Source organism: Saimiri boliviensis, chromosome 2, assembly GCF_048565385.1.
Source record: "Saimiri boliviensis isolate mSaiBol1 chromosome 2, mSaiBol1.pri, whole genome shotgun sequence".
In the NCBI taxonomy this organism is placed as follows: domain Eukaryota; kingdom Metazoa; phylum Chordata; class Mammalia; order Primates; family Cebidae; genus Saimiri; species Saimiri boliviensis.
Genome location: NC_133450.1, coordinates 222,490,404 through 222,560,123, shown reverse-complemented (window position 1 = coordinate 222,560,123; position 69,720 = coordinate 222,490,404). Strand labels below are relative to the sequence as shown.

Below are 69,720 nucleotides of genomic sequence, written 5' to 3'. Positions count from 1 at the left end.
AGAAATTTACAAGTGTACATGTAAAGAATAGAGACCACCCAGAATCCCACCTCCCCGAGAAAATCGCTGGTCACATTACACTTTACGACTTTCCAGATTTTTTTACTATTCTTGTTAAATATATATAATGTAATATGGATATATGTGGATATATATGTGTCCAAAAGAGAGAGTGAGCCTGGGAGGTAGGCAGCGTTTCTGCGCCTCTAAGCCCTTTTTAATGATTTTGTGACGGTCCCTGGAGATGTGGCTTCGAGGCATCTACGTGATGGTCGCTGCTCCCTCAGTATCGATGCCAGCCAAGAAGGCTTTGAGTAGCTTCACTTTTAGAAGTTTGAATTATAAAAATAGGGCTTTTCCCCTCCATTTTCTAAATATAAAATTATAACACGGAGTAATAGATTTTTTTTTTTTTAATATTTGCTGACCAGAATTGAACTTGTTTTTTTTTTTAAAAAAAGTGGGCTTTGCAGACGCTGACGCCGCCTGGAACCTTCTAGTATCAGCCATGGTCACCCCACCGTGTTCTTCGACATTGCCGTCGACGGCGAGCCCTTGGGCCGCGTCTCTTTTGAGCTGTTTGCAGACAAGGTTCCAAAGACAGCAGAAAACTTTCGTGCTCTGAGCACTGGAGAGAAAGGATTTGGTTATAAGGGTTCCTGCTTTCACAGAATTATTCCAGGGTTTATGTGTCAGGGTGGTGACTTCACACGCCATAATGGCACTGGTGGCAAGTCCATCTATGGGGAGAAACTTGATGATGAAAACTTCATCCTAAAGCATACAGGTCCCGGCATCTTGTCCACGGCAAATGCTGGACCCAACACAAACGGTTCCCAGTTTTTCATCTGCACTATCAAGACTGAGTGGTTGGATGACAAGCACGTGGTCTTTGGCAAGGTGAAAGAAGGCATGAATATTGTGGAGGCCATGGAGCGCTTTGGGTCCAGGAATGGCAAGACCAGCAAGAAGATCACCATTGCCGACTGCGGACAACTTTAATAAGTTTGACTTGTGTTTTATCTTAACCACCAGACCATTCCTTCTGTAGCTCAGGAGAGCTCCCCTCCACCCCATTTGCTCGCAGTATCCTAAAATCTGTGCTCTCGCTGCGGTTCCCTTTGGGTTCCATGTTTTCCTTGTTCCCTTCCATGCCTAGCTGGATTGCAGAGTTAAGTTTATGATTATGAAATAAAGACTAAATAACAATTGTCAAAAAAAAAAAAAAGTGACACTGGGCCAGGCGTGGTGCCTCATGCCTGTAATCCCAGCAGTTTGGGAGGCTGAGGTGGTCAGATCATGAGGTCAAGAGATTGAGACCATCCTGGCCAACATGGGGAAACCCCACCTCTACTAAAAAATACAAAAATTAGGTGGGAGTGGTGGCGCGGACCTGTAGTCCCGGCTACTCAGGAGGCTGAGGCAGGAGAATTGCTTGAACCCAGGAGGCGGAGGTTGCAGTGAGCCGAGACCGCGCCACTGCACTCTGGCTTGGCGTCTGGAGACAGAGCAAGATTCTATCTCAAAAAAAAAAAAAAAAAAAGGTGACATTGGCCAGGCACAGTGGCTCACGCCTGTAATCCCAGCACTTTGGGAGGCCGAGGTGGGTGGATCACTTAAGCCTAGAGTTCAAAACCAGACTGAGCAACATGGTGAAAACCTGTCTCAAAAAAACAAAACAAAACAAAACAAAAATTACCTGGGTGTGGTGGCACATGCCTGTTGTCCCAGGTACTTGGGAGGCTGAGGTAGGAGGATCGCCTGAACCCAGGAGGCGGAGGTTGCAGTGAACCCAGATCACGCCACTGCACTCCAGCCTGGGTGACAGAGTGAGGCCATGCCTGTAATCTCAGCACTGTGGGAGGCCAAGGCAGGTGGATCACAAGGTCAGGAGTTTGACACCAGCCTGACCAACACAGTGAAACCCCCTCTCCACTAAAAATACAAAATTTGCCGGGTATGGTGGCACATGCCTGTAATCCCAGCTACTCGGGTGCCTGAGGCAGGAGAATTGCTTGAACCCAGGAGGTGGAGGTTTCGGTGAGCCGAGATTGTGTCGTTGCACTCAAGCCTGCTGACCGAGCGACCACCTCTCAATAATAATAATAATAATTAAATAAATTGAAAAGGTGACACTATGGTGTAAACTAACTGGAGTGGGTTTTTTCCGCAGAGGGTCTGGGGGAGGAGGGACATAGTGGAAAGAGGGGCCTGAATGGTTAGGATTGTCTGAAGAATCTGGCCAGGCACCGTGGCTCACACCTATAATCCCAGCACTTTGGGAAGCCGAGGCAGGTGGATCACTTGGGGTCAGGAGTTCGAGACCATCCTGACCAACATGGAGAAATCCCATCTCTACTAAAAACACAAAATTAACTGGGCGTGGTGGTGCAGGCCTGTAATCCCAGCGACTCAGGAGGCTGAGGCAGGAGAGTCACTTGAACCCGGGAGGTGGACGTTGCAGTGAGCCGAGATTGTGCCATTGCACTCCAGCCTGGGAACAAGAGCCAAACTCTGTCTCAAAAAAAAAAAAAAAAAAAAAAAAAAAAAAAAAAAAAAAAAAAAAATTGCAGGGCTGAAGCAAACAAAGGAAAAAGATTAAAGAAGAATCTGTAGTAGGGGCGAGGCAGGGTTAAGGCTGGATAACCGCACTGCAGACAGCTGGCCTGGGTGATTGCTCTTTGCTGCGAGGGCCCTGGGGAGCCAAGGGAGGCTTGAGGCAGGGAAGAGATGTGATCAAGGCTGTGTGTTAGACAATGAGCCTGTTGACTGTGCACAATGGCCAGGAAGGAGATAAGTAAGACAAGCAGCCGCTGCTGTGACCCGGCAAGGGGCTCTACGGCAGCTCTGGGGGTTCCTGGGGTGTCCCGAGGGTCAAGGGAGGCCAAGCTCAAGGTGAACTTTCGAGCTTCATTCCTACCTGTGTTAGTTTTCTGTTGCTGTGTAACAAGTTGCCAGTTTGAAACTACACACATTCATGGGCCAGACGTGCTGGCTCACACCTACAATCCCAGCACTTTGGGAGGCCACCGCACTCCAGGCCTTGGCAGGCGGATCACAAGGTCAGGAGATTGAGACCATCCTGGCCAACATAGTGAAACCCCATCTCTACTCAAAATACAATAAATTAGCCAGACGTGGTGGCACATGCCTGTAGTCCCAGCTACTTGGGAGGCTGAGGCAGGAGAAATGCTTGAACCCAGGAGGTGGGGGTTGCAGTGAGCCGAGAACGCGTCACTGCACTCCTGCCTGGGCAACAGAACGAGACTCTATCTCAAAAACAAAAAAACAAAACAAAACAAAAAGCTTTACCTGTTTATGATCATACCGTTTCTGTAGGTCAGGAGTCCGGGGAGGGCCCAGCTGGGTGCTCTGCTCAGGGTCTCCCTGAGCTGCAGTCAAGGTGTTATCCAGACTGCGTCTCACCTGGAGCACACTATCTCCTTCCAAGCTCATGTGAATTGTCGGCAGAATTTGGCTCCTTGTGGTTCTGAAATGGGGGCCCTCAGCTCCTGGTGGCCTCCCCATCCAAAGGCAGTTCTCAACACAGCTCAGCGGGAAGGTGGCTCTCTGCTTAAATCTCTTCTTTCAGGGACGACCGGACCTTTCAAAGGGCTCACCTGATGAAGCCCACCGAGGAGAATCTTCCTTTAGCTTAGATCAGTGTCAGCTGATTGGAGACCTTAATGACATCTGAAAAATCCTTTCACCTTTGCTGACGCTCTGTTAGTCAGAAACAAGCCACAGGTTTCACTCACACTCAAGTAGAAGGGATTACGCAAAGGTGGGGCTACCTGGGGTGGAATCACTGTACCTTTTTTTTTTGAGATGGAGTCTTGCTCTGCCACCCAGGCTGGAGTGCGATGGCACACTCTTGGCTCACCACAACCTCCACCTACTGGGTTCAAGCGATTCTCCTGCCTCAGCCTCCTGAGTAGCTGAGATTACAGGCATTCGCCACCACACTCAGCTAACTTTTTGTATTTTTAGTAGCGACGGAATTTCGTCATGTTGTCAGGCTGGTCTCAAACTCCTGACCTCAGGTGATCCGCCTGCCTCGGCCTCCCAAAGTGCTGGGATTACAGGGGTGAGCCACCACACCCAGCTGGCAGGGCCATCTTAGAATCAGGTCTACCACACCGTCTCTCTTTTGAGTCCCCCTTCTGATTTCAAGGTGCCCATTTCTGGCTGCCTTACATCCCAAGCTCAATCCATTCCTACTTTTTCTAAGGTGAGAACTAAGAATTAAGAAATTCTCGGAGAGCTACTACGCAGTGGCTCACACCTGTAATCTCAGCAGTTTGAGAGGCCAGAGCGGGAGAATCACTTGAGCCAAGAGTTTGAGGTTATAGTGAGCAAGGATCTCACCACTGCACTCCAGCCTGGGAGACGGATGTTCTCAAACACACATTCCAGTACCTCCACTGACCGACAAGCGTCCAGGGAACACATCCAGCTCTGCGTGAGGCACCGGGGGACACAAAACACACAGAAGAAAGCACATATTTTAGGCCGGCCGCGGTGGCTCAAGCCTGTAATCCCAGCACTTTGGGAGGCCAAGGCGGGTGGATCACGAGGTCAAGAGATCGAGACCATCCTGGTCAACATGGTGAAACCCCGTCTCTACTAAAAATACAAAAAATTATCTGGGCATGGTGGCGTGTGCCTGTAATCCCAGCTACTCAGGAGGCTGAGGCAGGAGAATTGCCTGAACCCAGGAGGTGGAGGTTGCGGTGAGCCGAGATTGTGCCATTGCACTCCAGCCTGGGTAACAAGAGCGAAACTCCATCTCAAAAAAAAAAAAAAAAAAAAAAAAAAAGAAAGCACATATTTTAACCTTTGAAGAGCTTCAAATTCCATACTTGAGGCTGTTACATGGCCTGCTTGCTTTTTTTTTTTTTTTTTTTTTTTTAAAGGCAGGGTTTCACCATGTTGGCCAGGATGGTCTTGATCTCCTGACCTCATGATCCACCCGCCTGCCTAGGCCTCCCAAAGTGCTGGTATTACAGGCATGAGCCACCATGCCCGGCCTCTTTCTTTTTTCTTTTTTTCTTAAGAGAGGCATCTTGCTATGTTGCCCAGGCTGGGGTGCAGTATCTATTCACAGGCACAATCCCCACTACTGACCAGCACGGGAGTTTTGACCTGCTCTGTTTCCGACCTGGGCCGATTCACCCCTTGTTAGGCAACCTGGTGGTCCCCCACTCCCGGGAGGTCACCATATTGATGCTGAACTTAATGAGGACACATGACTGGCATAGCACACTATAGCCCAGAACTCCTGGACTCAAGCGATCCTCCAGCCTCAGCCTCCCAAGTAGCTGGGGCTACAGGCACACGCCACCGTGCCCAGCCCTGCTTCCTTTTTAAAGATTGCTTTGTTTTTCCATAAAGTTGTTTTAAAAATATGGAGACTTGGGGATTGTGAGTCACCGTAAAATTTAAGCTATCCAGCTGGGTGCGGTAGTTCATGCTTGTAATCCCAGCATTTTGGGAGGCCAAGGCGGGTGAATTGCCTGAGGTCAGGAGTTCGAAACCAGCCTGGCCAACATGGTCTGGCTTTTTTGTATTTTTAATCTCTACTAAAAATACAAAAAATTAGCCGGGCATCATGGCTCACCTCTGTAGTCCTAGCTACTCGGGAGCCTGTGGCAGGAGAACCGACTGAACCCAGGAGGCAGAGGCTGCAGTCAGCAGAGATTGTGCCACACACCAGCCTGAGCGACTGGGTGACAGAGTGAGACTCGGTCTCAAAAACAAAAAAACAAAAAACAAGCTATTCACATTTTGGCTTGTGTCTTCCCAGATTTTTTACACTGCACGTATAAAATATGTGATAGACATTGCTATGCACGTTGCTTCCCCGCCCCCACTCCCCCCGGTTTTCATTATTTTTCAAAGTAGAGCTTAGAGATGGGTTTGCTGGGTGAAAGCATGCCAGAGTCTTCATGGCTGTTGGCTCCAGTTCCCGAACACTTAAGCAGAGCTTACGCTGTGACCCCTGCTGGTCATTTGGATTTGCTTGTTTCTTTGTCTTTCCCGAGGAGGCTGGGTCAGGAGCCCGTGGCCAGCCCTGGAGATCTTCCCGGATGGCAGGGGATGGGGTGTGTTCTGCCACGTCCGCGGGAACCCAGCGCAGAGCCCTGCGGCGGCCCCGCGGCGCCCTCCAGGGGCGGGAAGCGGAGGTGTAGGAGCCGGAGGTACCATGTTGGTTTTGGTCCCCAACTGGGGCTCCTAAGGCAGGTGGGCATCCGAGGAAAGAGGGGGGAAGAGCTGGACCGGGTGTGCCGCTTCTCTGGACAGAGAAAGCGCCATTTCACCCCAGGACAGGGAGTACGTATCTTTCTTTTCTCAAACTCCATCCCTCACTCTGTGCTCCTGCACCATGAACACTGAAGTGCTCATTCATGGACAGGACTTACTACTATTTTTTGAGACGGAGTCTCGCTCTGTCACCAGCCTGGAGTGCAGTGGCATGATCTCGGCTCACTGCAACCTCCGACTCCCTGGTTCAAGCAATTCTCTTGCCTCAGCCTCCCCAGTAGCTGGGATTACAAAAGGTGCCCACCACCACACCTGGCTAATTTTTGTATTTTTAGTAGATACTGGGTTTTACCATGTTGACCACTATGGTCTCAAACTCCTGACCTCGTGATCTGCCCGCCTCGGTCTCCCAAACGGCTGGGATTACAGGCATGAGCCACCGAGCCTGGCCTCTGGATGGGAACGACCCTGTTCCATGGGTTCTGTAATTACTCCCATTTTACAGAGGAGGAAACCAAGTCCCAGAGAAGTGCCATGTCCAAGGTCACAGGACCAGATACTCTAGTCTTTATTTCTCTGGTTTGGGTTTTCGCAAGAACTGACTGTCTTTCCTTCAATCTCTCTCTCCCTCCCACTCCCTTTCTCTCTCAAGTTCTTGTATTTCATTAAAAGAAAAAAAAAAAAGCAGACACCACAATGCCCTCTCCCAAGCTCAAGCTCGCTTGGCCAAATGGGCAAAGGCAGCAAGTTCTCCAGTCTGGGGCAAGTCCTTGGGTACCTCATCCTCGTGCAAAAACGATATCCTGGGATGGGTGCCCAGTAATTTGCCCACACAGCCCTGCAGTTAGGGCTACAATAGCGACAGCAGTGTTTGAATGTTTCCTCTTTTACAGGGCGGGCCACCTTGACCCCTCCCTCAGCTTCTCAGAGCAGCATGTGTGAACGATTAAGACAGTTGTTTTCTCTAGAGCGCAGGGAGGAAGTGTCATTGACATCCTCGTGGCCCAACGGCACGGCCGGCACCTCCGTGGGAAGGGCCCCCGCTTTTTCTGAAGCCAGCCTTCCTGGGACCGACTTCCCAGGCCTCCACCTGGTGTGACCCCATCACTGCACAGGCAGCTTTAGCCCAGCCAATCCTCAGGGTGCCCTCCCTTTGGGTTGAAAAGTAGAAAGGTGTGGCCGGGCGCGGTGGCTCACATCTGTAATCCCAGCACTTTGGGAGGCCAAGGCGGGCAGATCGCCTGAGGTCAGGAGTTCGAGACCAGCCTGCCCAACACAGTGAAACCTGGTCTCTACTAACAATGCAAAAATTAACTGGGCGTGGTGGCAGCCTCCTGTAATCTCAGCTACTCGGGAGGCTAGGTAGGCGAATCGCTTGAACATGGGAGGTGGAGGTTGCAGTGAACCAAGATTGCGCCACTGTACTCCAGCCTGGGTGACAGAGTGAGACTCCGTCTCAAAAAAAAAAAAAAAAAAAAAAAAAAAAGTAGAAGGGCGTGAGATGCCGGCAGCAGGCTTGGAGCACCGGCCCGGGCCTAGGGTTGGGGGCTGCCCACTCTCGTCCTCTCAGGTTAGTGCCTGTTGGGGGAAAAAGGCTGCTCTTCCTGGCTGCCCACGAGTGCTCTGCTCTGGCCCCCATGCTCTGGGCCAATTGCAAGTACAGATCCCCCAGATGGGGAAAGGGGGCCGGCTCTGTGCCTGGGAGGACACTCAAGCCAGGATGGACCCCAGCTCTTGTCTGGGTGGGAGGACGGGCCTATGTCTTCCAGAGGCTTCCACCAGGCAGGCCCCATGGCCAGGGTGTCTTCTTCCTGGGCAGTTCTGTGTGTCTAAGCCCAAACCGATTTTTTTTTTAACTTTTTTTTTTTTTTTTTTGAGACAGAGTCTCACTCTGTCGCCAGGCACCAGGCTGGAGTGCAGTGGCACAATCTCGGCTCACTGCAACCTCCGCCTCCTGGGTTCAAGCAATTCTTCCCACCTCAGCCTCCCAAGTAGCTGGGATTACAGGCACACGCCACCATGCCCAGCTAATTTTTGTATTCTTTTTAGTAGAGATGGGGTTTCACCATGTTGGCCAGGATGGTCTCGATCTCTTGACCATGATCCGCCCGCCTCGGCCTCCCAAAGTGCTGGGATTACAGGCTTGAGCCACCACACCCGGCCTTTTTTTTTGAGACAGAGTCTCACTGTCTATCAGGCTGGAGTGCAATGGCCTAATGGTGGCTCACTGCAACCTCCGCCTCCCGGGTTCAGGCGATTTTCCTGCCTCAGCCTCTCAAGTAGCTGGGATTACAGGCATGTCCCACCATGCCTGGCTAATATTGGTATTTTTAGTAGAGACGGGGTTTCACCATGTTGGCCAAGTGGATCTCGAACTCCTGATCTCAGGTGATCCGCCTGCCTTGGCCGCCCAAAGTGCTGGGATTACAGGTATGAGCCACTGCGCCGAGTCTCCAAACTGGCTTTGAAGGCTCCCAGTCTCCCAGCCCATCACCAAGTCACAATTCCTGTTTTTGTGGTTTTTGTTTTTCTTTTTTGCTGCATTGGAAACATCTCCCAGGTCCACCAAGTCTGTCCCCATCTGGCCCAGGCCACAGCCCCTCCCAGCTGGACACCCATCCTGGCCTCTGCAAGGAGCTCTCTCCTTCACTCTTAGCCCACAGTCCCTCCTCCACATGGAGGCTCAGGACACGTCCTTCCACCAAGCAAATCCCCTCCGTGGCTCCCCACAGACAGGGTGACATCCGAACTTCTAGTCCCGGCCACACAAACCTCATTAGAGCCAGCTCCTGTTTCTCTCCACCTCCATCCGGCACCAGGAGGTCCAGCCGGGTAACAGCTCCCACTGCCCCAAAGAGACAATTTCTAGCCTGCCCAGCGCTGCACACACACACGGTTCCCTCAGCCAGAAACACTGTTGCCTCTCCCCTCTTCATCTAGTGTACACTTCTTCCTCCCAGGCATACCTCCTCCAGGAAGCCTGCCAGGATGCCTTAATGAGGTTTGAGGCCCCCCTCTGTGTGCCCTGGGCCCCTGCAGCACCCGCTCATAGCCTCAGTGCTGCTGTGATTATTCCTTTAGCTTTGCTTCCTCGTAGCATGGTGCAGCCTCTATGGCCAGGGACTTTGTGTTTCATATTTTTTTGGTGCAAGAATGGCAAATGGGGCCGGGCGAGGTGGCTCATGCCTGTAATCCCAGCACTTTGAGAGGCCGAGGTGGGCGGATCATGAGGTCAAGAGTTCAAAACCAGCCTGGTCAACATGGTGAAACCCCATCTCTACTAAAAAAATAAGAATAAAAATAAATTAGCTGGGCATGGTGGCGCATGGCTGTAATTCCAGCTTCTCGGGAGACTGAGGCAGGAGAATCGCTTGAACCAGAACCTGAGAGGTGGAGGTTGCAGTGAGCCAAGATCATGCCACTGCATTCCAGCCTGGGCCACAGAGCTAGACTCCGTATCAAGAAAAAAAAAAAAAAAAAAAAGAATGGCAAATGGAAGCCCAGAAAGCACTTACCTGAGGCAGAGGCCAAACTGAGCCAGAAAACACAAATCTGCCTGCAGGCCTGGCCCCCACAGTGCGGTGGGCCTGAGCAGCTGGGGACCTCAGTAGAATCCCCTCCCCCGCAGCCCCTACTGGTGCCCCAGGCTCTTCTGCTGGTCAGAGTCCCTGCTGCGGCCAGGGAGGAAGCTGTCCAGCCACCGAAGGAAGAAGTCACATGGCGACTGGGCCGTCACTCTTCCCCAGCTCTGTTTGCACATCTGAAAGGGCCAGTGCTCCACCCACAAGAACGAGGTCCTGTGGTGGAAATCCGGATGGAGGATGGAGAGGAGTATTCAGGGGGTACCAGGGGCAGGTGGGAGACGGTCCTCAGTTCACTCACAAGTGTAGCTGCTGTACCTTCTAACTAAAGTAGGGGCCAGGCACAGTGGCTCATGCCTGTAATCCCAGCACTTTGGGAGGCCGAGGCAGGAGAATCATCTGAGGTCAGAAGTTGAAGACCAGCCCGGCCGACATGGCAAAACCCAGTCTCTACTAAAAATACAAAAAAATTAGCTGGGTGTGGTGGTGTGCGCCTGTAATCCCAGCTACTCAGGAGACTGAGGCAGGAGAATCGCTTGAACCCGGGAGGCGGAGGTTGCAGTGACCTGAGATTGCACTGCTGCACCCTAGTCTGGGTGACAGAGCAAGACTCCCTCTTAAAAAATTAACTAACTAAATAAAATGGGTCGTCCCCGTGCAAGGCAATTGATGTGTGGAGCCCCATGGCTGGCGCTTTGGGGGCACAGCGATGGATGGTCGGGGCGGGACGAGGGAGAATCAGCCCAGGTCATTGACTCTGGGATTCCTTGCTGTGCCACCTGCCACCCACCACCCCAAGGGCCAGGGTTGCCCCACTGCTGCCCGGGCTGACGTCTTTGTACCCCCTGGAGTGGGGCAGTGTCGTCCTGCCTCCTGGGCGCCGGTCTGGGGCTACTTTGAGCAGAAAGGTACTCCTGGCTTCCCGCGTGAGCATGCCCATCAGAAGGGTGGGCGTGGGGACAGGTAGAGGGGCTGGTCTCAGGCCATCCCTCACCCTGTTTTCTGCAGACCCCTCATAAGTGACGTCCTTGGCTGGTGGCAGCCCCAATTCCTGGCCGCAAATGGGTGGGGTGAGGGACTTGGGAAAGGGTCTTCTGCTGGCCTCAGCTGTCACGGAGCACACCACTGTCCTGGGGGCCTGGCCGGGACCTCCAGTCTGCACCCCAGTTTTCTGGGCCATTTTCCCAGCCCCTCCATGGTCAAATGTCCAGAGAGATCCCACGCTTCCTGTGTGCCCAGAAGCAAGGGGCTGATTGTCCTCACATCCATCCACACACCCTCTGGCCAGCCTAGGAATCCGTGTTCACCCATCCTGCCCCCGGAGAGGATGCGGAGATGCTCCCCGCCCAGGGTCACCCAGCAAGCCTCTGCCCAAACACCTGGGTGTCCCCTTGGGGCTCAAGGTGGGAGATGGGGTCCAGGGAAGGTTTCTGTCCTCATCCACTCCCCCCCCACCCCTGGGGGCCCCAGCGGGTGACCGAGGACTTCACTCCCAGGAACAGCACACACAGGAGGCCAGTGGGCCTACCCTGGCTGCTGGGCGGAGCCAGGCCCGGGGCAGTCTCGTGCCTGCTGCAGGCCAGAAACGGGTCCGGGGAGGCCGTCCAGCCCGTGGGGGCCCCGCTCTTGCCTCAGCAGCCAGCCTTGTTTGCAGTCCTTACCAATCTTCCTGCAACCTTTTGGGGCTTAAAAAAAAATGGTTTTATTTCTTAAAGACAAAAGCTTTTTGGTTTTAATACACAAACTAAATGAGGTCCCTGGCAGGCTCTTCCTCCCCCTTCCGGCCCAACCCCTCCGAGGGTTGTGGGGTGCAGTCTCTGGCGGCCGAGGACAGAGGGGCTGGGCCCGGCTGCCGGGACCTTGACAGCCTCGCAGCCTCAGGAGTCCAGGCTGGAGAGACGGGCCGGGAGAGCCCATCCAGGAGAAGGTCACTTCCTGGGCATCTGCCCTCTTTTCTGTCGCCGTCCACCCAGGGAGGCGGCCGGGCCCTGGTGGGACCGGACGTCAGTTCACCGTGGGCACCTGGCTGTGGTGCAGGCTGAACTCCTTGGCCTTCAGACGGAGGCTGGCGATGCTGTTGGCCATGCTGACCCCCGGGGTGGCGGGGCCTGAGCTCCCCGGGCTGTAGGGTGGCACTGTGCTGGGGACAACAGGAGACACAAGGACACGTGGGTGCTCCTGGCTGCCAGTCCTCCGCCCCAGCCTCGGGTTCTGCCAGTCTCCCACCCCGCCTTAGCTTGCTCTCCTGGGAAATCTTCACCCAGGATTGGAGGTGGTTTGAAGTAGGGTTTGGGGAGGAGTCGGAAGGTCCCCAGCTTGGTGCTGGGACACAGGAGCCCCCCTGTGGACCATGAGCTTCCTGAGAGCGGGGCCTCGGGCCTGTTGGCACCCCGTGCCTGCTCTGGGTTTGGCTCACAGCAGGATGGAGACAGAATGAACAGGCACCTGGATTTCAGGACACCCCCCGGGGCTGAGCATAGTGGCTTATGCCTGTAATCCCAGCACTTTGGAGGCTGAGGCGGACGGATCACCTGAGATCAGCCTGACTAACATGGTGAAACCCTGTCTCTACTAAAAATACAAGCAAGTAGCCAGGCGTTGTGGTGGGTGCCTGTAGTCCCAGGGATTTGGGAGGCTGAAGCAGGAGAATTGCTTGAGCCTGGGAGGCGGAGGTTGCAGTGAGCTGAGATTGCACCACTGCACTCCAGCCTGGGTGACAGTGCTAGACTCCGTCTCAAAAAAAAAAAAAAAAATTAAGGTTGCCCCTTGGTTTTGCTGCCTCAGGTAAGGATAGACAGGGAGGGAGGTCAGGAGGGTGGTGAGCGCTAAGAGTCTTTCCAGCTTCTATCCAGACAAAACCGCCCCAGAACTGGGCTCTGGGCCCCAGCCATGCCTACAGGCCAGGGAGACCATTTCTTGAGCCTCCCAGCCTCAGCTTCTCACCTGGAGGGTGGACACAGGGCACTGGGGCCCCAGTACCAGCCTAGGAACCTTCCTGCAGTTTCTCTTCTCGCTCAGGGCAATGCCTGTACTTGGCTCCCCTCCAGAGGGGCCTGCTTTCTCCTCGAATGCACTCATGCACACACTCAAACCCCCACAGACACACAGGCTTTCACACTCCTTTGCACACACAGGCATGTGCATGCACACACACAGGCATGTGTGGACACATGTGCACTGACACACACGCATGCAAACTCCTACAACATGCGCATAAGGGTGCTCGTGAACACCCACTCATGGGCACACTCGCCACACAGCACCTGGGGTACCCCAGATCCCGGGGGCGCGTGGATATCATTCAAACTCTCTCCAGACCCTCAGAGGAGTCTGGGCAGGAAAATCCTCTCTGGGATTTCCCCAGCTCCCCGCTCCCGACCTAAAGGTGTTCCCGCTCTCACCTGTAGGGAGACGAGGCTGTCCAGGAGAGATAATCTGGACTCAGGGCGGTGGGCCGGGGAGCCACGGGCTGCTCGATGGCAGCCTCCTGGCTGTAGGACTTGAGAAGTGAGGCAGAGCGGCTGGCCAGCATGGCCCTTTCATTCCGGCGGAACTTGGCACGGCGGTTCTGAAACCAGACCTGTGGGTGGGAGGGTGAGCAGGGTGCAGCATGGGCTGGCAGCATTACCTCTCTGAACCTGTTTTTTCAGTAAAATGGGGATGACACTACAACCTCTGGCTCCCGGGTTCAAGCAACTCTCCTGCCTCAGCCTCCCGAATAGCTGGAATTACAGGCACACGCCACCACATCCAGCTAATTTTCCTATTTTTAGTAGAGACAGAGTTTCACCATGTTGGCCAGTCTGGTCTTGAACTCCTGACCCCAAGTGATCCACCCGCCTTGGCCTCCCAAAGTGTTGGGATTACAGGCGTGAGCCACTGTGCCTGGCCGCTTTATGAAAACTTTAAATTCTCAAAGGATTCCTACAACAAAGACCTACGTGATACTCATTTTCCAGGGAGGCAGGTGCCAGCAGCACAGACAGCTTAAGTGACTTGCTCAAGGTCACACGGTCTGTAAGTGGCAGGACTGGGATTTGAACCCCAGTCCTCCTGACCTCAGATGCTCCGGCTCTGCTCTTAAACACCCCTCCTGGGCAATTGTGTGATCCCGGGTGAACGGAGGCGCGCTCACAGGTGCAGGCTCCCATGGGCAGCTCGGGACGGAGCGCTCACCTGGACGCGCGCCTCGCTGAGGTTGACGCGCCGGGCGAGCTCCTCGCGCACGAAGGCGTCAGGATAGTGCGTGCGCTCGAACACGCGCTCTAGCGCCTGTAGTTGGCCGCTGTTGAACGTGGTGCGGTTCCGCCGCTGCTTCTTCTTCCGCTTGGCGGCGCTACCGCGCCCCGGGCTGGGACACTCACCTGCGGAGGGGCCGGAGGGTCAGCAGCGCGGCCAGTGGCCACCGTCGCGGTTCAGCCCCCAGCTCCTCAATTTGCTCTGAGCGCTTTAGCGCTCTGGATGGCCCAGCCCCGCCAGCAGGAATGCGTCCCTTAAATTCACTTCCTCATTCCTTCCTTGGGGCATCCACCTATCCATTCATTCTTCAACACATATTTACTGACCACCTACTATGTGGCAGGCCCGGCGCTAGACTCAGGGGAGAGGTGGTGAATACAAGTAGCCACGTCCCCTGCCTTGTGGAAACCCCAGCCTGAGCCAACTGAGATGAGACCACGACAAGAGCCCTGGGGACGGGTGTCCCCTCCACCAGGGACATGTGAGCTGCTCAAGGAGGGGCCAGGAGACACCTGAGTGACCCCAGCACCTGGCTCAGGCTGTGTGGCATGGTGCATTCTGCATGGCACCTGTGCCGACATGTACTACTACTACTAATTAGTATGTCATAAAGAGCAGTGGGAGTCAAGGCTCACTAACCACAGATTCCAGGAAGCTCCCAGGAGCCCTAAATACAGATGTCACGATCCTCATCGCTCCAAGGGAGGAGGAGTCAGAGAGGCTGCGGTTTCGGGCCCAAGTTCAAGGGCTCAGTGAAGTCATTGGTGGGGGAGGGATCTGAACCCACCCGTCTGACACCACAGTCCGCACCCTCTCCTATTTAGCCAATCCGGCAGCTGCTGGGCATGGCCTTCCTTTCCAGAGGATCTACTGAGCCAGAGGCTGTGCTAGGGGCTGGGAGAGACAGATTCATCAGCAGGGGAGGCAGGCCCGGAATAAGATGGGGGACCGTGGGGTGGCTCAGGGCCAGGTGCGGGCCAGGGCATGGGGGATGCTCAGCGCTGGTGGGAATGAGGAGCTGGTCGGGGAGGTCGATCAGGAGAGGTGGAACTTGCAAGGGGTTTGCAGGATGCACAGGAGTTCAATCAGCCAGAGGGAGTGGCGGCGGCGGGGTGGGGGGTGCCCAGCCAAGGCCCAGCAGCAATGGTGGAGGATCTCAGCAGGGACCCTGACCAGGGGTCAGTGCTGGCCTTTCGTACAGAACTGGCAGCTCTGGTAAGGAGGGCCCAGCAGAAAGAACCCTGGAGAGACCATGGGGCAGCAACCTCTGGGCCCAGCCTGTCCCTTGGAGGATGGGGTGGGGGACGTCCAGCTACTATTTCATTTAAATTTTATCCAGGGACAAAACCTCTGGCCCTTCATCCTCTAGGATGCCCACTCCTCCAGGGGGCCCTCCCTGATTGCCTGGGTCCATATGGAACCCCTTTCTCTCCAGCACTTAGAATCAACCAGCGCCCTCCCTGTGTATCTGATTTTCTCATTAAAAATGTGTATTTTAATAACCAAGTAATCACACTGCTTGTGATTCAAACAACACAGATGGGTATAAAGTAAAAATACTCTCCTCTCCCCTATCCCACTCCCCACATTTTCACTTTTTTTTTTTTTTTTTTTTTTTTTTTTTGAGGCTGAGTCTTGTTCTGTTCCCAAGGCTGGAGTACCGTGGCACGATCTTGGCTCACTGCAACCTCTGCCTCCTGGGTTCAAGTGATTGTCATGCCTCAGCCTCTCAAGTAACTGGGATTACAGGTGCCCACCACCAGGCCTGGCTAATTTTGTATTCTTTAATTTAAAAAAATTTATTATTATTATTATTATTTTAAGAGACGGGGTTTCACCATGTTGGTCAGGCTGGTCTCGAACTCCTGACCTCAAGTGATCTGCCCACCTCTGCCTCTCAAAGTGCTGGGATTACAGGTGTGAGCCACCACGCCTGGCCACACCACTCCCCGTATTTTCTAAGATTACAAATACAAGTTTAAAAAACGGCCCAGCATGGTGGCCCACACTTGTAATCCCATCACTTTGAGACGCCAAGGCAGGTGGATCACTTGAGGCCAGGATTTCGAGACCAGCCTGACCAACGTGGTGAAACCCCATCTCTACTACAGAGAGAGAGAGAGAGAGACAGACAGACAGACAGACAGAAAGAAAGAAATTAGCCAGGCATGGTCACAAGCATCTGAAATCCCAGCTACTCTGGAGGCTGAAGCACAAAAATCGCTTAAACCTGGAAGGCGGAGGTTGCGGTGAGCTGAAATCATGCCACTGCACTCCAGCCTGGGTGACAGAGCAAGACTCTATCTCAAAAAATAATAATAAATAAACTTTAAAAATAAAATAAAAAAATTTGACAAGCACACACTGGGGCTTCAACTTGCCTCTTTTTATTTAATAATATTCTGGCTACCTTTCCATCTCAGTGAAACAGACCTAACCATCTTTATTGCGATTGTTTTTCCAAAATGTATTTTCCCTCTCTTTCTCTCTCCCTCACCTTCAGGAACCATTTTAAAAGTTAGCTTTTGCTTTATCCCTCTAGCATTGTCTTTTGCAAATATAACAAAATATGTGTAAAATTTTCCCCCTTTCGTCTATCAAAAGAAAGCATAGTGGCTGGGTGTGGTGGCTCACGCTTGTAATCCCAGCATTTTCAGAGTCCGAGGCAGGTGGATCATCTGAGGTCAGAAGTTCGAGACCAGCCTGAGCAACATGGCCAAACCCCACCTCTACTAAAAATACAAAAATTAGCCAGGCATGATGGCAGGCACCTGCAATCCCAGCTACTCTGGAGGCTGAGGTCAGGAGTTCTAGACTAGCCTGGCCAATATGGTGAAACCCTGTCTCTACTAAAAATACAAAAAATTAGCTGGGTGGTGGGGGGTGCCTGTAGTTCCAGCTACTCTGGAGGTGGAGGCAGGAGAATCACTTGAACCTGGGGGTGGAGGTTTCTGTGAGCTGATATTGTACCACTACACTCCAGCCCGGGCAACAGAGCGAAACTCTGTCTCAAAAGGAAAGAAGAAAAAGAAAAGCACAGCATGTACTGTTCACTTTTTTTTCCCCACCTAATGATTTTTTTTTTTTTTTGAGATGGAGTCTTGCTCTGTTGTCCAGGCTGGAGTGCAATGGCATGATCTCCACTCACCACAACCTCCGCCTCCCAGGTTCAAGCACTCAGCCTCCAGAGGAACTGGGATTATAGGCGCATGCCACCACGCCCAGGTAACTTTCATATTTTTAGTAGAGACGGGGTTTCATCATATTGGCCAGGCTGGTCTTGAACTCCTGACCTTGTGATCTGCCCGTCTGTCCGACTCCCACAGTGCTGGGACTACAGGTGTGAGCCACCATGCCTGGCTGCCCCATCTGATGATATTTCCCAGGTATTCCCCTATCCAGCACACCACAGCCCTTCATGTCCTTTTCACAGCTGCATAGCAGTCAGCTGCGCAACTCTGCTGTGTTTATTCAACCAGAGCCCTATTGATGGGCGTTTGGAGTATTTCCAATCTCTTGAAACTAGAAGAATGCCACAATGCGTGACCTCATGCAAATATGATTTTCTATTTCTGCTGGTGCATATTTAGGACAGATTCCTAGAAGTGGAATTTCTTGGCCAATGAGTGAATGCTAGATGTGGCCAAATTCCCCCACAGGACTGCTCTGATTTTGCGTTCCACTGGCTGGGTTTGGGGCGACGTGTTTTGCCTAGAGTTCAGCCAACAGAAAAGCTTTGGGTTTCAGTCCATACCTTTGTATTTTTGTCTCCCCAGTTACGTGTCCCCATTTTACACCTGATGTTCCTTCCACAGACCGGGGCATTTGTTCAGTTAACTGTTATGAAGCTTCTAGAACGTGCCAGGTCCAGGGATGGGCTCTGCTCAGTATCTGCTTTTCTTTCTTTCTTTCTTTCTTTTTTTTTTAAAGACGGGGTTTCACCATGTTGGTCAGGCTGGTCTTGAACTCCCGACCTCAGGTGATCCGCCCACCTTGGCCTCCAAAGTGCTTGGATTACAGGTGTGAGCCACCATGCCTGGCCTCAGTATCTGCTTTTAATCAGCTCCCAGTTTAGGAGGGTTTACTGACTCTTGAGCAACCAACTGATTTGATGTAAGGTTAAATTGTTCCATGAGACTGTAAATGAGTGTTCGTGTGTGTGTGTGTGTGTGTGTGTGTGTGTGTGTGTGTAGGATTATCAGGCAGGAATCAGGCAGGCGTCCGGGAAAAAGATGACCCTTGGAGCTGGGTTTGAACCACTGCTTCTCAACCCAGGGCAATTTTGACCCATGAGACATTTTTGATCATTGGGGCTAGGGAAGGGGTCTAACTAGGATGTAATGGCAGAGGCCAGGAATGCTGCTAAATATCTCTTATTTTTAAATTTATTTTATTTATTTTTTTGAGACAGAGTCACTCTCTGTTGCCATGCTGGAGTGCAGTGGCGCGACCTCAGCTCACTGCAACCTCTGACTCCCAGGCTCAAGCCATTCTCCTGCCTCAGCCTTCTGAGTAGCTGGGACTACAGGCACCCGCCACCACACCCTGCATTTTTTTGTATTTTAGTGGAGATGGGGTTTCACCATGTTGCCAGGATGATCGCCATCTCCTGACCTCGTGATCCGCCTGCCTTGGCCTCCCAAAGTGCTAGGATTACAGGTGTGAGCCACTGTTCCTGGCAATATCTTTTATTTTTTGAGACAGGGTCTCACTCTGTCTCCCAAGCTGGAATACAGTGGCACAATCGTAACACCCTGCAGCCTTGACCTCCTGGGCTCAAGCAATTCCCCCACCTCAGCCTCCCAAGTAGCTGAAACTACAGGTGCCTGCCACCATGCCCAGCTAATTGTGTGTGTGTGTGTGTGTGTGTGTGTGTGTGTGTCTCTGTGTGTGTGTGTGTCTGTGTGTGTCTGTCTGTGTGTGTGTAGAAATGAGGTCTTAACTATGTTGCCGTGACTGAACTTAAACTCCTGACCTCAAACAATCCTCCTGCCTCAGCCTCCCAAAGTACTGGGATTACAGGCGTGAACCACCATGCTTGGCATTGCTAAATATCTTTCAATACAGAGGACAGGACCCCACGTCAACGAATTATCTTGTCCAAAATGTCAATAGCACTGAGGTTGAGAAACCCTGGTTTAGAGGATGACTAGGAGGTTATGTTCAGAAATTTCCCCATTTGGGAAATAACTTGCAAACACAGGGGACCAGGTGGGGGCTGGGGGGGGGGCAGTGGGGAGGGAGCCCTCAGTGGCCTGGTTTGAGCCGGGACCATTTCACTCTTCACTCCTCAAGCCAAGGTGAAGATGGATGAGAGCCGCTGGTGCCTGTGAAGGTCTCTCCAACCCCACCCCCTCGATGAAGAAGAAACCTTAAACCGAAACAAGAGCCCGTGTGCTGAAAACCGGGTGGTGAGCAATAAATAGCCTGAGAGCAGGGATGGAAGCTTCTGGAAAGCCAGTTATTGCAGGGGTGATTTCCACCTCCCCATGCGCAGTTCCTCTTGGGCACACACCCCAATGAAGGAGGCATTTCAGCCAAAAAAGGCGACATTTTCGGGAAGTTTCTGAGCAATTCAAACCTGGGGGTGTTTAAATGAAAACCATTTTGCAGACTTTGCCTCACAGAGCGGGCGTCCAAAGAAACAACCCCACTCTCGTGCCAGTGAAGCTGTGTGGTGACATGGAGCCAAAGCCCTCACGCAGAGGCATTTACCCCCACCCCGGCCAGCCCAGACCGCCCCCAGCACTGGCTGGAGTCCCCACTGCTTCCCACGTCAGTTCTGCCCAGGGCCGTGGCAAGGCAGCTGTGATGTGACGTGTTCCGCCAGAGCCTGCTGGGCCAGGAGTGGTGCCAGGCGCTCCACGTGTGGCTCCCCGCCGTCCCCTGCATACATACTAGGATGCACTGCCCCATTTTATTTTATTATTTTTTTGAGACAGAGTCTCACTCTGGCCCCCAGGCTGGAGTGCAGTGGCACAATCTTGGCTCACTGCAACCTCTGCCTCCCGGGTTCAAGCAATTCTCCTACCTCAGCCTCCCAAGCAACTGGGATTACAGGCGTACACCACCATGCCTGGCTAATTTTTTTTTTGTATTTTTAGTACAGATGGGGTTTCACCATGTTGGCCAGGCTGGTCTCGAACTCCGCTTTGGCCTTCCAAAGTGCTGGGATTACAGGTGTGAGCCACCTATTGCACCATATTACACACAGGGAAGCTGAAGCTGTGAGAGTGTCTTGCCCAAGGTCGTACAGCTGGGATAGAAATGGATGTCTGTTGGCCGGGCGTGGTAGCTCATGCCTGTAATCCCAGCACTTTGGGAGGTCGAGGCGGGTGAATCGCCTGAGGTCAGGAGTTTGAGACCAGCCTGGTCAACATGGTAAAACCCCATCTCTACTAAAAACACACAAAAATTTAGCTGGGCGTGGTGGCGTGTGCCTGTAGTCTCAGCCACTCAGGGGGCCAAGGCAAGAGAATCACTTGAACCCGGGAGGCAGAGGTTGCAGTGAGCTGAGATTGTGCCGTTGCACTCCAGCCTAGGTGACAAAACTGTCTGCTGGGAGGCTTGGCCAGCGAAGGCTAGGAGTTCCTCTTCATGGGGTCTCCTCCCTCTTCTACCTCATTGCAACCTCTGCTCCCAGGCTCAGTGGGTGGGGGGGTCCATCACACACCCAGTCCCAGCTCTCTGAACCAGGGGTGAGTGGGGCCAGGAGATGCCGTAGTGGGAGGCCTCCAGCCTCAGGTCACCCCTTCGTCCTAAAGGAGGCCCTCACCCCTGGGAGGGTGTGGGACAGCAGCTTGCTCAAGGACACACCAAGCTGGTGTGAGGAGTTGAGTGTCGCTCGTGCCAAGGACATAGGAATTGCTCAATACGTGTTTATCCCCCTGAACTTGATTGCTTTTGTGCAGCCAGCTTCCTATCAGAAGACAAAGGCTTCTCCCTGGTCCTTGGTCCTACAGCCCAGCCTGCAGCAGAAAGGGGGGCTGCACCCCTGCAGGGGGCCGAGGCTGGGAAGGACTGCTGAAGGGGAGAAGAGCCCAGGCAGCGCCTCCCCGGGGACCACCCCCGAACCCACAGGACTGGGCCGGGGGCTCTGACGCTGGCCTCCGCCTCGGAGCGGATGTGCCGGCTATCTGTTGTCCTAAGTTCCTGAATGACCTCCTGAGAAACTCGGGGTGGTGGGCGTGTGTGTTCCTCTGGGAACTCTGTGCTTGGGCTTAAAGCATTTAGGAAATAAATAAAATAAATACTCTCTCAGCCTCAGGCCATTGGCGGCGGGTCCCTGCCTTTTCACGGACCCCTCTGCTCGGGCCAGCAAACCCTGGGTCTGCTCTCTCCAAGGAGGGCTTTGCCCAGAGGGTTTTTTTTTTTTTTTTGGTTGAGGAAAAGTTCTGCTTTTCCTTGAGGCTGAAACAAAGCATGAAACCACCTTCCTTTTGACCTGGCTGCTGAGCTGCTTTTGCAGAGGTCTGGATGCAGGAGAGATGCTTGGATGGGGGAGGCCTGTCTCGCGCTCTCTCCCCCTTAAAACCAAAACGCCATTGTCCTCGATCACATTACAACGAAAAAAATGACCGGTCCATGGTTTTCTGCCATTAAATTATTTCACACGTACCATTTATTTGGCTGACTGCGGGCCAAAGACATTTAAAGACCCTGCTCTCAGCCAAATGATCAAGTGTTCCCACCGCCCTCCCCCGGGGCGCACCGTTTCTCTTATTCCGTGTAATTTAAGGGTCTAAATAGTCTGGAGGGAATTAACTGCAAATTCTTCCTAAGACAAATAAACTCAGCCTCTTCTGCCTTTCTCAAGCTGGTGAGAGACACACTCTGTTTGTTTTTGCTTCAAACAGTCAGTTTGCGCCTGACCTCGGGGGGCTGAGGTGAGCTCCAACCCAAATAAATAACTTTTATTAATTAGCATTTATTCTGAGCGAATAAGCAGCCGTCCCCCCCACCCCCAATGCGATCTCTGCCAACACGATCGCAAAAACAAACAACGGGTCCTTGGGACCTCGATGTGGATTTAACAAATTAACACTGGGCCTTCTCAGAGGAGCCTCGAAGCGGGAGAAATATTTACAGCCTGGAAAGTCTGAGGCAGGAAGTGGAGGTGGGGTAGGGTGGAGAGGCTGCGGAGGCTTCGGATTCCCCCTGAGATTTCTTAGTAGAGATTTGGGTTCCTCCGAAGGGCTCCTGGGAGAAGAGCTCACACAGGAACTCTGAAACCACATCCGAAGCCACTGCCTGGCAGCTATGTCAGCAAGGACACGGGAGGCTTGAGGGAGGATTCTCACGTCTCCCGGTAAGGAATGACAGGCAGGACAGTCCAGTGGTTAAGGCTGGTCCGCCTCACCAGCAGAGTGTCGGGGTGAACCTTTAACCATTCCCAGTCTCAAGAATCTCACCAAGCACGGTGGCTCACACCTGTAATCCCAGCACTTTGGGAGGCTGAGGCCAGCGGAGCACTTGAGGTCAGGAGTTCAAGACCAGTCTGGCCAACATGGGGAAACCCCTGTCTCTACGAAAAGTACCCAAAAAACTAGCCGGGCGTGCTGGTGCGCGCCTGTAATCCCAGCTACTTGGGAGGCTGAGGCATGAGAACTGCTTAAACCAGGGAGGCAGAGGTTGCGGTGAACCAAGATCGTGTCACCGCACTCCAGGCTGGGCAACGAAGTGAGACTCTGTCTCAAAAAGAAAAGAAAAGAAAAGAATCTCACCTGAAGAATGGAAATAACAGGAGTGACTTCATTTAACCTTCATAACAACCCAACATGGCTGGCTCCTAGTTCAGTTTTATGCAGGAGGAAACTGAGGCACAGAGAGTTACATAATATGCTGATGCTACATGGCCAGGAAAGGCCAGAGCTGGGACTGGAACACACAGTCCAGCACATAGTCCAGGGTCTTAGTCACCTCCCCACACTGCTGGCTGAGTCACCTTGGCATGAGCTGCCAGCCCCGCGTCCCTGAGATCCTCGAGGCGCTGGGATTCTGAGGGTCTCCCTGGAGGCTCCAGGGTGTCTGGAACAACTGAGTGGGGCGGGTGCTGGAGGGAGGAGCAGCATTCCTGGGGCTGCAACATGTTCCACACAGGCAGCAGGGCACTGAGGATTAGGGACGCGTGCAGGCCCAGCCCCAAGCCCTGGGAGGGTGGGCCACAGTCAGGCCGGGCACAGAGAGGGCTCGATGACATTTGAAGACAGAAAAGAAGAAAGGGGAGAAGGGAAGAGAAAGGAGAAGCCCCAGCCAGGACCCAACCAGAGGGCCCAAGAGCTGGCTTTCAATCGGGCCAAGCTGGCCTCAGCCCCAGAAATTCAGGGACCAGGGGTAAGGCACAAAGGAGGGTCTCGGGTCCTCTGGTGTGAGTTACAAGGCACAGGTCCATCTTCACCTCCCTGGACCATTGCTGGATGGAGCCACCTAGGCCACTCCAGTAGGCAGAGCCAGGGCAGGCAGCCTCAGGGCTCCCCAGCTGCTGTCTCAGGTCCCTGCCTCTGTGGGGGTCACTGCTCACATCACACACGCCTCGGACCCCTCCCTGAGCCGGCAGCGTCTCCCCTGTCTCTTGCTCACTTTCAGATCTCAGCAGAGATGACTCCTCCTCCGGGAAGCCATCCTGGACCCACAGGCTTAAGCTCCCCGAAAGCCCTGTGCCTCTCCCATTATAGTTCTGTCACACTGTAGGGTAAGTGTGGGGTCATCGGTCCAGTAGGGACTGGGACTTGCTGTTTTGTGTCTCCTTGGAATGCATCGCAGGGCCTGGCACAGGGAACCTCTCATCAATCTATGTTGAGTGCTGAGTGCTGAGTGAAGGAGGAGGCATGGGAAGGGCCGGGTGAGCCGGTGGAGCACGCCCTCCTGAACAGGGGTCTAGGTTCCTCCTGTGGGGCCATGGCAGCCTGGTGAGGACACATCCTCGGAGGCAGGAAGGGGCTCGGGGAGGCCGGCCACCTCCAGCCACTGGCCTGCCGCACTTCTAAGAATGTTTCACCTCATTAATTTTGAACAAAAACTCCCGACGCTGACACATTTTTATAACTACCAGCCTGGAGGAGGAGAAACACATCCCGGGAAGGAAGGCGATGATGGAAGCCGCAGTGGGTCCGAAGGAGCCAGACAGATCCCCGGGGGGCCCCATCTCCGATCCCATGGCCTCCCCAGGCCTCGGCACAGCACACAAGAGCAAGAGGCCTGGGCCACCCCGCCTGGGACTGCCGTGCTCCGACCTGCTCCCAGCCCCGAGGCCGGTGGCCCGTGCGGCTGCAAGGATGGTGGCCCGTGTGGTCTCTGCATGCTTGGGACGACCCTGGAGTTTGGAGGAGGCTGGGGGAGGTTCTCTCTCATGCCCCGCACAAACCTCAGCTGAGCCTTGCTTGGAGGCAGTTTCGGTGTATCTGGGTCTCTCTGGGGGCCTGGAGCCTCTCCCCTAAACACACGACGTGACGCGTGCATTTCCACGGGGCCACTAGACCCACAAGAAACGCTAGACGAGGGGCCGGTGCCCCGACAGGAGCTGCCCCTGGCAGGGAGCACAAGCACCTCCCCACCTCTGGGCCTCCGTGTGTGCTGTTCCCTCTGGCTGGGGCAGCCTTCCCCCATCCCCACTGCCGCCCTTTTGCCTGGCTAAAGGCGACCCGGCCCTAGGTTTCAGCCTCCGTGCCCTGCCCCAAGAGACGCACTGTCCCCTTGTTACGGACTCCTAGGCCTCCTCTCTCTGCTGCGCATCTGCAGTGAACTACAACCGGGAAGAGACGTGCTTTGGTGATCTGTCTGCTTCATGCCCGACCACCCCACATTTGACTCGAAGATCAGACCGGCAGGCGACGGGCTTCTCATCAGTGCTGGACCCCCAGGGCCAGGCGAGAAGTTTGGTTTCAAAACTATTTCTGAATGAATGACTATGTCCATGAAGGAGCAGCTCACTCCAGAAAAGGATCCGGAGTTTCAACTACCAAAGCCAGGTCCCTTTATCTGCAAAATGGCCAGAGGATGGCTTCTTAGACGGGACGCCAAAAACACAAGCCACTAAAGAAAAAACAATAAATGGAACTTTATGAAAATTTAACAGTTTTGTAATTAAAAAAAATTATTTCTATTTTTTTTTTTTTTTTTTTTTTTGAGACTGAGTTTCGCTCTTGTTACCCAGGCTGGAGTGCAATGGTGCGATCTTGGCTCACCGCAACCTCCGCCTCCTGGGTTCAGGCAATTCTCCTGCCTCAGCCTCCTGAGTAGCTGGGATTACAGGCACGAACCACCATGCCCAGCTAATTTTTTGTATTTTTAGTAGAGACGGGGTTTCACCATGTTGACCAGGATGGTCTCGATTTCTCGACCTCGTGATCCACCCGCCTCAGCCTCCCAAAGCGCTGGGATTACAGGCTTGAGCCACCACGCCCTGCCTATTTTTTTTTTTTTTTTTTTTTTTTTTTTTTAGATGGAGTCTTGATCTGTCACCAGGCTGGAGTGCAGTGGCATGATCAAGGCTCACTGCAATCTCCACCTCCTGGGTTCAGGCGATTCTCCTGCCTCAGCCTCTTGAGTAGCTGAGACTAGAGGCATGCACCACCACACCTGGCTAATTTTTGCATTTTTAGTAGAGATGGGATTTCACCATGTTGGCCAGGCTGGTCTCAATCTCTTGACCTCATGATCTGCCTACCTCAGCCTCCCTAAGTGCTAGGATTACAGGCGTAAGCCACTGCGTCCAGCCCAGTTTTATAACTTTTATAACCATTAAGAGACTTAAAAGACAACCCACAGAACAGAAAAATTATTTACACATCACATATTTGGAAAGGGTCTTATGTTTAGAAAATATAAAGAACCCTTACAGCTCAATAATAAAAAGACAAATAACCCAATTTAAAAATGAGTGAAGGTTTTGAATAGACATTTCTCTAAAGAAAATACACAAATGACCAACAGGCACAAAAAAGCTCAACATCATTAGACAGCAGGGAAATGCAAATCAAAACCACAGTGAGACACACTTCACACCCACCAGGATGGCTAGAATCGAAAGACGGACAATGGCCAGGCATGGTGGCTCACACCTGTAATCCCAGCACTTTGGGAGGCTGAGGCAGGTGGAGTGCTTGAGGTCGGGAGTTCAAGATTAGCCTGACCAACATGGTGAAATCTGTCTCTACTAAAAATACAAAAAATAGCTGGGTGTGGTGATGCACTCCTGTAATTCCAGTTACTCAGGATGCTAAGTGAGGAGAATCGCTCGAACCTGGGAAGTGGAGATTTCAGTGAGCCAAGATCGCATCACTGCACTCCAGCCTGGGCAACAGAGCAAGACTCCATCTCAAAAAAAAAAAAGACAGATAACACCAAGTGTTGGCCAGGAAGTGGAGAAATTGGAACGCTCACACACTGCTGGTGAGAATACAGCTGCTGCAAAAAACAGTCTGGGCATTCCTCGAAAGGTGAAGCATAGACTTACATCTGACCCAGCAATTCAACTCTTAGGTACAGACGCAAGAGAAATGAAACGTGTCCACACAAAAACCTGTACAACGTGGTATTTGTCCACAGCATTTTTTTTTTTTTGAGACAAAGTCTCCCTTTGTCACCCAGCCTGGAGTGCAGTGGCACGATCTCAGCTCACTGCAACCTGTGCCTCCCAGGTTCAAGCGATTCTCTTGCCTCAGCCTCCCGAGTAGCTGGGACTGCAGGTGCACACCACCACGCCCCAGATAATTTTTGCATTTTTAGTAGAGACGGGTTTCACCACGTTGGCCAAGGTGATCTTGATCTCTTGACCTTGTGATCCACTCACCTCAGCCTCCCAAAGCGCTGGGATTACAGGTGTGAGCCACCGTGCCCAGCCGCATGATTTATTTCATATGAAGTGTCCAGAACAAACGAATCCGCAGAGACAGGAAGTAGACTTCGGGTTGCTGGCGGGGGGCAGGGGTTGGGGGGCAGCAGTGAGGATGTAGGAGCGTGACAGCTAAAGAGCTCAGGGTTTCTTTCGGGGGTGTGAAAATGTTTTAATATTGTGATGATGGTTGTACAACTGAATACACTAAAAATCACTGGACCGCACATTTTATCTTTTTAATTTAATTTAATTTTTTGAGATGGTCTTGCTGTGCGCCCAGGCTGGAGTGCCACGTTGGGATCATGGCTCATTGCAGCCTCAAACTCCTAGATTCCAGTGATCCTCCCACCTCAGCCTCCCCAGTAGCTGGAACTACTGGCATGTGCCACCATCCTCAGTTAATTATTTCTCTCTCTCTCTTTCTTTCTTTTGGGAGATGGAATCTCACCCTGCCACCGAGGCTGGAGTACAGTGGTGTGATCTCAGCTCACCACCACCTCCTGGGTTCAAGCCATTCTCCTGCCTCAGCCTCTGGAGTAGCTGGGATTACAGGCGCCTGCTGCCACACCCTGCTAATTTTTGTTTTTGTTTTGTTTTGTTTTGTTTTGTTTTGTTTGAGACATAGTCTCGTTTTGGCACCAGGCGCCAGGCTAGAGTGCAGTGGCGTGATCTCGGCTCACTGCAACCTCCGCCTCCCAGAGTCAAGCAATTCTCCTGCCTCAGCCTCCTGAGTAGCTGGGACTACAGGCGTACGCCACCACTCCCAACTAATTTTTTTGTATTTTTAGTGAAGACAGGATTTCACCATGTTGGTCAGGATGGTCTCGATCTCTTGACCTAGTGATCCGCCCACCTTGGCCTCCCAAACTGCTGGGATTATGGGCTTGAGCCACCGCGCCCCGCCTAATGTTTGTATTTCTAGTAGAGATGGGGTTTCATCATGCTGGCCAGACTGGTCTTGAACTCCTGACCTCAGGTGACTCGCTGCCTTGGCCTCCGAAAGTGCTGGGATTACAGGCATGAGCCACTGTGCCTGGCTGCTCGGTTAATTTTTAAAAAAATTTTTGTGGCCAGGCCTGGTGGCTCACGCCTGTAATCCAAGCACTTTGGAGGCCAAGGCGGGTGGATCACGAGGTCAAGAGATCGAGACCATCCTGACCAACATGGTGAAACCCGTCTTTAAAAAAAATTTTTTTGTGCGTGCAGAGACAGGAGTCTCACTATGCTGTCCAGGCCGGTCTCAAACTCATGGCCTCAAGTGATCCTCCCATCCTGGCCTCCCAAAGCACTGGGATTATAGGCGTGAGCCACCACATCTGGCCCTGAGCTGTGCACTTTAAATGGGCGATTGTACAGTATGTGAAATATACGAAATAAAATTTATTCTTAAAAACACACAGAAAAAGGAGGGGGTGTCGAGAGAAGCATTGAGATTGGAAAGAATGGCAAGCAAAGACTATCTCCTGAGTCTCTGGGGATACCACAGGTGAGGGGTGAGGTGGGCTGGGGTGCCAGGGAGGCCCCAAGAGGTCAGGGGCCTCTGGGTTAGGGTCTTTGGGGGAACCCTCAGTGAGACAGCCAGCAGGAGTGGCTCTTGAACTCCTGACCTTAAGTGATCCACCTGCCTCAGCCTCCCAAAGTACTGGGATTACAGGTGTGCCTGGCCAGGAGTGGCTCTTGCACAGCATGTCCCCATGGGGCGATGTTGCAGCAGCAGGCTCACGGTAGCGGGGAGCCAGAGGTGGACAGGTGAGGCCAAAAGTTCTTTTGAGCCTAGGGAGCCTCAAGAAACGGGGTCTTCAGGGCCAGGCGCAGTGGTTCCCACCTGCAATCCCAGAACTTTGAGAAGCCAATGCAGGCAGATCACCTGAGGTCAGAAGTTCGAGACCAGCCTGGCCAACGTGGTGAAACCTGCCTGTACTAAAAATACAAAAACTAACCGGTGTGGTGGTGGGTGTCCGTAGTCCCAGCTACTCGGGGGGCTGAGGCAGGAGAATCGCTTGAACCCAGGAGGCAGAGGGCGCTGTGAGCCGGGATCGTGCCACTGTCCATTTGCCTCCTGTTGTCAGGCAATCAAAGTGTCAGGGGGGCCAAGGCCAGATGCAGCCGAGCGACTCCGCGGCCCTGGCTCCCCAGCGTGGCCCTAGCGGGAGCCTCCCCTCATACCCCTCACCCCTGGGTTTTTGGTGCCTGACCATCTCCCTCTGTACTAAGAGCCAAGGGTCCCAAGTCCAGCCCAGTCTCTCCTTTACTCCTGAGACCCCAAAACCGAGCTTCAGAGAGTGGGGGCACCTGCTGAAGTGGGGGGCACAGGGGTGGGTGGAAGGCAGGGAGTCACCCAGAAGGAAGGGGAGCAGCCCTCTGCTTGAAGTTTGTTCTAAGAGAGGGGTTCGTGTCTGCCCCGTCTGGTTTTAATCTAAGGTTGATGGCCAAATGCCAGGTTTACTGCAAAGCCTACATTTTAATAAGGGGCTGGTATCGGGAGGAAAGCTGCCCTCGTTAACTGTTTCCAGACCACGACGAAGTTTTCTGCTCCGGGCCCAAGGTGGATTTCCTCTCCCATTTAAGAGCTTCCGGACCTCCTGAAGCCTGGAGCCAGTCGGGAACTCAGGGTGAGGGCTGCGGGCCAGGCACGAAGGCGTTCTGACTTCGTGTGAGCTGGTTTTACAACAAGCCTACAAACAGCTCTGCAGGCTCAAGCCTGTCGTGTCTGTGCTCTCAAGGACCCAGGGTCTGAAGGGACCTTAGAGGTCATCTGGCAAGGCCCCTCGTTTTGCTGAAAGGAAGATTGAGCCCTGGAGGGGCAGTGGGACCCCAAGTTCTGTCTGCTGAGATCTGATGCCTGCAGACACACATGCTCTTCCTTCCTGCTCCTGTCTCTGTTCCCGGGCTTCCTGGGAGGGTGAAGGAGAAAATATTCCTGACCCAGCAATTGGGTTAGGGGGGCAACCAGCAGCCCACCCAGACAGCAAACACCTGCCTCCCCTGAGCATCTGAGAATGAGAAAAACTGCCCCGTGTGTCCTCAGACAAGGCATGTCTCCTCTCGGGTTCTTGATTTCACTTCTGGACCTCTACCTCCCTCTCAGGTGGCTCAGTGAGGATGGGACAGCCCAAGACTCTCCCAAGGACATGCTCGGCCGGGTGCTCCAGAAACGACTGCTCACCCCACTATGATTCATCCTCAGTGAAGGCTCGGCCTGGCCTGTTTGTTCTTCCCCATTTTGATCATGAACCCCCTTGAGAACTCTGAAGAATTCTACGAATGCTTCCCTAGGAAAACAGGCATGCAGAGAAGTTTGCATGGGATGTTATGGGGAGAGGGGGTTCACAGACCCCACCCTAAAGCGCCAGCTCCATGGGAAGTCGGTTTTCTCTGCCCTGGAGGGACCTGCCCCTCTGCCTCTGCCCCATCTTGGGGTCCCCCTGGCCAGCGCTTCATGGAGGGCAGCCCAGACAAGGGCAGTGCCTGCCGTATTCGCGAGGCTGGCAGGACCTGCCGTGACCCTGGCTCCGGGCAGCGCGCGTTCCCAGGGAGCCTGAACTTTAAAGCATCGCTGGAGGTTTCTATGACCCATTTGTGAGTCCCGGGCAATGCTGGAAAATGTGAGTCTCAGGCTTGCTCGGCGACGCTCCAAGGCCGTCCTGAGTGTCCGCCACGCCCCTCGCTGCAGCATGGGACTGTGGAGAGGCGAGAAGGACTTCTTCCACACCCTTAACTTTTGTTCTTTTTTGGCTTCCATTTGTCCCACTTTCTAATGCGCCTGGCACTGGGCTACAGAGCCCTGCCCCCTACAGTGTGGAAGGCACTGTCTTGAGGCCTGGTTCACAGCCAGGGGCAGGGAGATTCGGAGAGGTGAAGTCCCGAACCCAGGTCACACTGCCAGGCGGTGATCGGGGAGGGGGTGACTGACGTCCATACTGTCTGTCTCCAAAGCGGCTGATATCTGGACAAAAGAGGCCCTTGGAAACGTTAACCATTTCCAGAGCAGGTGAAATCGCTGCTGAGGACCCCATGTGGGCAATGAGCTCTTCCCCATTTAAGAGCTCCCGGGCATCTGAGAGTCGGCAGCCAGGACCCGCTGGGAAGCCAAGGCGAGTGCTGGTGGCCGGGTGCAGAGACCGCTCAGATTTCTGTGGCTTAATTGGCTACCCCTCTCTACCTAAGCAAGCCGGAGTGCCTGGTCCACACCCACCCACCAGGCTCCGCTGCTATGTTCCAGCCTCCCGAAGGTACCCACTAGCTGCTATGCCCCGCCCAGGGCAGCCTCACCAGTGGGGTGCATGCTGTAAGTCTGGGCACGGGGCCATCTTCCACATCTCCATCCTGTTTCCCATCACATCCTTGCACACCAGCAAACCCTAGCTCTAGAAAATTCTCCATTACAGCGGGTGCAGTGGCTCACGCCTGTAATCCCCGCACCTTGGGAGGCTGAGGCAGGAGGATCACCTGAGGTCAAGAGTTCAAGACCAGCCTGACCAACATGGTGAAACCCCATCTCTACTAAAAATACAAAATTAGCCAGGGTAATGGCACATGCCTGTAATCTCAGCTACTAGGGATGCTGAGGCAGGAGAACCACTTGAACCCTGGAGGCAGAGGTTGCGGTGAGCCGAGATAGTGCCACTGCACTCCAGCCTGGGCAACAAGAGCAAAACTCTGTCTCAAAAAAGAAAGAAAAAGAAAATTCTCCATTACAGTGGGTCCCAGTCCGTCTCCCTGTGGTCCCACCCCCAGAGCGCTGTGCTGTGCTTACACTTTGATGGGAGCACATGGGACTCTCTTCCCCAAGACCACCCTGCTAACCTCTGAAGGCAGCTGCTCCAGCGCCTTCAACCACAATTCTGGGAGCTGCCCTGCCCGTCTTGCCACACTTTGCCACATGCAGAGGTTGGCACCAGATCTTCTGCATTTCTTAAAAGGGAGTCCACGGACCATTTGCCTGGGAATTCCCTGGGAAACTTGTTAAAGACAGACATTCCATCCCAAGGGGCCAGCTGGGAATCTGCAGTAGATACTGCCTCACTCGAAAGTTTAGGAACCACAATCTTCAGAGCAGACATCTGGGAATGACATGGCTCAGAATGAAAGACACCAGTTCACCCTCTAGCTCTGTGCCATCCAACATGGACGCAACAGGCTGAATGTGGCCATCTCAATTAAATTCTCATAGACTAAAATGAAGTAAAAATACAAATTCTATTCCTCAGTTGAACTAGCCACATTTCAAGGGCTCAATATCCACACATGGCCAGTGGCTGCCGTACTGGAGAGCACAGACAGGGAACATTTCCATTCTTACAGAAAGTTCTAGAAAGTTTTGAGACAGAGTTTCACTCTGTTTCCCAGGCTGGAGTGCAGTGGTGCAATCTTGGTTCACAGCAGCCTCTGCCTCCCGGGTTCAAGCAATTCTCCTGCCTCAGCCTCCTGAGTAGCTGGGATTACAGGTGCTCAGCACCAGGCCTGGCTAATTTCTCTGTATTTTTAGTGGGGATAGGGTTTCACCACGTTGGCCAGGCGGGTCTCGAACTCCTGACCTCAAGTGATCCACCCACCTTGGACTCCCAAAGTGCTGGGATTACAGGCGTTAGCCACCCTGCCCGGCCTAAGGACATTTGAAAGGAAAAAAAAATCTACAACTCCCACGACACCAGCATATCTGTTTTATTCTGTGCATACTTTCTGTTGTATATCCACATGCATCTAGCTATCACATGACTCCATTTACAGTGTGCATGAATATCGTTTTCTGTTTTGGATGGGGCATGGATTAAGAGCCTAGGATTGTGATCAGACACATCCAGGGATGTTGTGTATGGTTGCACAGGCTGTGCACTGCACAACTTCAGGGGTGTCATTCCCATAGACTCCAGTGTGACCGGTGCCCCCTACAGTTATGCAGTGGACAACCTGCCCAACCTTATCCTCCTTTCCTGGAAAAAGCTGCATTCTGGTTCTGGCTGTCCATTCCAGCTCTGTGAGCTCTGTGAGGCTCAGTGTCCCCACTATCAGTGGGGACATCGATATCTAAAGTGCCTTGACAACGCCTGGCACACAGTTAGTGGTCAAGTAACATCAGCTTTCGTGTTGGTGATTGCCATGACATCACCGTTTTATGGAGCAAAGTCAATGTGACGGTGCGGGTAGAGTGCTTCCCACTGTGAGTGGCCCGCAGTGAACCATGGTCCCTCAAGCTCCATCCTAAACCCTCTGCTGTGTTTCCAATCTTCTTCCTACGTTAGTGTGAGCGGCTGCATCACTTCCCCTCGTAGAGACGCCGAAATGGCCTCACCAGCCCTTCCCCTCTTGCTGGATATTTAGGTCTCTTGCTACTTTCCTCCATTGTAAACACTGCGGAAAACGTCTCACTTCTTTGTCCTTCCCCTGGATTTCAAGACCCCAAATGCTTCTCAGAAGTTCTCCCAAAAGCGCTCTCCACTCCAGCAGGATCGTTCTTACCACCAAGCTGGTCAGAACAGGCCAGCCCAGAAAAGAATGAAAGGTGGCCCACTGGCCAAGCGCCGTGCCTCACACCTGTAATCCCATCACTTCGGGAGGCTGAGGCAGGTGGATCACTTGAGGCCAGGAGTTTGAGACCAGCCTAGGCAACATGGCAAAACCCCCATCTTTACAAAAAATAGAAAATCAACCGGGCATGGTGGCACGAACCTGCAGTCCCAGCTATTCAGGAGGCTGAAGTGGGAGGATCACTTAGCCCTGGGAAGTGGAGGTCACAGTGAATCACAATTTGCCACTGCACGCCAGCCTGGGTGATACCGCAAGACCCTGTCTCAAAACAGCAACAATGGCAGGGCACAGTGGCTCATGCCTGTAATCCCAGCACTTCGGGAGGCCGAGGCAGGCAGATCATGAGTCGAGACCAGCCTGGCTAACATAGTGAAATCCCCGTCTCTACAAAAATTAGTTGGGCATGGTGGCATGTGCCAGTAAACTCAGCTACTCAGGAGGCTGAGGCTGGAGAATCGTTTGAGCCCCGGGGACAGAGGTTGCAGTGAGCCAAGATCACACCACTGCACTCCAGCCTGGGCGACGGAATGAGACTCCATCTAAAAAAAAAAAAAAAAAAAAAAAAAAAGCAGAAGCCAACAGCAACTACAAACCGAAAACAAGATACATCACCACAATGAGGACGAGCTGGACTCTGGCGTCAGGATGCCCGAGTTCAAATCCCAGCTTCACTGCTGACTGACTGAGGAAGCTACAACCTCTCTGTGCTTCAGTTATACCATTCAGAAAACGGGGATTAAAAACATCTTCCCCCCCTAGGGTCATGAAAATTAAATGAATGAATATATATAAGGTTCTTAATACAGTGCCTGGCACGTAGTAAGTGCTAAATCACGTTAGTCATTAGTGTATTTATCTGGAGTTAGGTGTGTGTGCATTCCCATCCCAGACTTCCCACATATTGGGGGTGCAGCCTTGGGACAAGTTACTGACCCCCTCTAGACCTCAGTTTGTAACTGGCTGGAGACTTGGGATGCTGAGAGGCAGAAGCACCCGTATGCCTGGCACCCCAAGCTCTCTCTCCTAAACAGCTGTTGTTGGTACCTCAGAGACCAAGTTCTCTGCTCCCTGGGACATCTCCTCCCCAAAGCCTGCACTGACACACACAGAGTGGAGGCTGCCCTGAAGCTGCCCAGGGAAAGAGTTCATCCCTCCTGGATGCTTCCCGGAAGGCTGGGCTGGACCAGGCGGAACACCATGCCACAGTCACACACTGGATATTCTTTATTCTGCGCAGACACATAGCAGGTCCTCAATAAATACTGAATGAATGTGTGAGTGAATGAATGAATGAATGGATTTTGGCTCCTGATGGGAACATAATCTCAATTCTCTACCCGCCCAAACACCTGAAAATTTGTATGCACTGTATACGATTACAAGCCTTATCACTTCTGGACCCTCCTATCTGCAGAAACTAATATACTGATGGATATATACATATGATATATATATGCACAGACACACACACACACACACACTATATATATATATATATATATATATATATATATATATATATATACACACACACACACATACATACAGAGTCTTGCTTTGTCTCCCAGGCTGGAGTGCAGTGGCGCCATCTCAACTCACTGTAACCTCCGCCTCCCAGGTTCAAGGATCTCCCACCTCAGCCTCCTAAGCAACTAGGATTACAGGCACGCACCACCATGCCTGGCTAATTTTTGTGTGTGTATTTTTGGTAGAGATGAGGTTTCACCAGGTTGGCCAGGCTGATCTCGAACTCCTAACCTCAAGTTTTCTGCCCACCTCAGCCTCCCAAAGTTCTGGGATTACAGGCGTGAGCCACTGCGCCCAGCCTATTGATGGATTTTTTTAAAATTGACAGACCAGGGCATGGGCTAGGGAAATAGCCTCCCACAGGGAAAGGCTTCAGCCTGGTTTTGCTGGTGCTCATAGTCAGAGGCACAGGCGCAGTGGCTTTCCTGTAGGGGAGGGGCCGCCAGCATGCCTTGGGAGGGAAGAGACAGTCAGGCTATCCTGATGCCCCTCCGGCTGGGCCAGCGCCCTCCCTCTACTTCCTAGAGTTTAGGAACCAACCGCCTTACTTCCTGAGCCTCAAGACGCCAGGAACATTGATCCCAAGCCCAAGGTTTCACCTTTGGAGTCCAGTAGGCCAGGTGGGAATCCCACCTTCTCCACATCCCAGCTCTGTGACTTTTTGTGACTGCTCCTCTCTGGGCCTCAGTTTCCCTGTGAAGTGGGTCCATGGGGCCTCCAATGGAATGGCAGGGACGTAAGGGGGCGTCCACCCAGCACTGACAAATGGCCAAAGCCTTAGCTGCCCAGTCTGGCTTGTCTCAACCTCTGCCCACATGCGCCTAGCGGGGCTTAGGATTGGGCTCTCTGCGTGGACGGGCACGGCTGACACCCCAACCCTCGCCAGCATCCCAGCTCCCCTTTTCAGGAACAAGGCAGGCAGGCGTGGCCCGAAAAATCGCTCTTGCCACGTGTGTTTTACCAAACACTCTCCTCCCGAGCATGGGGAAGGGCTGCACACCAGGGGAACTCGCGGAACTGCTGAGTCCCAACGCCCTGGGCAAGGCCCTCTCCTCTGCAGCCAGACTGGGTTGGTCTGGCCCAGCCCAGCCTGGCAGCACCACCGCCCGGTCCTACGCTTCCTTTTGGTGGAGAACCTACCCATCCAACCACCTCTTTTTCCTAAGCTCCCCTGCTGGGAGCTCCCACCTCCACTGCTCACAGGGGCGCAGGGACCTGAAGGGGCTGGTCCGGAGCGGCAGAGCACCCCGAGGCCGCCTGGGGAACGGAGGGCACGCTGCTGACAGCAGCCAGGGCCAGGAACCACCTGGTGGTTGAGACAGACTTGGTACTCACCCCGTGGGTGAAAAGCCCGCTTCGGAATCCCTGCGCTCAAAACCCTCCAACCCGCACGCTCCCCTCCCCCACCCACATTTTGACATTTCTCGCATGCCCCAAAGGCCTCATCTTAGGGGAAGCTCTGACTCAGAACTTTGAAAAATCTTACTCACAAACTTAGGAAAACAAACTTCGGGGGGCGGGGAAGAGTCCCCAGTCTTTTGCGGGGTGGAGGCCGGGCGGGGGGTGGGGCGCTAGCAGGGGGGCAGGTTTCTGAGCCAGCTTTCCCGTCCCCGGGGACAGGGCCGAGGGGCGAGGCGGACCCCACCCATCTCGTGGATGGCTTTCCCATCTAGGCGGGGCGCTGGTTGGCTGGGCGGGGGTCTCCCCTTTCCGCACGCGCAGGTCCGGGGTCGGCCCGAAATCCAGGGGGTTCCGGGGCCGGCGCGCCAGCCGCCGCCGCCGCCCAGCCCAGCCATGTGCAAGCCAGCCCGAGCGTGCGAGCGCGCCGCGCCGGTGGCGGCCAGAGCGGCGCCGCGGCACATCTGGTTCCAGGCGAGCCCCTGGCGCCTGCCTCGCCGCAGTCCCGCGGCCCAGACACACAGACGTTAATAGATCCCGCGCCCAGCCCCGCGCGGCCCGCGCCGCCGCCGCCCAGCTGCTCCCAGGGTGCGCGCCCCGGCCTGGGGGCGGGGGGGGGGTGCAGCGCTTCCCCTCCAGCCCCGCCCGTTCCCTCCTCGTCTTCCTTCCAGCTCAGACACCTCCCTCTCCACCCCTGCTCTCCAGGCAGGTCCCGGGTAGGAGCCAGGACTAACTGCTCTTTCCCATCCTGGCACCGAGTTCAGGGGAATCCAACGCCTGATTAGTGACAAAGGCAGTTCCCACGTGCCCAGCGCCGATCAAGGCCAAGGCTGAGGGCCAGGCCGGCCGGGCGCCTATGGGTGGGTCTCCACACATAGTAATCCTATGAGGGAGGTACTGCTGCTACTGTCCCCATTTCACAGTCGGGAAAATTGAGACTCGGGGAGGGAAGTCAGATGCCCAAGTTCACACAGCCAGAAAGCAGCAGAGCGGACATTCAGCTGGTCTTCCAGACTCCAGCCCCGGGAGGGTCCATGCTGCACCCCTCCTCAACTGCTAATGCACACACCTGGAACTCAAGGTCACCTTCACCCCAGTGCCCCTTCCCTGCCTGCCCTCAGTCAGGGATCCCCTCTGCACCTGCAACCCTGATCCCTTAGCAAGGCTCCTCCGACTCGAGCATCTGGGGAAGTAAGGCTTCGTGGGGACCCTGTAGGAATTTGGGCAACTCCTTTCCCTTGGCAAGGCGGCAAGACAGCTGCTTATTCGGAATCCACCCCTTATCAAACCGGGAACTAAGGGTAGCTTTGCTTTTTAATGTATTTTTCAGAATTATGATTATGATTATTATTTCGAGACAGGGTCTAACTCTGTGGCGCAGGCTGGAGTGGAGTGGTACAATCTGGGCTCCACTGCAGCCTGGAACTCCCAGGCTCAAGTGATCCTCTCACCCGAGCCTCTGGAGCAGCTGGGATTACAGGCACCTGCTACCATGCCTGGCCAATTTTTGTATTTTTTGTAGAGACGGGGTTTCACCATGGTGCCCAGGCTGGTCCCCAAATCCTTGGCTCAAGCGATCCATCCGCCTCGGCCTCCCAAAGTGGGATTCCAGATACCAGCCACCGCACGCAGCCAAAGTGCCCTGCTTTAGAAGTACCATTCAACTATTCAGGGGTATGTGGCTTCTTTTGGTTTTGAAAAGGGGGCTTTCAGCTTTAGGACCCCTCACACCAGATTCCATGATAACATATCTGAGTCTCAGCCAGTTGGTGAGTGGAGGTGGGTTTTATCTTCTTCCCTTTCTCTTCAGTGCCCCCTCCCCCGACCTTTTTCCTTTTTCTTTCTTGCTTGCTTGCTTTTTCTTTCTCTCTCTCTCTCTCTCTCTCTCTCTCTGGACGTTAGCCCCCATGGGCTAAGCATATATGCTTGCAGATTGGAATTAATTTGTTGGCTCCAGATTAAACTTTGGCTTTCCGTCTTCTCAGAGGGAGCTTTATAAGGAAATGGGGCCACATCAAAGTGCCATGTTCACCCTTAAAATAGGAGAAGGGTGTTTTGTTTGTTTGTTTGTTTTTTCTGAGCTGCTTACATGACAGCAGAAGTTGTGTTTAGAACTTTCCCATGAATGCCCTCTGAATTCACTTGGGGAGCCTTGTTAACTTGCGCTGTCAGAAATTTAGGATTTTAGAAAAATATCTCACTTTTAAAAATTTCCCAGCCTGAAGGTAGTAAGCCCCACAACGGCCTGGTGAACGTGCCCAGGCATCTGAAAGCGCTGGGAAAGTCCTTTTGACTTTCCAGCCAAGTCTCCTGTTAAAGGTTGGGGGCCGGGGCGGGGAGGGGGGCGCTGGAGGAAGAGCTGTGTGGGCCAGGAAAGGGGAGGTACCTGCCAACTGGGGGCTCCAGGCCCAGCTCCCAGCTCTGTGCCAAGCTATGACTGGGCCCTTCCCCAGCAGGCCTGGAAAGGGGGTAAACACAACAAGCCTGTGAGGTGTGTAAAAACCAAACCAAACAAGCACATGGGTCAAGTGAAGCCCGGAGCAAGAGACCGGGAAGCTGGAGGGAGGCTGGTTCTCCTGGGCATCTGATCCTTCCGCAGACTGTCTCTTTGAAAAGATAGTTTCCTCTGGGGCTGACGAGAGCTGGTGGCACTTTCGGGTCACAGAACTCTGTCCTTTTGCCTTTCCTTCTACCTCATGGCCTTTCCTCCGTCCCCCTTAGCCAGAAACCTCTGGAGCGGGTGTTGATTACAGGCCACCTAGCCACACTCTCGGACTGTAGGGTGGAGAAAGAATAACCCTCCTAGAACTTCTAGAATGACCCTGGATCTTCATGAGGCCCTGGCCTTGGCCAGGTCCGACCACTTGCCTGTGGGGTGTTGGGGTTCTCCCTGGAATGCTAGGTGACCCCAAAGGATTGACCAGTGGATACTGGGACCCTGCCCCCAGACCTCTCGGAGCCAGCCTGCAGCTCTCCCCATTCCTCCTCCATGGTGAGCCCTTTCATCTAGAAGCTGCAGGTAGGTGGGGCTTGGGTGGGGGCTGGTGAGAGGGGAGGGTTGCTGAATCTCCCAAGCCAGAAGCCTGGCCCAGCCATGAAGCATTCATTGAACCACCAGGGTCATGACAGACACCATAATGTTCATCACTGTTCTGAATGGGGCTCCTTCTGCTGCCCCCATGGACTCCCCTATGTGCCAGGTACTTTACACACACACACACACACACACACACAGAGGTTGGAGGAATCCTCACACCTGCAACCCCAGGAAGCAAGTATCAACAAGAGGAAGAAACAGGATCCGTAGGGTCAAGTGACTTCCCTAATGCCACACAGCCAGTCAGAAGAACTGGGACTCGCCCACACCCTGAGGCACCAGATTCCAGCACCCAGGCTCCCAAACCCTGAACCACGCTGCTCCCTGCTGAGCACACAAGAGTCTGCATTCACCTCCTCCCAGGAGGCAGCTGGCACAGAAGGCCAAAGTTAGAAGAGACTTTTGAATGGCCAGCCAGAGGGACTCGGTGGCTCAGGCCTGTAATCCCAGCACTTCGGGAGGCCAAGGCGAGCGGATCACTTGAGGTCAGGAGTTCAAGACCAGCCTGACCAACGTGGTGAAACCCCATCTCTACCAAAAATACACAAATTAACTGGGTATGGTGGTACACACCCGTAGTCCCAGCTACTTGGGAGGCTGAGGGTAGGAGAATGGCTTGAAGCCAGGAGGCAGTGGTTGCAGTGAGCCGAGATCGCGCCACTGCACTCCAGCCTGGGCAACAGAGTGAGACTCCGTCTCAAAAATAAATAAATAAATAATAAAATAAACAAGCAGCAATCTGGCACTGCCAGGAGGCAAACCCTCATTCCTCCTCCTAGGCCTCAATGATGACAGAAAAAAATGATCCAACCTCTCTGGACATATTTCCAACAGGGACAATATTCCACCTCCTGCACATAAATACTGCATTGATCAGTAATGATGGCAAGGTGAGTTTTGCCCCAAAAGAGTAATCTTATTTTTTTTTGAGACAGAGTTTCACTCTGTCACCCAGGCCGGAGTGCAATGGTTCAGTCTCAGCTCACTGCAACCTCCACCTCCTAGGTTCAAGCAATTATCCTGCCTCAGCCTCCTGAGTAGCTGGGATTACAGGCAATCGCCACCACGTCCAGCTAATTTTCGTATTTTTAATAGAGATGAGATTTCACCATGTTGTCCAGGCTGGTCTTGAACTCGTGACCTCAGGTGGTCCACCTGCCTCAGCCTCCCAAAGTACTGAGATTACAGGCATGAGCCACAATGCCTGTCTGAGAACAATCTATTGTGTTTTTTTTTTACAACTATCTACTATGAGAACTTTTTTAGCAAGCTCAATCATAAACAGCCTGATTTAAAAATGGACGGAAGCTCTGAGCAGACACATCACCAGAAAGATATACACATGGCAAGAAAGCATATGAAAGATACACTGTGTCATGTATCATTAGGGAAATGCAAATGAAAACAACAGCGAGATTACCACTGCACGGCTATTAGAATGGCCCAAATCCAGAACACTGACAACCAGACGCTGGTGAGGATGTGGGGCAACAGGAAATCTCATCCGCTGCTGGCGAGACTGCGAAACGGGGCAGCCACCCTGGAAGGCAGTTTGGCAGTTTCTTAGAAAACTAAACACCCTTTTACCACACGATTTGGCAATCCATTCCTTGGTTCCCACCCAAATGAGGTGGAAACTTCTGTCCACAAAAAGACTTGCACCTGGATTTTATAGCAGCTCTGTTCATAATTGCCAAAACTTAGAAGCAACTAACATGTCCTTCAGTAGGTGAAGGGATAAACTGGTACATCCAGACGAAGGAATATTACTCAGTACTGAAAAAAAAGAGCTATCAAGCCATGAAAATGTGGAGGAAACTGACATGCATATTTACTAAGTGAAAGGCTATATACTGTATGATTCCAACCACGTGACATCCTGGAAAGGGCAAACCTTTGGAGATAGGAAAAGGATCAGTGGTTGGCAGGGCTGCAGGAGGGAGGGATGAGGAGGCAGAGCCCAGGGGATTGTTAGGGCAGTGAAGCTACTCCGGGTGATACTGCAGTGACAGATCCACGTCACTATGCATTTCTCCAAACCCACAGAATGAACAATACCAAGAGGGAACCCCAGTGTAAACTATGGACTTTGGGTGATGATGGTGGATCACTGTAGGCTCAGTGGCTGTAACAAATGTACCGCTCTGGTGGGGGATGCTGGGAGTGGGGGTGGGGACAGGAGGGAGGTGGGAAATCCTTTTACTTTCCATTCCATTTTGCTGTGAATCTAAAACTGCTCTAAAAAATAAAGTCTAGGCTGGGCGAGGTGGCTCATGCCTGTAATCCCAGCACTTTGGGAGGCCAAGGCAGGTGGATCATGAAGTCAGGAGTTCAAGACCAGCCTGGCCAAGATGGTAAAACCCTGTCTCTACTAAAAATAGAAAAATTAGCTGGGCTCAGTGGTGGGCACCTGTAATCCCAGCTACTTGGGAGACAGGCAGGAGAATAAAGTGAATCCAGGAGGTGGAGGTTGCAGTGAGCTGAGATCGCTCCACTGCATTCCAGTCTGGCCGAGAGAGCGAGACTCCATCTCAAAAAACAAACAAAATTGAAAAAAAAAAAAAGTCTAGTCCAGGGGCGGTGGCCCATGCCTGTAATCCCAGGCTTTGGGAGGCAGAGGAGAGCAGATCACTTGAGGTCGGGAGTTTGAGACCAGCCTGATCAACACAGCAAAACTTTGTCACTTCTTAAAAAAAATACACAAATTAGCCAGGTGTGGTGGTGTGTATCTGTATAGTCCCAGCTACCTGGGAGGCTGAGGTGGGAGAATTGTTTGAACCCAGAAGATGGAGATTGCAGTGAGCCGAAATCACGCCACTGCACTCCAGCCTGGGTGACAGAATGAGACCTTGCCTCAAAAAATAAAATTAAATAAATAAATAAAGTCTAGACTAGGCACAATGGCTCATACCTGTAATCCCAGCACTTTGGGAGGCTGAGGCAGGAGGATCGCTTGAGCCCAGGAGTTCAAGACCAGCCTGGGCAAACACAGTGACACCTCATCTTTACAAAAAAAAAAAAAAATCAAAATTAGCTGAGCATGGTGGCATGTGCTTGTAGTCCCAGCTGCTTGGGAGGCTGAGGTGGGAGGATGGCTTGAGCATGGGAGATGGAGGCTGCCATGAGCTTGATCATGCCACTGCACTTCAGCCTGGATGACAGAGCTAGAACCTATCTAAATAAATAAATAGAAGTCTATTTAAAAAGGGAAAAGAAAATTTAAAAATAAATTCACAACTGGCTTTCTGTGGTAGAGGAGGATCCTGAATTCACAGTGTTTGTCAATTTCTGGTCTATAAATACTTCTACCATGGCCAATTTCAAGCGATGAAGACAAAGTTGAGAAGAGGTGCCCTAAAGACCAGCAGAGTGTGGTATTCCTACCCTCCAGATACCACAGTGCAAATAACCTCAAGCGTAAATAACAGCAAACTGTAAAATTATGAGAAAGAGACGATTTCTGAATATCTACTGCCTGCGTTTTAAATATAATTTATGTGATTATAAGTTTATGTAATTTATTTATTTATTTTTGAGACAGAGTCTTGCTTTGTTGCCCAGGCTGGATCGTGCAGTGGCACGATCTTGGCTCACGGTAACCTCTGCCTCTCAGGTTCAAGCAATTCTCCTGCCTCAGCCTCCCAAGTAGCTGGGATTATAGGCGCCTGCCATGATGCCCGGCTAATTTTTTTTTTTTTAGTAGATACGGGGTGTCACCATGTTGGCCAGGCTGGTCTCGAACTCCTGACCTCAAATGATCCGCCTGCCTCGACCTCCCAAAGTGCTGGGATTACAGGTGTGAGCCACGGTGCCCAGGCCTTAATTTTTAATAGCATCTGTGTTTGACGACCAGCTTCCAAAATTCTGAAACTTTAACAATGGGCTCTTGTGCACTGGGAGGAGCAGGCACAGGCACAGAGCACCGTAATTTACAGCCCACCTGAAGCAGGTGGTCTCACTGTTGTTTATTTTCTCTCATCCTTACCCACGTGCAGCTGTGTTTTATTGGAGCTGGCCTCATGGTGCAGAGCCCATTTGGAAGTTAAGAGCCGGCACTGTAGCTATGGTACCAGTCATGTCTGTTGGAGGGTGAGCAGCCCCCAGGGCTGCTGCCTTTGGGAGGACCCTCTCAGGTCCCCAGATCCTGAGTACCTTGAGATCAGGGTTCAGACCCTACCCATCGGCATGACGCAACCTGTGTGCCAGCTCCGTCGCCCGCGCCAGGCAGCAGGGGCCTTTCTGAAGGGAGCTGTTACCCTCAGAAGTGGACCCAGAGGGCTGGAAAAGTCACACTGGAGAAAGCTCGGGCCTCAGCTCTTAGACCAATTCTCAGGGAAAGAAGGACACAGCCCTGAAAACAGAGGACCCCAGGGGAGAGGACAGGCTGGGTAAGGTGGGAGGGTTGGAGGCAGCAGGGTGGGATGGCGCTCAGCCCTTGCTGCACAGGGCATCACTGGGTAGTGGTAGAGGGTGGAGCCATTACAAATAAGATGCCATTGGCCGGGCGAAGTGGCTCATGCCTGTAATCCCAGCACTTTGGGAGGCTGAGATGGGCGGATCACCTGAGGTCAGCAGTTCGAGACCAGCCTGACCAACACGGTGAAACCCCGTCTCTACTAAAATACAAAAGTTAGCTGGATGTGGTGGTGCACACCTGTAATCCCAGCTACTCAGGAGGCTGAACCAGGAGAATTGCTTGAATATGGGAGGCAGAGGTTGCAGTCAGCTGAGATCAAGCCACTGCACTCCAGCCTGGGTGACAGAGCAAGACTCCATCTCAAAAAAAAAAAAGAAAGAAAAAGAAAAAGAAAAAGAAAGAAAGAAAAGGAAGAGAAGACAGGAGTGTGTTCAGGACCTCAGGAGTGTTTCCCTGCGCCATGAAATCAGCATCCCTAAGCCATGAGCCTACCTGCAGCCAATGGCCTCCTGCACACTTCAGCTCTTTTCTGTGAGACCCAACCTGAAAAGACTCTATTCTGTATGATTCCGGCAACCAGCAGGCACGTTCCATTCCATTCTATGAATGAGACACCTGAGGCCACGGAAGGGAGGATGCGAGGCCCAGAGCCACACAACCAGAGGGTGGTGCTGAGTGAACTGGTGAAGAGAGCTAACAATGGGCTCCTACTCATCCTGCAAGACCCAACTGGAAAAGCCCTCTCCGGGTGCCCAGAACCCCTCCTCACACTGGGTTCCAGGCTTGGTCTCCTGTCTCAGCTCTGCTAGGCTCCCAAGTTTCAGGCGTCTCTTTGGGCCCCATGCTATTGAATGGCAGGAGACAGAGTGACAGAAATGTGGATCCAGTGAACCCTCCTGGCCATTCTCCTTCACAGTCAATAGACCATGTCCTGACATGGATGAGCTTCTTGGGGGAAATGTGAGGTCGACGTGCTACTTACTGTGTGTTTGTGGGGGGACAGGGAAAGGAAGGCACCCACAGAGGGGCAGAGACCAGGGGAGGAGGTCACAGTCAGGGACCACACTGTAGACCCGGGTCCACAGTAGCTCTTCAAACAACCCCCATGACATCGTGGGGCTCTTCCCAGTCTCAAAGCCATTTCTTGACCAGGTATGGTGACTCATGCCTATAATCCCAACACTTTTAGGAAGCTGAGGTGGGAGGATCGCTTGAGCCCAGGAGTTCAAGACCCCCATCTCTACGAAGAAGACAAAAATTAGCTGAGCGTGATGGTGGCATGCCTGTAGTCCCAGTTACTTGGCAGGCTGTGCTGGGAGGATGGCTTGAGCCCAGAGGTGGAGGTTGCTGTGAGCCAAGATCGCACCACTGCACTCCAGCCTGGGTGACAGAGTGAGACCCCATCTCTCCAAAAAATACACAAATTAGCCAGGCGTGCTAGCACATACTCGTAGTCCTAGCTACTCAGGAGGCTTAGGCAGGAGGATTGCTTGAGGCCAGGAGGTCAAGGCTGTGGTGAGCGGTGGGCAGCGATCACACCACTGCACTCCAGCCTGAGTGACAGAGAGAGACCCTGGCCCCCCAGCCCCCAGAAAAGCCCTTTCTCATCCACTCTCAGTTGCTGTGCGAGGGGGGTACTGTCATCAGGTTGCTTTAGAAAAGGAGAAACTGAGGCTCAGAGAGCTGATGCTGCCTGCCTAGGCCTGCCCGGCGAGGGTCTGAGCCTGTCTGCCTGCCTGCCCTTGTCTCCTGGGCCATGCCACCTTTCCACTCCCCAAATCTCAGGTGGGGGCGATGAGTCCCCACCCCAACCAGGCTCTTAGGATTCCACGGAGTTGGCGCAGTGACCAAAAGGGCGCAGTTTGTGAGTCATTCGTTCATTCAGGCAGTGTTTACTGAGTACCGCCCTTGTGCCAGGCGCCACTGCGGACACAGCCCTGAGTGCACAGAGGGAAGCAAGCTCCGTTAGTGACGATGGAGTGGCTGTGGGCCCTCCCTCTGGCACGCGGCTCCGCCCCTCCATGCCTCAGTTTCCCGGCCACTTATGGATCGTGTAAGGATTCTGAGATGCCGCCTGGAAGGCAGTCGGGTGGCGGGACTCACGGGGGTCCCTGGGGCCCTCCACACGCCTCACCAACCCCGAGGGGCCCGAACAGGCCAACAGCCCTTGGCCGGGCCTCAAGGCCACTTCTGCCCCTTTCCTTCCACGAAGCATCTGTGCACGCTGAATGCAGCCCACTTCTTTCCTTTTTAATGTTTCAGAGAGGCAGGGGGTCTCCTTTTGCGGCCCAGGCTGATCTTGAACTCCTGGCCTCAAGTGATCCTCCCACCTAAGCCTCCCGATGTGCTGGGATCACACCATGCCCGGCTGGTAGCCTGCCTCTGCCAAGGAGGGGGACCAAGGCAGCTGAAGATCTGTCCCCGTCACCCCTCCCCCCGTCCCTCTGCAGGGGGCTGCCCTGCGGGTGGTTGTCCCTCAGCGAGCGCCAATCAAATATGAAAGAGAACCTGCCAGCAGCTGCTTAATTCTCCCTTGCCCAGGGCCTGCCCCCACCTGGGCTCCTCTGATTTCATTAGCATTCTGCTCAGACCCCACTCCCTTACTGGACCCATCAAGACCCTCCTCCCCGAAAAATCAGGATACTGGAGTTGTTGAGAAGTGGAGGAGGGGAGGCTGGTGGCGAGGGCAAATCCGGAGGCTGTGGATGATCAGGGATGCCCATTCTGAGCAGGTCCTGGTGTGGGCAGGACTCACAGGGGTCCCTGGGGCCCTCCGCATGCCTCACCAACCCCGAGGGGCTTGCTGAGGCCCTCAGGAGGGCCCTTGGGAGGCCCCCAGGCTGCAAAGTAAGAGGGGCAGCCAGCATGACGGCTGTCACTTGTATTCCCAGCGCTTTAGGAGGCTGAGGTGGGAGGATCACTTGAGCCCAGGAGTTCAAGAACAGCCTGGGCAACACAATAGGACTCCTTTTGTTTTTTGAGACAGAGTCTTGCTCTGTCGCCCAGGCTGGAGTGCAGTGACATGATCAGCTCACTGCAATCTCCTTCTCCCGGGTTCAGGAAATTCCCTGCTTCATCCTCCTGAGTAGCTGGGATTACAGGCACCCACACCACCCCTGGCTAATTTTTGTAATTTTAGAAGAGACAGGGTTTCACTATCTTGGCCAGGCTTGTCTTGAACTCCTGACCTCGTGATCTGCCCGCTTCGGCCTCCCAAAGTGCTGGGATTACAGGCGTGAGCCACCTTGCCTGGCCAAGACTCCTCTTGAGAAATTAGGTGGTGTGGCAGCCTGCACCTGTGGCTGGCTACTTGGGAGGCTGAGGTGGGAGGATCACTTGAGCCCAGGACATGGAGGCTGCAGTGAGCTGTGATTGCCCCACGTGCACTCCAGCCTAGGCGACAGAGCGAGACCCCGTCTGAAAAACAAAACAAAAGGAAGGAGACTTGTGGCCAGATACCCGCCCTCACAGGCACGGCCCTAAGAGCGACACCTCCTGCATCTGCACCCGGGGCATCTCACTCCCCTCACCCTTGTCTTGACCCTGGTTCTGGGCAGCACCAGGAGGGAAGCCTGCCTGCCAGCCCAGGTTCTAGTTCCCAGGACCTGCCCCCTCCAGCCTCAGGGGCTGCCCCTGCCCCTGCAAGTCCCACCCCCACGGGCCATCCTGGCCTTCCTTGTTCTCCTTGGATGCTGGTACTCTGCTACTTCCTGTCTTCGCACATGTGGTTCCCCTGGCTGGAAGACTTTTCCCACGTCTTCACAAAGCCCAGCCCTCACCTCCCTTCTTAGACACCACTTCCTGTAGGAACCCTCCCCTCACTGGCTCAGAAAGGCGTGGGGGTCTGGCTGCGGCTCCCAGCTACTCCGCCATCACTGACCCAAGTCCCAGCTACTCCGCCATCACTGACCCAAGTCCCAGCTACTCCGCCATCACTGACCCAACTCCCAGCTACTCCGCCATCACTGACCCAAGTCCCAGCTACTCCGCCATCACTGACCCAAGTCCCAGCTACTCCGCCATCACTGACCCAAGTCCCAGCTACTCCGCCATCACTGACCCAAGTCCCAGCTACTCCGCCATCACTGACCCAACTCCCAGCTACTCCGCCATCACTGACCCAAGTCCCAGCTACTCCGCCATCACTGACCCAACTCCCAGCTACTCCGCCATCACTGACCCAAGTCCCAGCTACTCCGCCATCACTGACCCAACTCCCAGCTACTCCGCCATCACTGACCCAAGTCCCAGCTACTCCGCCATCACTGACCCAAGTCCCAGCTACTCCGCCATCACTGACCCAAGTCCCAGCTACTCCGCCATCACTGACCCAACTCCCAGCTACTCCGCCATCACTGACCCAAGTCCCAGCTACTCCGCCATCACTGACTCAACTTGCTTGCACTGCACCAACAACAGGGTTCCCCGTGCACCCTCAGAGCTGTGTCAGCAGTGGCGCCTGGCACATAGTAGGTGCTCAGGAAGCACTGAATGGATGAATGAATGAATGACTCACAAACCACAGCCTTAAGTCTTTGGGTGCACATTACCTAAGGCCCAGGAGCTTTTCAAAGGCCCAGGAAAATGGGATTCTGGAAATGGTTTTTCATTCAGTTCCAAAGTACAGTGAAGAAGGGAAACAGGCCAGGCGCAGTGGCTCACACCTGCAGTCCCAGCACTTTGGGAGGCGGAGGGGGAAGGGTTGCTTGAGTCCAGGAATTTGAGACCCCGGTCTCTACAAAAAGTTTAAAGAATTAAGGCTGGGCGCGGTGGCTCACGCCTGTAATCCCAGCACTTTGGGAGGCCAAAGCGGGTGGATCACCTAAGGTTAAGAGTTCCACACCAGCCTGACTAACATGGAATAACCTCGTCTCTACTAACGATACGGGCGTAGTAATGCATGCCTGTAGTCCCTGCTACTCGGGAGGCTGAGGCAGGAGAATTGCTTGAACCTGGGAGGTGGAGGTTTCGGTGAGCTGAGCTCACACCATTTCACTCCAGCCTGGGCAAAAAGAGAGAAACTTTATTTAAAAAAAAAAAAAGAAAGAAAGAAAAGCCGGGAGCGGTGGCTCAAGTCTGTAATCCCAGCACTTTGGGAGGCTGAGGCGGGTGGATCACGAGGTCAAGAGATCGAGACCATCCTGGTCAACATGGTGAAACCCCGTCTCTACTAAAAATAAAAAAAAAAAAAAATTAGCTGGGCATGGTGGCACATGCCTGTAATCCCAGCTACTCAGGAGGCTGAGGCAGGAGAATTGCCTGAACCTAGGAGGCGGAGGTTGCGGTGAGCCGAGAACGCGCCATTGCACTCCAGCCTGGGTGACAAGAGCGAAACTCCATCTCAAAAAAAAAAAAAAAAGAAGAGCCCGGGAGCAGTGGCTTGCACCTGAGCCTGAGGCTGAGGCAGGCGGATGGATCATGAGGTCAAGAGATCAAGACCAGCCTGGCCAACATGGTGAAACCCTGTCTCTACTAAAAATACAAAAATCAGCTGGGTGTGGTGGCGGGCGCCAATAGTCTCAGCTATTCCGGAGGCTGAGGCAAGAGAATTGCTTGAACCCGGGAGGTGGAGGTTGCAATGAGCAGAGATAGTGCCACTGCACTCCAGCCTGTTGATACAGCAAGACTCGGTCTCAAAAAAAAAAAAAAAAAAAGATTAGCTGGGTGAGGTGGTGGCATGTGTCACCCAGCTACTCAAGAGGCTGAGGTAGGAGGATCAACTGAGCCCAGGAGGTCGAGGCTGTGGTGAGCTATGATCATGCCACTGCACTCCAACCTGGGCAGCAGTGAGACCCTGTCTCAAAAACAAATAAATAAAGGACATAAACAAGCGGTGAGTGAAATGTGGACTTCCTGTGACGGAGCGGCAAGTAGACAACCAACGTTGTCCCCTCCACAGCTTCCTGGGGCCCACGCAGCCCATGGGGCCCACACTGGCCAGAGTGATGCCCTCGGCCCAGGGAGAGGGCAGGAGGGGCCTCAGTGGCACACTGCCTGCCCTGGGAGAGGGGACAAGATGCTGGAAGGGTGGCCCTGTGCCAGCTGCCCAGGCCTCCTGGATGGACACTGGTTGCTTTGAGAGTCGTGATTGACACAGGAATCCTGGACTGAGTGCCCTCAACTCCACCCACAAGCTAGGTGACCTTGGGAAAGCTTCTTGAGCCTTGGCTGCCTCGACTGTAAAGCAGGCACGATAACGGTCCCTCCGTGATTAGGTGAGACAACACATGTGAAGGGCTTCAGGCGCGGCCTGTGCAGTTCAGGGACCTCTTCCTCTATAACTGTGAGCTCCATTACACCCAGGAGGACCCCGCGGAGAGCAACCTCCCTCCACTCCCGTCCAAGGGGCACCAGTGAGGCCCCACCCCACACCCAAGCCTCAGCCAATCAGCACTCAGCTTCTCTTGGCCACTGTGATTGGCTCAGAAGTGGGCAGGGACCCAATGATGGCACAGCGAGACTTTTGCAGAGATTTCTGGCTTCTTTTCTATTGGCTTCGTGTGTGTGTCTGTGTGTGTCTCTCCCTGTGTGCGTGTCTCCTCTATAGGAAAGAGTGAAGCCAGAGAGGCAAAACCCAGGCCCCAGTGTCATTGCTTAAGCCTGGATCCAGCTGTGCCTGAAGTCCCACCCTGGATTTCTAAATTAGGCTAATGAATATATCCTAGTTTTGCTTAAGCTAGCTGGGACCTGTCTTTTACCCTTCATAGGTGACAGCCTTAACTGATACAATGCCAAAGCCCAGTGATACCGTATACCCTTGTCCTCACCCTGGCAGAACTAGAGTAGTGTGGCTCCCATTCCGGGAACCCCTCACTCCCAGGTCTGCGGAGAGCACTGCGCCAGAGGGACTTGTGTCCCTGCCTCAGGAATCTTCTCTTCTCTGATCTGGTCACCGCCTCCACCACACAGGGTACAGGGTCATGGGTCCCTCTCAGGGTGAATTTGGGATGTGAGTCTCTGCAGCCCGTCGGGTGGGGCTCCTGTTAGCCACAGCCTTGTGCAGGAAGAGGGTAGGGATGGAAGGACTCTGAAGTCTGATCCTGGGTTTTAGTCTTACCTCTGCGGGTACTGGCTGTGCAGCCTGGGGGTGGCACTCCCGTCTCTGAGCCCAAGAGGTCCTTGTGCTTCTCTTCAGTGAAACTTAGCAGCACTGTAGTAAATTACCTGCCTGTGTCTTTATCAGTTACCCTCAAGCTCCCTAAGGGCTGACGGGTGGATGTCTGCCTAGTGCCTGCACAGAGCAGGGGCTCTCAAGAAATACGTGCTGCGGGAAGGAGCCTGCTTCTCATCTGTAAAATGGAAATGTCGATATCCATCTACAAAGATGAGGGGAGATCGTGTGTATCATATGCTTAGTCCGTAGAGGTGGGGGCTCCTAAAGGGGAGATGATTAATTACTGCTCTGAAGGGGTTCCCAGGAGGGGTTCCCAGTGGGCAGTGACTTCACCCAAATAAGTCTTTATAGTCTTTATGCTGGCTTGGCAGGAACTGGCACAGCCAGTGGAGAGAAAGATTTTTTTGAGACAGGGTTTCACTCTGTCTCTGTCACCCAGGCTAAAGTTGCAGTGGCACCATCTCCCTCACCACAGCCTCCGCCTCCTGGGTTCAAGTGATTCTCCTGCCTCAGCCTCCTGAGTAGCTGAAACTACAGGTGCATGCCACCATGCCCAGCTAATTTTTGTATTATTCACCATGTTGGCCAGGCTGGTCTCAAACTCCTGACCTCAGGTGATCTGCCCGCCTCAGCCTTCCAAAGTGATGGGATTAAAGGTGTGAGCCACCTTGCCCGGCTGAGGAGGGGAAGACTGAGACACAGGTGCGGGGTTCTCCGTGGTGGCACTGAGAGACCTGAAGACGAAGCCCCTCTCTGGTGGCCACAAAGCCCAGGCTTTCGTCTGCTGTGCCAAAGACTGGGTAGGGCCAAAGATACCTGAGCTGTTTCCAGGATGGGGCAAAGCCATTGTTGAGAGAGTCATGGAGACACTCCCTGTCCTCCTCCCTCCAGCTTCACCTGGACCAGCCAAGAGACAAAGGAATATACAAGCCCTTACTCTCACCACCCTGCCCAGGGTGGGGCTGGGGTAGGAGGGATGGAGTTTTTGCCTTAATATGGAGCTAGTTTGGGTTGGGACAGTCCCCTAACCGAATGCTAGGGAGATGAGAGTCCTTGGGAGCCTGCAGTTGCCAGGGAGATGGCTGGGTCTTTAGCCCCTCCTCTCTCAGGAGCCCTCACAGAGGAGTTTTGAAGAATTGCGATGGCAGTAGTAATAGCATCGGGACACTTCGGGAGGCCGAGGGGGGTGTGTCACAGGTCAGGAGTTTGAGACCAGCCTGGCCAAGATCGTGAAACCCCATCTCTACACAAAAATACAAAAATTAGCGGGCACGGTGGTGGACACCTGTAATACCAGCTACCTGGGAGGCTGAGGCAGGATAATTGCTTAAACCCGGGAGGCGGAGGTTGCAGTGAGCCAAGATCGTGCCACAGCACTCTAGCTTGGGCGACAGAGTGAGACTCCATTTCAAAACAGTAAAAAAACTTTTTTCTTTTTTTTTTTTTTTTTTGAGACGGAGTTTTTTCGCTCTTGTTACCCAGGCTGGAGTGCAATGGCGTGATCTCGGCTCACCGCAACCTCCGCCTCCTGGGTTCAGGCAATTCTCCCGTCTCAGCCTCCTGAGTAGCTGGGATTACAGGCACGCACCACCATGCCCAGCTAACTTTCTGTATTTTTAGTAGAGACAGGGTTTCACCATGTTGACCAGGATGGTCTCGATCTCTCGACCTCGTGATCCACCCGCCTTGGCCTCCCAAAGTGCTGGGATTACAGGCTTGAGCCACCGCGCCCGGCCAAAAAAATTTTTTTAAATAATAGCATTGGGATCTCAGGGGCAGCAGCAGCGGCAGCGGCAGCGCCATCTGCGCCAGGACTTTGTGAAGCGCTTCCCATCTCTCTGCATCCTTTGAGCAGGTGTCCCACTGTCTCCACGTCACAGACAGAGAGACTGAGGTTGAGAGAAGAGAAGCCCCTTGCCCCAGGGAGCCAAGTGGGACCCATCTGACATCCTGGGCTCCACTCTGGACCTCCTCTCCCTGGGGTACCTCGGGCACAGGAGGAGGCCACAGGCATTTGGCCAACAGCTCCTGGGAGCTGCCTTCCTCCTAAGACCCACGCCTCCTCCTCAGGGACCGGCCTGTACCATGGGAAGGTGGAGAGAGGAAAATTCTCAGCGCCACAGGCGGCCCTACCCTCCCGGCCACAGCTGCGGTTCCCCAGTTTGAATAAAGCAGCAAACATGTGCCCACGATCCCCAGGGAGCCCAGAAGTCGCCAGAACCCGGAGGTTCTTCTGCAGCAGGCTCCAAACTGTCGCTGGCTGAAGGGCACATGCCGGCCTTCGGTGTTTCTGGAGTGGGGCTCACTCCCCACACCAGGCTCTCATCCCACACCATCTGCCCCATCATCTGCCCCACCCTCAGACCCACTCTTCACTTGGGTTTCCATCTGGTTCTGGTTTGGGGGATGGAGGGAGGGCAGGATTAGGGAGGAGCAGAGAGCTGGCACCAGACGGAGGCAAACCCAAGACATTCACAACTTTTCCGGGGGCTTCAGGCACTACCATTGCCCTCCTGCTGCCAGCAGACATCCTCCACAACACCCCGCACTGCTTCATCATCAGGGAACCTGCTTTCTTTCTTTCTTTTTTTTTTGAGACAGAGTCTTGTTCTGTCGCCCAGGCTGGAGAGTAGTGGCACCATCTCAGCTCACTGCAACCTCCACCTCCCGGGTTAAAGCAATTCTCCTGCCTCAGCCTCCTGAGTAGCTGGGACTACAGGCTCACTTCACCATGCTCGTCTTATTTTCCTATTTTTAGTAGAGACGGGGTTTCGCCATGTTGACCAGGCTGGTCTTGAACTCCCGATCTCAGTTTATCCAACCTCCTCAGCTTCTCAAAACGATGCTTTTACAGGCGTGAGCCACCGCGCCTGGCTAAATTGGTGGTTACTAAGCACTTTTCAGGGGTGAGGCAGGCGTAAAGCTAAGCCCCATCTGCCTGGTGTCATCGACTCCTGAGCAGTCCAAACCCCACGTACTATGATGATGATCATTTTGCAGATGAGGAATTAGAGGCTCAGAGACATGAGTGCTTTGCCAAGATCACCCAGAAAGTGGAGCTGAGGTTGGGGCCAGAATCTCCACAGCAGAGCTGGGCCATTCTCCAACGTGTCCCATCCCTGGGAAAGGGAGGCGCTGGAGGGGTGGTGCCCTTGGGAGCTCTCTGGAGCTGGCTGTTTCTCTGCCTGTGTCACCACTGAGCTGCATGGGTGACAACAGAGGCTGCCCCTGCCTGAGCCCACCTGCCTGGGTCAGGGGGCAGCTCTGGACTCGGTCAGATGCTCCAGCATCGTGGAACCTTCCCACCCTTCCCTTCCTAAACAGGCTTCGAGAGGGTGGGTGAGGCCACAGTCAGCCCAGTCCAGGGACTCCAAGTCGGCAGAGCTGGGGAACAGACCACAGTCAAGGACCCAAGGCCTAGCGCCCCCATGCACTCACTGTGTAACCTGGCTTCCTGGGCCTCAGTTTCCTCACCTGGAAAATGGGGTCATAAGACCACATGCCTTCTAGAGTGCTACAGAGGATTTAATGAGATGATCCATGCAGAGGGTGCAGCACTTAGCAGGCGCGCAATAAATGGTCCTGTCAGATCATGGTGCCAATGATGATGGGGGTGGCGCTCACAGCCACCTCCCCTCTGCCACCGTCACCCAGCTCAACTGTCCTGACTCTGCCGAAGCAGCCCCGACTCCCTCCATTCCTCGTGGAATGCAGGATTCAAGGTCAGACGGCCTGGGATGGCCTGCCTTCCTCGTCCTGTGAACAAAACTTCCACCCCAGGGTCGTCGTGCACCTGGGACACACAGCCTTGATCTTGGGTCCCTGACGTCAAGAATTCATCACCAGCCGTGGCTGCCCAGTGCCTCGGCATCTGCACCCCCTTCCCCACCTCTCCGATGGGTGCTGCCACCCTGCACGCGGTGGACTGCGCAGTGGGGCCCGGGCATCTGCCCCGCCACTGGCTCTAAGTGGCTCCAGGAGCTTTCCCTCTCTGGCTTAGGATCTGGACAGGTCTCACAGCGGCTGGGCCAGGGACAGCCAGGGCTGGGGGCAGTCAGTTAGGAGCTTGTGATCAGCTCCTTTGGAGACTGGGGTAGCCCAGGCAGCTCTGGGCAACAGAGACACAACAGTCATCCCCAAATCAGACACTGGCTTCCCGTGTGACGGGAAGATGCTCACGGAGAGAGTCCCAGGGAGGGCCAGAGTGCGTGGCCACTCTCGACACCCACAGACTCACAGAATGCATCCCATGGCTCTTAATACAAAAGTCACAAATCTCAAGCAAGGTCTGCCAGATGGAGGCCCTGCTGTGCTCTGTCCCACCCTGCCTGCTCCAGAGCAGCCATGCTTTATCCAACTCTGAGCCTCCGCCCCCTGGCGTGCCCTCCCTGACCTCCTCTCTGGACAGCTCCACTCATTCTTGAAGTCCCTTCTGAAATTCTGCTTCCTCCAGGAAGTCTTCCCTGAACTTCCAGACAAGGTAGGGGCCCCATCGCCTGTTGTTACAGCCTCCAGCATGTCTCCTTCACACCAAGGACCACAGCTCCCTTGTTTGCTGCAGAGCCCCCTGTGCCTGGCCACAGCCTGGCAGGCGGTAGGTGCTCAATACTATTCGTGGAAGGAGGGAAGGGTCCATAGACGCCTCCCACACTTTTCCTCCCTTGACAGAGAAACCAGCCCCTTAAAGAAGGAGCCCCCTAGGCTGGGCACAGTAGCTCACGCCTATAATTCCAGCACTTTGGGAGGATGAGGCGGGCAGATGACCTGAGGTCAGGAGTTTGAGACCAGGCTGACCAACATGGTGAAACCCCGTATCTACTAAAAATACAAAAATTCACCCGGTGGACGTGGTGGCACATGCCTGTAATCCCAGCTGTTCGGGAGGCTGAGGCAGGAGAATCACCTGAACCTGGGAGGTGGAGGTTGCAGCGAGCCCAGATCACGCCACTGCACTCCAGTCTGGGCGACAGAGACACTCCATCTCAAAAAAAAAAAAAAAAAAAAAAAAAAGCCGGGCGTGGTGGCTCAAGCCTGTAATCCCAGCACTTTGAGAGGCCGAGGTGGGTGGATCACGAGGTCGAGATATCGAGACCATCCTGGTCAACATGGTGAAACCCCGTCTCTACTAAAAATACAAAAAATTAGCTGGGCATGGTGGCACGTGCCTGTAATCCCAGCTACTCAGGAGGCTGAGGCAGGAGAATTGCCTGAACCCAGGAGGCGGAGGTTGCGGTGAGCCGAGATCGCGCCATTGCACTCCAGCCTGGGTAACAAGAGCGAAACTCCATCTCAAAAAAAAAAAAAAAAAAAAAAGAAAGAAAGAAAGAAAGAAAAAAGAAAAAGCAGCCCCAGCCTTGAATCTGCTGCAACAGCAGCCCCGCTCTCAGCCGGTATTAGATCTTTGCCTTTTCCTTATTCCTTCCCAGTGAAACCAGAGTAGCCCGTTTTTACTCCTTGTCTCTAGCAATTTCCCGCTTTGAGTCCTGACACTCTCCTCCCCCGGGGCTGTGGTCGTGGGGCAGCCAGCTCTGTGGGAGAGGCTGGCCTTCCAATTAAAACATGATGTCTCTAGGAAACATGAGCTTCCCTAAGGCAAGGGCTCCTCCCTGGTCACCCCCCTTCCCATCACAGTGAGGCTTGGAGCCTCCCAGCCTGACTATGCCATGGGCCAGTGTCTGCATGAGTGTGTCCCTGGAAAAGGGGGCCTTCCTCAGGACACTGCAGAGGTCTCCAGGTGGGAACCGGGGAGGTGGGGAGAAATCCCCTATCCCTACCGGGTCTCCCCCAGGGACAGAGCCTAGACTGTTTCTAGCAAGAAAATCCTGCGTGGCTCCCTGGCCATCTGGGGCACTGGCATCAGGTGGCCCGAGTGATACCTGGGCTCTGGGGATCACTGCATATTTCCTGGGTCGAGTCACTTTATCCTTCTGAGCCTCAGTTTTCTCGCCTGTAAGTCAGGGATAAAGCTTCACCTCTCTCGTGAGGCTGCTCAGTGATTCCGCGAGAGGCTACGCATCAATCCCAGGGTTGGGAGCCTGGCAGACGTTAAGAACAGGATTGGCGGGGGGCGCCTTCGTGCTAAGCTTATGCCTGCTGGGACCAGGGTTGGCCTGTTCACTGGGATTTTCCCAGCATCTCAAAACAACATGCATGTGCACTGAATACAAGAGCAAATGAGGAGAATCCCATGCAGTTTTCCTGGAACCAAAATGCAGAGCAGATCTTGGAGGGGCGTGGGAGGCACGGAGTTTAACACACAGTCTCTTAGCGGGAAGGCAAAGGAGTTTCTTCTCTGTGGCCTCATCATGAGGAGAAATAAAACCAAATGCCCATTTGTCTTTCTTCCCAACTTTGGGAGGTTTTCTCTGGATGTTTCTCCCTAGCCAAGGATGCAGCCCTTCCTTCTCCAGGCTTGAGGACAGAGCCCCTCTGAGCTGCGGGGATCACGCTTCGGTTTCTGGGGAGGCCCTGAGTCTCCCAGCACCCACACCTGGAGTGATGTCTGCATCTGGAGGCCCCTCTGGCTTCCAAGCCCGCAGGGTTAGTGGTGGGAGCCTTGAGGGGCTGCCCGGCCTCAGCCTGGGTGAAGGAGCTCATCTTCTGTGTCAGCTGTGGACTGGAAGCCCTCTGAGGGCAGGGGCTAGGTCAGATCCATTTTTTAATGCCTCAATCTCTGCTTCACAGTGTCCTGAAAGCGCATGGGCTCTGTGGTTTCTCTACCTGCTGTGGGACCTTGGGCAAGTCACTTAACCTCTCTGAGCTCCAGCTTCCTGAGCTGTAATCATGATCTCAGATACTCTCTATTCTGAGCACTGTCGAGCTGCCTGCTGAGTACTCCACTTCCATCATCTCCCAAATCCTCAAAACCTCCCTACAAGGAGGCATGACTCTTGTCCTCCTCAGATGACAAATGAGAAGCTGGGAGAGACAGTGGCCACGGTCACTCAGCGGGCCAGAGGCAGGGCTGGAACTCAAGATCTGGCCTTTGCTTCTCATGTTCTTGGCCATGCCACCCCTGATGCCCACCATCCTACTGCCCAACCCCTTGCAAACAGACCCTCAGACACGGGGTCTCAGCGAGGAGGGGGGTGACTAAGCTGGAGGAAGGACAGAAGGAGAAGGAGCCTCCTGGATCTCAGAGGGTGCAGACGGAGGCCCCAGAAAACAGGAGGGTGCCAGGCATTCCACACCCACCTGGGGGGGCAGCCTCCACCTGAGCCCGTGCGGCTGCCCTGCCCACTGGCTGCCCACTAGCTGGATGGGCTGCCTGCAGCACCATCTTGAGAGCATTAGGGGCTGCTGTGAACAGCTGTTTTCTGTTACGTGTTATTTGTTAGTCTAATGAAAGGAGGTGCACTGGCTTTCAAGACCTCGGAGTTCTGTGGGGTTTTATATGGGAGGCCTGCGCAGAGCTCTGGCGGGGAGAGAGGCCGCAAGTCCCCTGCCAGGCGCGCCCGCCCGGCGGCTCCCGCTTTGATTCCGAGGTTTGCAGCCATCCACGTGGTTAATTCCAGCTCTGGTTAAATGTCACTTTTAATAACGCCATCTCTGGCATGTAAACGTCTGTGCCCACGGCAAGAGGGAGCCCAGCAGCGGGGGAGGACAGACAGGGAGGCGGAGTGGGGCAGCAGGACAAAGTCTGGGGTGAGGAGGATGCCCCCTGGGGACAGTGGGTCCCCATCCACAAGGGAGTCCTACAAGGAGAGGGAGGGTAGCATAGGGGCAGAGGGTTCGGGCAGGATGCCAGGAGGGGGCTTTTCCAGAGACTCCTAGCTCAGCAGGGAGGTTTCTGACTGCCCCTACACCCCAACCCTGGCCGCCAAAGCTAGAGGGGGTCAGGATGGTGGCAGAGAAGAGACAGGAATCGTCTGATCACATCACCCCTGCATTCCGACCCCCTGGGCTGCCTTGGGCTGTACTCAGTAGGTGCTCAATGAATGCTGGGGAATGGTCCGGAGAGCAAATGCTTCTTCCTAAACTCTCAGTGCAGCTTTGGCACAAAATCAAGTCACTGGGGACGCTGGGCTCAGCCTCGGTGCAGCCCCTCCCTCTCCTGTATAAGGGACACTCCCGGGCACTTCTGGGTCCGATGCCAGCCTCATGCGTCCTGCTGTGGCTCCCCTGGCCTCTCCATCCCCTCGAGAGGACCGATTTCCACTCTGGTAAACTGAGGAGGGTGAGGGAGGCAGAGTCAACCCTGAAGAAGCCTGCAGCAGGGTGCAGGAATCGCTAGGCAGGGGTGCTGTGAAATGTGGATGCACTGGCCAGGGCTCCGAGTCCGATCCGGTGGGTTGGGGTGGGGCCCGGAACTGCACCAGCTCCCTGGGTGATTCGAATGCAGTGACTCCTGGGACCACACAACGTATGTCCAGAAACAGATGTCCACCCGTCTTGTCTGACAGATGGGGACACTGAGGCTCGGACCAGCGACAGCATGTGTCTCAGGTTGTAGAGCTGGGCCGGGCGAGGCAGGAACCCCGTGTCCTAACTCCTAGTCTGGGGCCCCTCTTACTGCCTCTCGGGCAGCAGTGACGGAAGGCTCCCTGTCCTCACCTTGTCAAATCGCCAGCAACCCATGTATTCGTTCAGCTCTCAGGGGAGGGCCCCTCTGTGGAAGTTTCCAGGCCTCTCAGCCTGGGTCTCCTTCTCTGTCACTGTGTCACCCCCAAACCTCCTCCAGAGACTGCACCTTTTGCAGCCCCCAGCCTGTTGCCCGGTCCCCAATCCCATAGGCCTCAGCTCCTTGGCAGCTCCGTAACCCATCGCCCCCACTCTGTCCTAGCCCCTCCCATCGCCCGCAAACCGGAAGGTCTCAGCTGCCCATCCCACGCACAGAAAAGCAGAATCCATCACAGAGAGAAACCAACATCATATCTTCCAGAGTCTGCTTCATTTTTAGGACACAGGAAAAGATATCATTAGCCATCAAGGGACCCATGTGGACCCATCCTGCTGTCATGGTGGCCCCCCAGAACCCGGCTGGGCACAGACAGCTTCCCCAATGTGGAAGGGACACGGAGCAGGCGCCTGGACCCGGGCTCAGGGCAGCGAGAGCAAGCGGGAACCAGTACGTTCTGGTTCTCATAACAACCTTTACTTCCAGGACTTGGTGTGATTCCGTGGCTCCTGGGTTCCGGCCAGAGTGGGGTGTCCCGGCAAACCTATGCTCCTTGGGAGGGGCAGCTGTGGCCAGCTCTGCTCCTCCTAGGGATGCTCTGCCACCTGCCCCCCTGCCCCATGTCACCTCCCTACCTGCTGGATACTGACCGCCGGGCACCCCGTCTCCTCGTCTGCTCGGTGTGGGAGCCGGCGGGGTAACTGCCCCAGCCTCCCTCTGACTAAACAGGAAGCTCCCACGCTCTCTCCTACTCACCACCCTGCAAAAGGCACTTAACCCTTGGCCCACACGGGTGCAGACGCATCTGCCCATCTACTCTCGAGCCGCTGAGGCCGCCCAGACCACTAACAGCCAGGGCTCCATCGGGGACCCTGCTGCAGCCCTCACGATAGGGGATGCGTGTGTGCACGGTGTGTGTATGTTGCATGGCGGGTGTGGGTCTGTGTGTGTCTTTGTGTCTGGGAGTCTGGGAAAGCCAGACCATGTGGTTCCCAAATGCCAGCCTAGGACAAAGTTTTCATCAGCAAAATGAGAAAAATAGGGGCAATGAGTGAGCTTTTTATGAAGCTAAATTAAGTCGATTTTGAGAACCTTTCTTTCTTTTGTTTGTTTGTTTTTTATTTTTTGAGACAGGGTCTTGTTCTGTCACCCAGGCTGGAGTGCAGTGGTGTGATCACGGCTTACTGCAGCCTCGAACTCCTGGGCTCAAGGGATCCTCCGGTCTCCGTGTCCCGAGTAGCTGTGGCTGCAGGTGCATGCTACCATGCCCAGATAATTTTTTTAATTTTCATTTTTTGTAGAGATGAGGTCTCGCCACATTGTTCAAGCTGGGCTCAAACAATCCTCCCACCTCAGTCTCCCAAAGTGCTAGGATTACAGACTTGAGCCACCTTGCCTGACCAAGAGCCTTTCTTTACTCAGAGATGAAGATACTCAAAGGTTATGTCTTGGATGAAAGGGTGGGGACATGAGGGTTGTGAGTAAATGGCTTTTCTTGGCAAACCTTTCATGCTGTCCACTGTATGCCGCTTCCTCAGTGACTGGAACGGTTTCTGCATTGCTGCACTTGAAAACTGGAAGTCTGGGAACCACAGACCAGCAGTGAAACTCAGGATTGACACTTTTTTTTTTTTTGAGACAGAGTTTCGCTCTTGTTGCCCAGGCTGGAGTGCAGTGGCATGATCTTGGCTCACCACAACCTCCGCCTCCCCGGTTCAAGCAATTCTCCTGCCTTAGCCTCCCAAGTAGCTGGGATTACAGGCATATACCACCACACCTGGCTACTTTTTTGTATTTTTAGTAAAAATGGGGTTTTCTCCATGTTGGTCAGGCTGATCTCGAACTCCCGACCTCAGGTGATCCACCCACCTCCACCTCCCAAAGTGCTGGGATTACAGGTGTGAGCCACTGCACCCGGCCAGAATTGACACCTTATAGGTATTTGGAAAATGACTGTGAATGAATGAATGAATGAATGAATGAATGAAGTGCGGGAGCTGGGGATAGAGGGGGAAAGGGAACCTGTCCTGTCGCTATTCCCAGAGACAGGGCCCCTCCGCATTGCTCTTGTGCATCCAGGAGACAGGTGAGGGTGGCTGTTCCGATTGTTTCCCGGCAGGAGGGCAAGGGTAGCCCCACCACTCCCACTTCACAAACCCCAACGAACGCTGGGCTGTCCCCACTCCCCAGGCCTGACCCATCTCCCTCACACCTGTGACCCAGGCCAGGCTGCTGGAGATATTGTGGAGAACCCCCCCACCTGGGCCACCTCATGGCTCCCTGGAAGCAGCCCATGCCTGCCTCGGGGTGGACATCCCTGGTCAGGCCACCCCAGCATTCTCGGGAGCCAGGGGCAGCTTCGGGCAGTGGTGGAGAGCAGGGACTTTGGAACAGGAAGGCCAGGCTGGAATCTTACAGGACTGGGAATGGTGTGACCTTGACTTCTCTGAGCCTCAGTTTCCCTCTTCTTAAAATGGGGAGAATCACAGGACCCGCTTCATACGGCTGGTGGAAGGACAGCTCCAGTGAGGCTTGTGACACTTCAGCCCAATGCAGAGCACGCAGCTGCTGTGCCCATGAGGCTTCAGGTCACTCTCACCCCGTCCCCTCACGCCTTCCTTCAGCCCCACCATGGCCACCCCTTCTGCTCCACTGGCGTGGTCTCTGGCCCAGGGTGGTGCACTGCTGCAGGGTATGTTCTGGGAAGCACTGGCTCCCCTTAAATCACCCCCAAGCTCCCCCTGCACCCTGGGTCAGCCACCGTCCTTTAGGGTCTAGGAAACCATGGACAGGCCCCAGGTTCTGCCTCGTCCAGCCTGACCGCACGTCCTTGCCTGGGACAACCCACCCCAAACCTTCCTTCCTGCCCCTACCCACCCAAAAATGCCTAACATAGGCACAGGTCCATCCCAGAGCCCGTTCTGTGCCGGCCCCCGGGGCCTGTCCCTCTCACTGGCTTTGGTCCCTAACAAGCCTCAGCCAGAATCTCCCCAACAGCCAGGCGGGCTCCCCTCCCTTGACTTCCCCAGCCCAAGGACAGCACAGGAGAGGGAGGTCTGGACCTAACCATCCAAAACCAAATCCCTCCCCTCCCTTCCCAGCTGTGAGGCCTCGGGCAGGTTGCTTTGCCTCTCTGGGCCTCCAAAATATGGGGATGGCATCACCGTCTCGCCTGACTCACAGGCCCTTACAGAGCGTCCCCGGGAGCTGCAGTGGAGACACTTTACTGAGCACATCCTTCGCCCCAGGCATGGACCCCAGGACCCCCATCCGCTCTGGGCTCACCGCACCGCTACGAGGGAGCCCACAGCCCTCGTTCCCATCCCACAGCCAGTAACCCTGAGTCTCGGGGTTCTTTTTTTTCTGCATGCACTTAGGGCATAGTCTCAGGGTTCTTTTCAGGCCTCAAGGGTGGCGTGTAAGCAGGTGCTGTCACTACTGTTCCAAGCTACTTTTTTGGAGTTTCCTGGGAGGGGACAGTGGTGGCTTCAGCCTGTTGAGCTTCTGCCCACAGAGAAGGGCAAGCTGGTCTGAGCTCCCTGTGCCAGGCCACCAAGCCCCACCCCGGTGACCTACCGGCCCGAGGCGCAAGCCATCCTGGAACCACGAACAATGAACCAACCCTCCCTGGCAAAAAGGCGGGATGCGGTGCTCGGCCACTGTCCCACCCCCAGCCACCCAGGGAGGCCCAGCGGTTCTCAAATGGAAAGCCCCCTGGGCACGCAGCCTCTGGCTGCTCACTCCTCCTCCCTCGCTGCTCGCAGGATCCTGCTGAGACAGGGTCACATGTCTGAGCCTCCAGGCACCAGGCCCAGCTCAGACCCAAGCTCAGAGACTCCACATCCCCGGGAGGGGCGCCCATCATGGGGTTCCTAAGCCTGGGTCAAATCATCTCAGTCGGGAGGGTCTCCCAACCCTTGTACGCCATCTCCCGCTGTTCAGGTGGCGAACGAGGCACAGAGAAGGTGCGTGACATGACCAAGGTCACACGCAGAGGAGGGCAGCGAGAGCCAGGGTCTGGGCTGGAGCATGCCGGTCCCCCCGTCAGTGCTCACTGACTGCACAGCGCCCCTTTCCCCGGGAAATAGAGAAAGGGGAAGGAAGGCGAGAGGGCAGGGAGAAGGTAAGCGAGCCGGCTGTCAAAGGCTGGGCTCTGAAGGAACCCCTCTGTCTCTTCCCCCAAAACCTGGCTCCGGTCTTGTGCGGATGCCGCATTTCAGAATCAGTTACAGGGAGGCCGGTTACAAACTGAGGTCAGCTGCGGAAAACAGTATTGTGGTCCCTTAACAAATTTAAAGGTAGGGCCCGGTGCGGTGGCTCACTCCTGTAATCCCAGCACTTTGGGAGGCCAAGGCGGGCGGATCACCTGAGGTCAGGAGTTCAAGACCAGCCTGACCAACCTGTCTCTACTAAAAATTAGCCAGGTATGGCAGCATGCGCCTGGAATCCCAGCTACCCAGGAGGCTGAGGCAGGACAATCACCTGAACCCAGGAGGCGGGGGTTGCAGTGAGTGTGACTGGGCCACTGTGCTCCAGCCTGGGTGATGGAGCAAGACTCCGTCAAAGAAAAAATAAAAATAAAAAATAGGCTGGGCGCGGTGGCTCAAGCCTGTAATCCCAGCACTTTGGGAGGCCGAGGCGGGTGGATCACGAGGTCAAGACATCGAGACCATCCTGGTCAACATGGTGAAACCCCGTCTCTACTAAAAATACAAAAAAATTAGCTGGGCATGGTGGCGCGTGCCTGTAATCCCAGCTACTCAGGAGGCTGAGGCAGGAGAATTGCCTGAACCCAGGAGGCGGAGGTTGCGGTGAGCCGAGATCACGCCATTGCACTCCAGCCTGGGTAACAAGAGCGAAACTCCGTCTCAAACAAACAAAAAAAAAAAAGGTAGAACTACCATAGGATGTAGTCATTTCAACGCTGCGTAGATACCCCAAATCATGAAAAGCAGGGACTTGAACGGAGAGTTGGACACCTGTGTCCACAATGGTGCTGTGCACGGCAGGCGGGAACAATTCCCGTGTCTGTAGATGTGTGAACCAGTAACACACAGTGTGTTCCGTCCATACAGTGGAATGAGTCGGCCTTAAGAAGGAAGGAGATTCCGACACATACTGCATGGGTGAGCCCTGTAGATGCCACATTAAGTGAAATAAGGTGGTCACAGAGGGGCAGATACTGCAGGATTCCGCTCACATACAAGATCCCTAGGAGTCAAATCCACAGAGACAGGAGGTGGAATGCTGGGTGCCAGGGGCTGGGGGAGGGGGATGCATGTTCAAGGGGGTGCAGTTTCAGTCTGGGAAGATGAGAAAGTTCTGGAGATGGATGGTGGTGACAGCTGCATGACAAAGTGAGTGGACTTCACGCCACCGGACTGAATTCTTGTAAATGGTGAAAATGGCAAATCTGATGTTAGCCATCTTTTACCGCAACAAAAAATCACCGAAGGCAGGTCTGCCAATCTCTTCAACTCAGGGGTCCCCTCCAGCCGCGCGGAGCCCTAGGGGACCCCCACCACAAATCAGACTCACTCCTAGTCATAGACGCACTGACAGCCCCCTGAGGGCTCCCAGCCCACCCTTGCTTGTCCTGTGCCCTAGACACAAGCACTTCATCTTCCCGAATCTCTGAAAAGTGAATCCACAGGGGACCCCTTGGTTTCTCCTGCAGTGAATCCTGGGGTTTTCCAAAGCAGGCACCAGCCCTGAGCCCTGGCCGGAGGCCTCTCCCCTGCCTGGCTCTAGGGGCTCTGTTTATTTCCAGAGTGTGTTCTCGTCCCTGTCTCCGCCCTGCCCACAGGAGGGAATGCTTTAGAGAAAATCTCAGTCACTCACGGGGTTTCTTTTGTTGTCGGTCACTGCAAAGGCAGCAAACAGGGTTTATTTTCCTAACGTGTTTGGCATAGCTCAGCGCTGGGTGCAGCCCTCAGCGTTTGACCGGGGAGGAAGGAACCGAGACCCTGATTTGTTCGGAGTCACTGGCGACGCCACAGCCTTCCCGGCCATTTCTAGAGGGAGCCTGGTCTTAGAAAGTCATTGGCAATAGCAGGCTTTATCTACTGGTGCCTGCTATCCCAGCAGATTGAAGACACATTAATTACTAACTCACTGGTGCCCTCCGTTCACTCTTCTTTTTTTTTCCTTTCTTTTTTTTTTTTTTTTTTTTTGAGATGGAATCTCGCGCTGTTGCCCAGGCTGGAATATAGCAGCAGGATCTCAGCTCACTGCAACCTCTGACTCTGATTCTCCTGCCTCAGCCTCCTGAGTATCTGGAACTACAGGCACGTGCCACTATGCCCAGCTTTTTTTTTTTTTTTTTTTTGGTATTTTTAGTAGAGACGCGGTTTCACCATGTTGGCCAGGCTGGTCTCGAACTCCTGAATTCAGGTGATCCATCCACCTCAGCCTCCCAAAGCATTGCGGTTATAGGCATGAGCCACCGCCCCCAGCCAGACCATCTCTTTCTTTGGACCTGAAAACAACTCAAGAGCCATAGGAAACCCACCTCCAAGCATGTCTGGATCCCCAGTGAGGCGCCTGGGCTCCTGTAAGGCCGGGACTTGAGGACCGTGCGGCAGCCCAATACCCAGCTCCCTGGCCTGGAGTCTGGAGTCCCGGCAACCCCAGCAAGGTTTGGCTGCCCACTTTCAAAGGGTCCAGAATGAGAGAAAGAGGGACCCCATCTCTCCCACTTTGGGAGACTTCAGGACTTGGGAATCCACAGCAAGTGGCAGTGGGTGGAGCGGGAAACGGGTGCCTGGCCCACAGGCCCCTCTCTTCACCTCCTGCCTGCAGACCCAGACCCAGATCCACACCCTGGGCAGAGCCCAGGGACGCTCCCTGCCAGAGCTCATCCTCTCTAGGGCAGAGTTAGGCAGCTTCCAAAACAGGGGTCACTCCCCAAGCGCCTCCTGGAGCCTGGCCCAGACTCTACCCCACCCGATCCCACACCCAGTGTGTCCCAGGCAAGCCTGGGTACTCCCAGTGTGCCAACGCCCCTTCTTAGGAGAAGGCCTGTGGGCCCCGTGGGCTCTCCAGGACGATGGCCAGCCCCAGGAGGCTGCTGGGAAGACCCACTGCACACCCAGCTCCCCGGAGGCTGCCAAGGGCTTTGTCCACGTGCTCACATCCCCAGCTGACACTAGCTGTTCTGGGATCCCAGGGAAACCCGCCACCAGAGACCTTCGACACTGTGTCCGGGAGAAGCAGGGCCTCCCTGTCTCTCCCCACAGCCCAGGTAGGGCAGAAACGGGCATCGCGTCCCCCCGCCAGGATTGGAGTACAAGACACCCTGGCCCCCTTCCTTCTCTCCTCACCCCTCTGCACCCCCTCCTCTCCCTTCCTTCCTCTGCCTCTGTCCCTCCCTCTCTCCCTCTTTCCATGTCCCCCCTTCCTTCTTTCCCTTCACCTTCCAGTGGTTCCTCCGTCTCTTCCCAAGCCCTGGAGTCTCCCTTCCTCAGGGTGAAACCAGGACCTCTCCTCGGTACTGGAAGTGGGGCCCGGCTCAGAGCTGCTGAGCTGCTCCAATGACCTTGGACAGGCAGGGCATTCCCCCACCACAAAGCAGGGGGCACCTACTTTCCTTCCCGGCAGAATGGACATCTCCCTCCCTTTTTCCATTGGGGAGCTAAACCCCACCTCCTGGGAAGTCTGCCGGCTTCACACTCGCTGCGGAGGGTGCGCAGTCCACTGTGGCCGGTGAGTGGTGGCCGCTGCCTGAGGGAGCCAGTGGCCTCATCTCAGCGGCAGGCTGGCGGCAGCTGGGTGCACTCAGAAGGTGCCCCGTGAAAGGCAAGCGTGTCGCAGGCATCCCCGCCAACGCACGTGGTTTCAGACCAGGCTGCAGTCACCACCTCTGTTTTCCCTCCACCTCCCGTCTCTGAAAAGCTGAGGAATGCAGCCAGCCTGGGCACCCTGAGACCTGGTGCAGGGAGAAGGCTCCCCAGGCTGCTGGAGTCAGGTGGCACACTTCAGGGCCCCAGAGCCCCCAGCAGGCCGGCCACCCCCAGAGCTAGGGGACAGGGGCCTGGTCTCAGACCACCCAGCTCCCGGCTCCCGTGCTGTGTGCGCTGAGCAGCGAGAGGACTCCGGTCCTCCCCTCCCTTCCCCCACCGACCCGGCCAGGGCTGGGCCTTTGCTTTTTCTCCATCTTCTCCCCATCCCTCCCCTTCTTACCAAGGGCTCAGGACCCTGCCATCCTGTGTCACTTTTTGAAAAAGGCCACTTGGGTGGGTTGTTTGTTTTTAAACCCCCTTCCTGATGACCTTTAACCTCCTCAGGGGAAGAGAGGCCTGGCTGGGCCCGTTCCACCGAGGCAGCTGCTCCCGGGGCAAACTAGAGGGCGGGGGTGGACAGGCACCGTCGCCCCCCAGAGAGCCCAGCCTAAGACGGAGGAGGAGCTGGGGCGGCCCTCGCTCGTGCGGGAGGGAGACGGCAGGGAGACCGCAGGTTTGAAACCCCAACGTGCAGCTCAGCAGTTTTGCCCCACTCAGGTCTCGGTTTCCCTAGTGGTAACGCGGCAGCAGCCACACCCACTTCCCAGGCTGTTCCGGAGCCGAGCACTGGCGCGCGAAGGCAGCGCGCTTTCCCGTGGGGACACACCCCGAGACCCGAAGAGGGTCCCCCTCCCCCAGCCCTGAGTTCTGGTCCACCGCCGCCCACGCCGTTACCGACACACGCGGCCAGAGGTCCCGCCGCCTACCACGCGCCCCGCATCTTCGCGCGCCCTGGCCCCGCCGCTCCAGACCCCGGCCGGCCGCACTCACCGTCCTGCGGCGCCGCCTCGCTGCCGCTGCTGCCCCCGGACGGCTCCCGCGCCGCGCCCTCCCGCGCCTCGGTCCCGGCCCCGGGGCGCGCCGCCAGCCGCCCGGCTGCCGCCACCTCCTCCAGGTCCAGGAGGTGGCTCACCGAGAAGTTCTTGCGCGCCTGGGCGCAGTCGCCCGGCCCGATGGCGGGCGGCGGCGGCGGCGGCGGCGGCGGCCCCGGGCCCAGCGCCGGCTTGTCCAGGGCAAAGGCGGCGGCCGCGCTGTCCATGCCCGCGAGCGGCCCCAGGGAGGCCGGCGGGGGAAGCAGGCGCGGGTCCCAGGAGGGGTCGCGGGCGCGGGTCGGAGCGAGCGCCCCGGCCGCCCCGCGCTCTGCCCGGCTCCCGCCGCCTCCCGGCTCCACTGCCCGCCCGGCGCTGACGTCGGGGAAACAAACTTTCCGCCCTCCCCTTCGCCGCGGCGGTCGCTCGCTCCGGAGCCGCTGGAGCACGCGCTGCGCCGGCCACACGCCCCTTCTTGAAGCAGACCTCGCCCCCGTCCTCCCCTCCGCTCCGCTCCCTCCCGGCGCTCCTCGCCCGCCCCCACCCCGACCGCGGGGAGGGGTCCCCGGCGGAGCCGGGCGGAGGCTGGCGCGGGGGGCGGGGAAGGGGTGTCCTCCCTTCACCCTCCCCACCCACATTTTAGGGAGGGGAAGATTCCGCATTTTGTCGTTTTCCATCTCCCAAGCGCCTGGGAGGTGGTGACAGAGGGCGTCCCCCCTCCCTTTGCAATCGCCTCCTCAGGTGGAGGGGGCGGCCAGGAGACGACGGGGAAGAGCCCCCCACTCCCAGCCCCAGCCTCCCTCCCCGCGTCGTCCCCGACGCCGGCCCCGCCCGCGCTGACCCAGAGAGCTCCGTGCACTCCACCCGCCCCAAGGCTGTCTCCCCGCCACCGGAGGCAGCGCATCCTCAGGCTCCTGGGGCGCACGCGACGCCCCCACCCCGCCTCTCCCCACGCTGCTCCTTGCCAGGTCCCCCCACGCACACTTGGTGCCCACCCCCAGGAGGCCCCAGGCCTTTCCCCAGGGAAAACCAAGCGGGGAGGCCGGCGCTTCGCCGCAGAGTTTCTAGCGCGCGGACAGAGGACTGCCAGCCTGAGACTGAAACGGGAGACAGGAACGAGACAGGCAGACTTCGGTGTCCGCTCTTGTTTCTGTTTTTCAAGAAAAGCACAGAAAAGATGTGCGGGGTGAGCGGAGCTGAGACCCTAGCCCCCCGGATGCCATGGCTATTTCCCCAGGACAGCCGCCTGCTGGCCCGTTCCTCTGTCCCCTTCTGGCCCCCGGCCTCACTACGT

At 54.7% G+C, this 69,720-nt stretch overlaps 2 protein-coding genes across 3 annotated transcripts; one reads left to right on the top strand and one right to left on the bottom strand.

The window, feature by feature from the left end:
• Nucleotides 1-598: 598 nt before the first annotated feature.
• LOC101029637 (peptidyl-prolyl cis-trans isomerase A-like) lies at nucleotides 599-1,228 on the top strand. Its single transcript, XM_010350769.3, has one exon. It carries the CDS (start codon nucleotides 688-690, stop codon nucleotides 1,000-1,002), a length of 315 nt encoding a protein of 104 aa, XP_010349071.3. The 5' UTR covers nucleotides 599-687; the 3' UTR covers nucleotides 1,003-1,228.
• A 10,275-nt stretch (nucleotides 1,229-11,503) lies between these two features.
• Nucleotides 11,504-68,880, bottom strand: PRRX2 (paired related homeobox 2). 2 transcript variants are annotated; one of them, XM_074392375.1, is made up of 4 exons: nucleotides 68,389-68,879; nucleotides 14,022-14,209; nucleotides 13,247-13,425; nucleotides 11,504-11,980 (listed from the first exon to the last, which is right to left on the bottom strand). In XM_074392375.1, the coding sequence occupies exons 1-4, from the start codon at nucleotides 68,654-68,656 to the stop codon at nucleotides 11,590-11,592; spliced, it is 1,026 nt and encodes a 341-aa protein (XP_074248476.1). In that variant the 5' UTR covers nucleotides 68,657-68,879; the 3' UTR covers nucleotides 11,504-11,589. The 2 variants fall into 2 exon arrangements, with proteins under 2 accessions (XP_074248476.1, XP_039330970.2); XM_039475036.2 differs by having other exon boundaries at nucleotides 11,505-11,985; nucleotides 68,389-68,880.
• Nucleotides 68,881-69,720: the final 840 nt, after the last annotated feature.

Coding starts and splice junctions, on each gene's coding strand:
- LOC101029637 (XM_010350769.3), top strand. CDS start 688: ATGTGTCAGGGTGGTGACTTCACACGCCATAATGGCACTGGTGGCAAG.
- PRRX2 (XM_074392375.1), bottom strand. CDS start 68,656: ATGGACAGCGCGGCCGCCGCCTTTGCCCTGGACAAGCCGGCGCTGGGC. Junction 13,426..14,021: donor TCAGCGAGGCGCGCGTCCAG/GTGAGCGCTCCG, acceptor TCCCACCCACAG/GTCTGGTTTCAGAACCGCCG. Junction 11,981..13,246: donor ACAGCCTCGTCTCCCTACAG/GTGAGAGCGGGA, acceptor TCCCCAGCACAG/TGCCACCCTACAGCCCGGGG.